The sequence below is a fragment of the Platalea leucorodia genome (genome assembly GCF_965183815.1).
Source record: "Platalea leucorodia genome assembly, chromosome: 1".
Taxonomy (NCBI): Eukaryota; Metazoa; Chordata; class Aves; order Pelecaniformes; family Threskiornithidae; genus Platalea; species Platalea leucorodia.
This window is the reverse complement of record NC_138823.1, coordinates 36,667,441-36,732,219: the sequence shown is the minus strand read 5'-3', so window position 1 is coordinate 36,732,219 and position 64,779 is coordinate 36,667,441. Positions and strand designations below refer to the sequence as shown.

The window sequence follows — 64,779 nt, the reverse complement described above, 5'->3', positions numbered from 1 at the left end:
GGGAGGAGGCAATCAAGAGTCTGATTGTTCTGGGGAACACAGGTATGGAGGTGTTAGATGAAATGTTCATTTGCAGTCTGAACGGAGATCAAAAGGTTCAGCCGCTTAGCAACTCCGCCGCTGCCAAAAACCGTAGGGGCACTGTAGAACTTGGAAGTCCCAAACTGCACCAAATTACAGGCCTAGATAAAAACGCTGCTCATAGCTGCAGGCATGGAAAAGGGACTGTGTGCCAGAGCGGGGGAAAAAACCCTGAAAAAGTTTTCGGTCCTCTGGGGACACTTCTGGAGCAGTATAAATGGCTATACTGTACCTCAGAGCCCGAGTGTTGAAGTCAGCAGCTCCCTCGTAGGCATGTGATTTCCAGAACAAAGTTCTTCTTTTTGTTGTAGGCACTTGCAAGCTCATCTAAACGTTGGCACTCCACAGTCTCTAGGGCTGGGTTTTGAGAAGGCCTCTCAAACCTCAGGCCTTCTTCAGTTCTTCTTTTTCGTTCATTTTAAGAAAAAAAAAAAAAACAAATATAAATATCAACATATCTTTTGGCTTCAGATGAATTTTAGCAATGCATCTAAGGCCACATTCCCAATGCACACATCCAGTGGTTGAACTGTAATTCAGGCTTGGTTCCCCATGGTACCACAGAAGCCTTTGGACCATCAGCTCCAGTTCTTCTGCTGTAAGATGAGAAGGTATTGCTTCTCCAGTTCTCCTTGTCTGATAGACGGATCATCTTTTATCACATTTAGATGCAAGTCCTGGGGCCATTAGCCATTCTAGAGCAGAACACGCTATTTTAACTCATGGTGTCATTCAGATACCCAGGTCAAAGGACTCTGGTTGAAAGTATGGAAAATCCAAAGTGCTACAGCACAGCATCTTGTTTTCATCGCAGTGTGTCTTGAGTAGGAAAATCTGCTTGTGAAGCTACTGGTGATTTTTGACAACCTTCCCCATGAAGCCGAATCACCTGGCCAAACACCTAACCCAACGCATTACCAGTTTTCTTTAAAGAAGCAACTGCAAGGCACAGCAGATAAAATATATTTGTAGGTCACAGATCCTGAAGTCAGTGTCCTAGTATCTATGTGAGCTAAATATGATCCACTATTCAAAGAGAAAGAGGTAGAAAGTTTAAAATTACTAGTTCAAGGTTTACAAAAAGACTGAGAGAGATTCAGAAACAGAACTTAACTCGTCATGGTTTTCAAGGTAATGCCTTAACCATCCTATGCAGCAGCTCAGTTTGATATCAGATCTAAGTCCGCCCTCGGGAGCATTGGCAGGCTGATGCTGGGCTGATCAAACCATACTGCTCTGAGCTCCAAAAGATAGCTCCTCACTGGAAGAGAACAACTTCACATTTTATGACAATACCATGGACAAAGATAAGTAATAAAATGGGAAAAGGACAAACCAAACTGGCATAACAACAAATAAGGTAGCTCTATCTTGAAGATTTTTCTTTCTAAAAATTATGTCTTGTGATTAGTTATGACCCTTTAAAACTAGCTGATCTATGGCAAAAGAAATCCAAGCTACTCCCAGCAACGAGGGCAGGCCAGCAGCACTCCTGCCAAAAGGGGTTAATTTGTTACACTGCCTTTTTTCAAGACCTCATGATCCCAGACCTTTGAAACGTCCGGCGTTTGCTACTGAAATAGTGCAGAACTAAGGTATAATGGCCAGTTTAGGCCATACGCTTGCATATAAATGCTACTGTTGAAAAGCATTTTCCTGAATCATTTGAAAAACGTTTTAATAGCATCAGCAAGAACAACAACAGAGAACCACCACGGCACGGGCACTACGCTACAAACAAAACCAACAGGCCGCTAGGGAGTGAGCGTGGCCAAGGAAGACCAGGCTGCGTTCAAGATAAAGCTTTTTGTTTCCGTGTTTATTTTCCTTGTGAGGAACTATTGTATCGCTGATCAATGTTCCAAAACGAGTGTCTCAGGATCTCACTATTTTAGGAATATAGTTATGCAACTCAACCAACACGTAAAAGGATGCAGCAAACCCAGCTAAGATGATGTGAAATGCATATCAGAAAAATGTGGTTTAAGATAAAAAAATCAGATGTATAAGTGAATGAACTGTTAAGAGCTACTTCCCAATAAACTTAAAATAACATATAAGCCCAAAGATGAAGCATTTAGGTGAACTAGAGAAGGTACATAAAAGACAGCACAGAGAATCAGATGTACAGAACAGTTTCTGCACAAGAAAATACTGAGTAGACTGGGAACCCTCAGGCTTGAAACAGAGGGGTCTATAAAATCATGTGTAGTATGAGAGAGATGAAGCGGGAATGATTATTCACTACTTGAGACTCACACAAGGAAATCATCAGGTTTAAAACACAAGCCAAAGGAAATACTTTTTCCAAACAAGGCATAGTTAAATTGTGTAACTTACTGAGTGTTGTGGATGCCAAGTATTTAAATGGGTTCAAGAGGGATTATAGAAATGCATGCACAATACTTCCAGTGGTGCCTATAAAAAAATGAAAAAAACAACAAAAGTTTTGATGCAACCAGATGCTTCAGAAGTCCCTAAGCTGATGACTGCCAGAAACTGGGTGGATGAAAAGGATGACACTTCTCTCAGTCTCGTGTCCCTTCCCTAAAGAGCCATGAAGGCAACACACTGGAGCACGTGGTCTCCCGGCTTTGTGCAGGACGGCAGCACTTTGCAAAGGAGCCTCACAGCTGTGGAGACGAGAAGTCCCCTGTAAGAGGAACCTCCAGGGTTAACCATAGTTTCTCTCAGCCTTCGCTGCAGCTCATTCTCACGACTTTGCTGACTTGTGGGCAGAGAAGGGGAAGAGAAGAGAGCGAGACAGCAGGAGCAGAGAGGGTCAAGAGAGCTATGGCACCTTTCGTGCCGCGCCTAGAAAGGACACCGCTTCCTTCACCTTCTAAAAATTTTCCTCTAGAAAGCTGCTGAGAGTTTTCTTGACAGCACAGACACTTTACAACGTCTGAAAGTTTTTTTAATGGCATACTATGAACAAAATTTAAATACCAGTGCCAAGAATGAGAATGATTTACATCATTCTCTCCAGGGTGGGGCATAGTCTATCCTCTGTTCAGTTAGAGGCTTGTAATATCCCCTATGCTGCTCAGCTGCATTTATCGCTATAAATGAAAACGTTTCCATTTCAAATCTCCTGAGTTCTTGAAGCAGAGCAGGCTTGGTGGTGGGGAAATGGGGGTATGTATTCAAGCCCTGAGGGAATCGACTGCTTCCAGCACAACCACAGCTCCCGGCTCCTGCTGCAGTCCTGCAGGTCTCAGTGCAGCCGTTCGTCTCAAAAGCGATCGCTAGAGCAAGAGGAGAGCGCTCGCCATCGTACCTTCGCAGTGCAAGCACTGCAAGGCTTGCGACCCATTTTCAAACGCATTTCCATGGACGTGGAGCCACGCAAATTGACTTTTCGCACAACGTCTGCCTCGGAGGTCAGCGTAGCAACGCTGAGCTGGTGATCAGGCCAGTCAGACACTTGACCCGTCACTGGCAATTTAATGAGTTACAAATCAAAGCACATTCACAGCTCATAACATGACTCAGCTAGTTTGCCATCTCTTACCAGGACTACCCAAATCCAGATGCTCAGGAAAATTTTGCCCAGACTCCACCAAAGTCCCAAGACATTCCTGAAGGAGAGCCATATTTCTTATTATTCTTCCAGGGCTAGATTACCCTGCACTGCAATGCTTTCCAGCAGCAAGAGCAATCCTACCGGGGCCCAGAACAGCTAAAGCTGGTGCACTGTTTGCTTTTTTTTTTTTTTTCCCCTAGGCAGACTAGGGTAAAATCACCCCAAATACAACAACAAAAATTAGTGTATCGCACACACACTGTTCCCCAGCGTTACCCCAAAACCTTCCTCTATATAAAGGGGTCATAGGCTAAAGGAACAAGACATTTCCTTATTGTTGAAAACAAAAATCGATAAGCTGCAAATTTTAATTTATATTTTCTGAGACGTTGCTTTAACTGCTGCAGGAAAAGTTTTCATATGACTCCTGCAGCATCTACAGGGAGACGTCCACAAGCAACATTGCCACAAAATAAGGGTCTCCTACTGGCAGATAAAAGCTGACATTTCTTTTTAGTGCAGGAAACAATTTTATAAGCTCCTCTAACAATATCTTTGCTTTGAAAGCATCAAAAATTGGTGGGAATAGAGAGAGCAGGTTTTCTGTGCTTCCTCCCGCCCCAAGGATTAAGCAAAGAAATCAGCATCTGCCGCAGCACCGCGTACTTGCCTACAGAACTGAACGCAGCCAGCAGACGGAATCTGAGGCTTACTTTGCCTTCTCAACGCTGTTTTTAATCTAAGATGTTGCGCTTTCGGGTTAAGATAAAGCTCTAGTACTGGAGGTCCTCATCCTGCTCTCTCAACCAGAAGCGAGGAGGTAGCTTCTGGCTGAATAAGGACATCTTCCAAGGCCTACAGAGTATAACGTGGGCTTTATTACTAGGTCACCACCAAGATCCAAACCTACAAGGAGCTGTGTCTAATTTAATTCAATGCTCAGTTTTCCGAGTTACAGCAGAGTTACTACTTAAAAGGAACCAAGTAATTGTTGCTGAAAGCGCAGCAAAACCATGGGCCTCCGGATATATTTTTGCTGGTTACCAGCCACCCAAATGCAAACACAGCTGACAAAGCCTGTGGTGGCCTCTAGTGGCTGTTTTGCCCCCATCCCAAACTCATCCCGCGCTTTGGCTCACAAGACGGCGGCTGCCCCACTTCCCATCAGTATCTGCCAGATCATTCTGAAAGCGGCAGCAGGGCGAGACGGTTTTGAGAGGTGCAGCAGGGGAAAGCTAAGGCAGGACTTGTTACCGCCGTCCTAGATGCCATTTACCTGCCAGCACCTGCCTGTCCTCACCAGCCACGGCTGCGTTAGTCACCTGATGGGTATGCCCATTGGTAAGGTAGCTCTGGTTCTTACAATTATGTGTTTTTCATTGATTTTTCTAACACAATTTCTTTTTAAGTTACCATTTAAGCTATGTTGTCTAACAACAAAGCCAAGCACCAGGTGCATCTTCATGGAAGACTAACCTTCCCTTAACATTTTCTTTCAATTAATTAGAGGATTTACAAGTTGCAAATGAAGGTTTTAAGAATGATTAAGTAGTTCAATAGTTGATCTATCTTGAGGTGAACCGAATACAGAGATCCTGGGGTCTGTAGTCAACCCCTCCACCACGCGGCAGATCACCCCCACGGGAAGGTAACATTCATGGCCAGGTTCCCAAGAACAGTCCAACTTTCCCGAACTCGGGTAACAGTGCCCAGTTCCCTACCAGCTTGCCTACATCCCCAACGGATCGGCGTAGAGGTTCCATTTCAGATTGGATGAAACGTTACCCTTCCGTATCAGTGAAGCTGAAGCCTGCAAAGGCTTTAAAAGTCGCTTCACTGCAGAGAGGGGAGATGCTTGAATCTGAAGAGGAAGCTCCCAGGCCGTGCCAGACACCACCCAGTGCACCTTTCGCTATGCTCTAGGTTCGTGGTTACCCTCTCAAGCTTGAAAGCTCTACTCAAAGGACACTAAACACGGCGCAAGCGTTACAGCAAACAAGCCCCACCTTCCCGAGAGGGAATACCAATGCCGTTTCTCAAGCTGACAGAAGGCGAGAAACTCAACCTGGAATTTGTGGTAATTTTGTGCAAGCTCCGGCTCCAGCCGGAGTCACAAGCCACTTCTCTTCAGCCTAGGATTTCCTGGCTCTGTGTTCATTGTTCACGTGAATATCCCCAAAGAGAACATCGGATTTGTCCTTGACCAGTATCTCTCTGCTACCGATGCTGCTGGACTGTAAGCAAGGCCAGATGCAATTTACATGCCTCCATTTTTGTAACAGACTATTCAAGCACAGTTTTAATTCGATACTCTTTATTATGATATCCAGGAAAACAATAACAAGGTGATTGCTTATTACAGCTTCCACAGACTGGGGCTCCAGGCCTTATTGTCCTGGTTACACACACGCGCACGCACACACACACGCACAGAAGACAACCCTTGCCACAAAGAACTTACAATCTAAATAAACAAAACCAAGATAATGATTAATCAAGAAACAAAGAGGAGGAATCACCTGCGTGAGAACACAAGATAGTTTTGGCTTAGCTTCTAGTCTGGCGTTCAAGAGTTGAAATTCCTACCCCGTTACAGTATGGGGGCTGAATTTTTATCAGTTAATTACAATGCAAGGTACATTCTTCAACATTTATAACCGATAGAAGGAGACACAAAGCTCAAGTTCTAGACCATAATTTGTCAAGTTGTATACAGCAAAACTGCAGTCTAGAGATTCAGAGATCTTAAGTGCCCAGTTTCCTAAATGAGGAAGGCAATAACAGTGAACTGTAATATGGAAAACAAAACCATCCAGGAATACCAATTTCCGCTAAACCAGTCAAGACTTAGTGATATATTTTTTCACCTCAGTATATCAAATCGCCTAACACTCTTGTGTGTGGAATGAAGTAGTAACAATCGTGTTGTGCTGCATGACAATGCCTGACCTTTAATGTTAACCACAGGACAAAGAATGAATAATGAAAAGCTATCAAATTATAAAGCTACACTTTAGCTGCTCCGATTCTGCAAAAAGTTTCAAACACAAAAAGAACAAAAAGGAGCTGTCATTTCTGGCAGTCACATCACAGATTTGCCAGCCTTGAGCTGGATAAAAATAAAGTATTTGCTGAGACCTAAAATAAAAGTGACAGGACACATAGAAAGAGATTAAGAGCAAGTGTATTGGATTCAAAACTAGGTAGTATATATTTTTTTTAAACCTGAAATAAGAGTTGTTGCCTTTTGTCTTGTCAACATCAAAAGAACTTCTCTAAAAGGCAGAAAGCAGCCTACTGCAGCTGCAGCCCAGCACTCCTCACCCATCCTTCGCAGAAGGGGAACCGACAGCTGTAAACGCTAACAGCAGTTCTCTTTCACCCGCAAAGGCACTTGCTATCTGGACGCGAGCTATATGCAAACACTGCATTGCAATAGAAGGTGTATCGTAACGTATTCATCCTAAAGAGTTTCAGTTCCCATTAAGTGGGTTCTGATGACACCTGACAGATTGATGTGTTTATTTCTTGCATGTCGGACCCGGAAACACTCCGGCACTGCTTCTATTTTAATTCTGAAGAGCACGCCAAATTCCTTAATGTGTACAGGACTAGGCTTATCCGATCCTAAACTGAGCAGTTTGGGGAGCAATGAGAAGAGGGGACACCCACCAGCCAGCCACCGCAACAACCTGCAGTATTAAAACAACCCCACAAACATGGGCTAATCCAGTGCTCTCAAGATCATCCACAACTAACAGTGTGAGAAATTACAATACGATGAACAGATGATAACGGATGTCGGTCCCTTGAAGAGTCTTACTCTTTTTGAAGGATCTCCCACGTTCTCCCCAAGCCTTAATTCTGTAGGATATTCTTATACCCTGCGCAAGAAGTAACCCAAGTATTTGTGTAACACGATGAACCACAGCCCTCTGGAATGCAGTATCTCTGTATGCGGGCTCTCATCGGCCTGTAAACGTTACAAATATCACGACTGTCTCTACTTAAGTTTTCAAATCCCTTCAATACTGACATTTTCCATAGAGAACAATTAGGACAGCAATGACCAGCACTACATAGGAAGCCCTATTGAAGCTGCCAGTCTCCATCTTCTACAACACAGGCCCAAAGGGCTGAGTCACAAATGGAACCAAACCCAAGTATGACCTAGGAATCAGCTGGTGAACTTCTTGAAAACAGGAAAACAAAATAAGAGAAGGCAAACAACCCTCCCCTTCCCTCCATGCAGCTAGACAGGCACACAGTGCGATTCTCGCAAAGCTCTCTGGAAGACCTACTTCAATGGGTTGATGTGGAGGGAAGAAAAATACCACACCAAAAGCGCTGTAGTTTCCTGGCTGTTAAGGAAAGTAATCTTGTTTTTTTGATCCAAGAGAAACTACATTTTCAGAATTCCTATTTCTACACCACCAGTATCATCTTGCACTGCTTGGAAACCCCAAAACTACGTCAGATAAAAGGTATCTCAGTACAGTAAAGCATACTCAGTATTTCTCCTTCCCCCACAATATCTGACAAAATCCATTAACACTTAAACAGTTTGGCATGTAGGAGCTACCAGAGAGACCGGCTCCCTTCTGGTATTGATGACTGGAAGCCCTTCAACAAGATCTCCCAAATCATACTGTAATTAGTGTAATTTTCAACCAAAGGTGCAGTTGAAAGAGGTAGTTGCCTCAGAGCTTGATTCACCTTTTTCCTGCACCTTTCCTTTTTGCCTATACATAAATACTTGAGTACCTCCAGGATTACTATCAGGCAACTAATCCAGTGGAAAAGCAACTAGGCAAACAAGCTAGTTTTCAGCCCCACCAGCTCCCTGACTTAGCTCGCCATGCAACCAGAAAAGCTTGCGCCAGGCAAGGCAAGGGACAGAACCCCACTTCTGGCAGCAACCTACGTTACTTTCAGCTTAGCAGGACCATGAAAACGCTCCCTTCCCTTGGAAGCCCCCAACAAAACCACCTCAGGTGCAGTTAGTCAGAAATCTGCAAAGAGCAAAAGGCCTGCAAATGTCTATTAACCCTTTTTATGGAAGTCTGATTACTTGTACCAAAGTACCAAACTGCTTATTACAGTTCTGGGTAATATAACTCCATAAACACAAATAAAATTTTCAAAGTATTTAGGAAAAATATCAAATGCTTACCAATAACTACTGTTTTTCTAAATGCATTATCCCAACATACTTAATTTACTTTCGGCATATTCTAATGTCAGTAGAAATAGCCTATGCATTTTCTCTGCACAGCAAATCCCTTGATCATTCCTAAGTTTGGGCATGGGATGACCCGAAAAGCAGTATTTCCAAAGAGCCACATTCATGAGTAATTCACACAAGAGAAATCAATCTTTGCAACTAGTTGAGAGGAGAAAGTGTCCAGATAAAAACAAAAACTCTGAAAATTAATTTCAGCTGCTCTGCATTCCTTGTTTGTACTTTGAAGCTACATATAATTACTTAGTAAAAATAGAATACTGGGTTTGATAGTAGATTCTGGCACATAAACCAAACATGCATTTGGGAGGGGGGGGGGCGGGGAAGGCTTGAAATCATCTGTTTAAGTCTTGAAATGTTCTGATGAGATGGGGCAGGGAGGAGGGGGTTTAAGAAAAAAAATCAAACCCAATAAACCCTATCCACAGTCTGTGTGAATTACTCAATTCAAATCCATCTACACAGACAAAGCCTTCTCTTTGTGGGACCTGGTAATTGACCAGGATAAATTACTACAGCCTAAGCAAAAATTATTTTATTAGGCATAGAAATATAATGAGCTCTTCAGTCATTTCCATTTCTAATTTTCCTGATTCCATAATTAAGAAAACATGATTAGACAACTAATCTTCTTCCAGCTTGCTGAATCCCAGATTACAAACAAAGAGCCAAAATGCAATAACATTTGAAAATCAGTTTTAAGCAATTCAAAAAGAGGTATCCGGGCAAACAGTAATCTTATGCCAAAACAAGTAATATCAAACTGGAAATAGAAGTCTCAAAATCTTCTAAATTCATGGTGGTTTCCACTCCAAGGTAGAAAATTAGAACTTACTGCTTTTGCCTCATCCAAAATGATAAACATGTATTTTTAGTTATAACACAAGAGACAAAAGATACTGGCTTTCAACACTCTATCCAAATTCTACAACAACTGAAATTATTCTCTATTACTTGGCAGAAAGCAACAACTCCTATAAGGCAAGGATGAAGATTAAGCCATTGTGGAGACAAAAGTGATTTTTTAAAAGTCCAAAGGCCAAGAACATTCGTAAGGCTAAAAGGAGACAAAAAGCAATGTCAGTATTAACAGGCAAAAATATACTCTTTTGAAGTTTTTGGAAGTGAACCTTAAGTTTACATTTCAAGACTACTGTGCCAAAGAATGAGGTTTACAAGAAACAGTTTGCCTTAGGGAAACAACTATTACAACCCTCAGACTCCAATAAGTCTTAAAGATCTCAAGAAGTACCTTAAATGCTCCCTTTGTGATTTGTTCCTCCACCTTTCATGATTTTGACAGCCCCAGTACAATCAGATATCACAAGCAAACTGATTACAGTCAACTGTACCAGACTAGAAACTTTAAAAATTCGCCCTGTTTGGCTTAAGGTACAACTCAAGAGCAAGGCACACAGAATCTATGAAGGTCTTTTTAGAAACATCAGACATGAAACATCATTTTGTGCAGCAAGTATTGAATGTACGCAATTCCCTCAGCATTTCTCAGTTCCAATTTTCCAGTTTCATGGTCAGATCAGCTAGATTCAGAGTTTCCCCACTTGACATGTATAGCTACTTCCACTGAAGCAGACTGAGCGTATTACAGGGCATGCTGCCCCAGAGCGCTCAAGCTAAGCAAGCCCAAGTCTGTCAAGTCCACTTCAGGAGCTGTGAAGCAAGTACTTGGGAACTGCGACTGAAATGAGACTAAACATAATAAATTATACTGCAAAAACTCTAAATAGCACTAAACAATTGAAGAATGGATAGTTACTTGCAGTGAAGATTTTGTACTAGAAACATTTATTCTGTAAAGCAACTGAACTGTAGAAGATACAGAATGCAGATTTATTATTTTGTTGGGTATAAACTCAACTATAATAACGGGTTTTAATTAAAACTATTTTATTTACCAGCTTGATTGCTCATAATTACTCCTCTCAATCAATAAGCAGTCCAATACTTGGGTTAACTTGAAAGACTAATTTAGCAACTTCTTCTTAAGACTGAATTAAATCTCTAACTCATTCGCAAGTGAAATGGGTTGAATTATACCCATTACAAAAGGGTACAGAGGAAACATTAACTGCATATTAAACTGGAAAAGTAACTGGACAAAGCTTCACATTTAATACAATTATGAACGACAAATAATGGAAAAACTCTTAAACTAAGATTTTTCCAGTTGTAGCAAAGGGCACAATAAATCAATTTTAAGAAGTTGTAGCTTTTAAATATTTTTTTCATAAAAATATATATAGGAGAAATCAAACTATTTCCTAACAGAGGTGAAACAAAGCAAAGCAGTTAGAATAAAGGAATGTTTCTCGTAACTTGATCCATTTATCTAATAAATTCCCTCTTCATGGAGCATTAAATGCCTCCTAAAACAAACACAATACCACATTGTTAAGAACCTCCACCCTCTAAAATCAGACAGACAAGTTTTCAAAGAAGGTCCAACGCACACTAATTCTCCAAGATACCTACACTTTAAAAGCAAAGACAGGAGTTAACAGTGCTACTCAAATCAACTCTTCCTATGACCATACACGCTCCCTTCTAATTTTCAAGTGCTAAAGCTGTATCTCAAAAAGGGTTTTTGCTCCTTGTAAGAGATTTCTAACCAACAAACAATAAGACTCTGCAACATTTCCAATTAGTTCAGTTTTGTTTTAATGATATGGGGCAATTCTTCGAGCAGACATTGTGTAGCTAATAACTACAAAATAAAGAGGTTTATTGGTGTGGTCTTGGAATCCCAATTTGAACTGTAAATTTGAATCAAGGTAATTAACTGAAAAGCCAGAGTATCTGAAAATGCAAACTAACTTTTTACTTCAATTTTGCAATACTTCTCGGAGAACTTGGAAAAAGTGAAGTTGGGAGAACAGCATACATCACCAAGATTACAAAAACTGGAAGGAAATAATACATTGCAACAGTGATCCTCATTAAGTGAAGTTATTTCATCACAATAAATGTTTAAAAAAGTGTCAATGTTATTTAAAAAGTGTTGCATCCCCCCCCCAAGTATTTGAAGACAGATAAACCTTTTTCCTTAGTCAAAATGGCTTTTAAAAAAAGTTTCTCAAAACAACAGCAATAATCAAAAACCATGAATTGTATTTTCTTTAATCCATAACATCCCTAGTGCTGAAGGGCTATCCATGTAAAAAGCAGATTCTTTGGGGACATTAGTCAATTAACTTAATAAAACCCAGTTTTACGAGGATTTATCCTTCCTGCTACGAGGCGAGTCTGCTCCATTTGAGGTCACTGTTCCATTTATTCCGTTTTCTAGAAAAAAGAAGAAAACATTTTTCAAATGCAATGAGACGCTTTATATTTTATTACACTTTATAGGTACCATACAAACAGTCTTTTAACTTCTTTTCTGATGTATCTTCTTTGTTAAACCTCATCATTATCATTCATAATGAAATAGTATCATGAAGCTTTTACAAAGTTCAAAATTTAAAGTTTTCTATGATAAAGTCTGGTTTCTTGACATGGCCAGACACTGAAATGTGTGCATTACATACATCTAGGCTGAAAATCAAGACCAGCTACATAATATTTTAGAAGATTTTCTCTTTGAAAGTAAAATACTCAACCTGTAGATGAGACTGTCCTGTGAAATTTTGGAGACGCACAGTATACACACAATTTCCTGATATAGGTCTTAATTGTTCATCCCACCTATTTAATATTTTAATTCTTGCTAAAATTACACTCCTTCACTTAACGTTGACCAACTTTTCATATATATAGGACATCTTCATATACACCTACACAATTTTTTAAGTATATGCTTTAACATATAGAATTCATTTATGTTCTGATGAAGACGTTTACATAGATAAGGTGGACAGAAGTAAAACACTAGTTAGATTTGAGATGAGTATGTGTACATGGAAAGAGTTCAAGCACAAGACCAGGCACCTATCTAAGAATACAAAGCCAGAACGTGTTACCAGCTGCAACTCTCCACTTCTATCCCACTTCTCTACAAGTACCACAGTGACTATTTGACAGCAAAAGTTTGCCCTAGAACAATGACCCACAATCTATGGATTTATAATGCACACAACTTAGAGTAAAATGGAGCAACATGATACCATTGTGAAGTAAAAGTGTCCCCTTTATTCAGTGTCACCGCAACCCAAGGAAGCAGAGGTGTTGCCTGACAGTAACCATATTTCTAAAACAGATCTGAAGAGCAGAGTGCATAGCCAGCTATAGTGCTTGCTGCTTAACATCGCTGCTGTGACTTACAGTACCATTCTGACTTCAAGCAACTGTTGCAGGTTTTTTTTGTACAAATAACTGGTTAAATGAATGTTTTCCATCTGCAGATGTGTTGCAGATCACCACAGAGTGTGGCCGATCCACAAAAAAAACCCCGTTGATCTCCCTCTCTCCCGCACTACACCCAAATGTTCCCATTTATGCAAACAAGCCACTAGGAAAAAAAACAATAAAATCAGAAACATACATGAGAATGAGACCAGACACAGGCCCAATTAGTCACACAGGAACAGTCAAAGTCTACTGAACATACTTGGTTGTAAACAACACACCATTTTAAGCCTACACAAGGTGGTCTTTGGATACTTTTCAAAAAGTTTGTGTTATTCTTAAATCAAAAAGCTTACAAACAATGAGCTAGATCCAAGCCAGCTAATTGAAATCATATTTTCTTAAACAGTTAAGTCAAAACAAGTGAAAGTAAAGCAAAGAACAAGAATCAGCATGTGCCTGGGTACTCCACCTACATCACCAGTAGGATTTTTCTACTGTCATTTCTTGCTTTTGGCATAGTCTAAAAGTAACACATTTTATTGTGCCCTGGCTCCCCAAAATCCATCCAACCACAAAAAAAGAAAAGCCTGTTTTGAACAGTTTAATTGCATATATTACTCTTTCAAAAACACTGTCTTGCTGCATCCTGTGCAAGTGTTCTGAACAGATAACATTACAGGAATCTTCAAAACAGAAGAATCTGAAACACCACTAACCTTTTGGATTTTAAAGTTCTTTTCTTTCCATTTAAAATAAGCTGTAAGATTCGCCAGTCTTTAAGGCAGGCATAGCTCAATTATTTTGTGAATTAAACCACAAGTCCAATTAACTGTCCTTTTCACTATTCGTTTACCACTTGCAAGTCTCCATTAAAGTTTGGTGAAAACCAGCAAATTCACCAAATTACATGAATGAAATAGTTTAAGAGATTTTAAAAGCCACTACATTTTTGACTCACTGATTAAAATGCCATTTAAGTTTACACTTTAAAAATGTTTGTCGTAGAAGATTTAAATTAATTCCACGAAAAACACAGTAAGGCACAAGGAACATGAAGCTCTGATTAAGTAGGACACCTACATAGGAAACTACCTTCACTCAATTAAAAAAATCTCCAACTGGATTTTCTGATGAAAACAAAAACCCCCAACAACACAGAAAAACCAAGCTGTGATAATTACAAATCATCAAAAGGTAATACAGAAATACTCTAAAGGACATGATTTTAATAACAAAGAAACCTGGAGGGGGGAAGAAAGAAAAAAAAAAAAAAAAAAAAAAATCACTGAATTGATCTCTGACCACAAATCTTAGCTCTCAGTGGAAAAGCTCTTCACACGTTACATTCAATAGATCAAAAAGTGGAACAGGTTGGCAATAAATGATGGGTAGCAAAGGATCATGCTGAAATAAGCTTTTGAAATTACTCAAGCAGTTTCCAAAAAGTACACAGAAGTTATTCAAGCTAGCAATTAAATACACAGAAGTTTAACTGTTGGTAGAACAGAAATACTGAAGTGTGGGGATTCTTCTTTTTTTTTTTAAATGAAGCACAAAATTTTTCTTGAAGGAAAAAGCATTCAGTTCATCTTTCATGCCCTTTCCATAAAAAGAGTGTGACATAATAAAGAAGTCAAACCTGGAGTCATTAGTTCATTTCCAAATGCTTCTACACAGGTTTAGAGTAATAAGTAGTTACTACCTCCCCTTAAAAGTAGTATCAAAATTCTATTTTTAGTAAAAACAGCCCCATATAAGCTTATTTACTGAATCATCAAACCATCTCCTTGCCCTAAAACCTCAGAGTTTAGTGGCAATGAAAATCAAGCTTGAAATTAGCTGCAAGAAAAATTTAGAAGTAATTGATTATGAGAACAGATCTAAAAATGTCTCTTCCCTTTTTATATGTGAACAAAACATAAGCATGACACATTTTGCTCAAGTAATAAAATTAGACATACTAAAAATTTCATGTTGCATTAACTAAAGAAATGGTAATTCCTTCATTCAGTCAATTAGAAGAGAAAAATCAAACATTTAATATATAGCAATTTTTTTTAATTAAAAAACCCCCAAACAGCCCACAACAATATTCACCAATACTGTTTCTATAACTGAGTCATCTCACTTGCAAGTGAAACATAAAATGTTTCTTTAGCAATTATATTAAAAAAAGGCTCCCCATTACCTAAAGTTATTTTTGAGAAGTCAAGGCAACAGGAAAACAGAAAACACAAACCTCTTTCTTTTCTGGAGGTCTTTCCTTTAGCTGTTACGAACTTCTTTTTCACTGACTGAGGCTGAGAAGAAGAATGCTCTCTCCACCTCCGAAGCTGGAAATTAATGAACTTCCACATCATAAATGCTTGAGCCATGCAGATGGAGGCCAGCACACTGATTCTAGAAACAAAACACAGGTAAAGGTTTATCACTAAGTTTATCTCATTATTCAAACAGAAAAGGAAAGTGGAACACCACCTCAGTTTTTTGTATGTCATAAACTGCCTTTTTACTCAAGTTCCACAAACACATTAGAGTGATTTCTTCTAGGTAACATGAATTTGCAAAGGTTCAGAGCTTTTTTTTTTTTCCTCCTGAGTTTCCTCCTCTCCTCCTAGTAACAACCATTTCTGAAGCCAGGCAAGAGTTAGCTCACACAGGGTGACTGGGCTTAGCACAGCTGAACAAAACTAGATACACAGTGAGAGTGAAGTCTTTGCCCCTCCATCAAAAATAGGAAGCACTACATTTCTTTTCTGCTTTCTCCTTTCTCAGTATTACTCTCAAGGTACCAGGTAGTAACAGCTGTAAATGGTTTAAGAGAGTCTTGGAGTTCCGAGTATCAATTGTGCAGGGTAATGCTGACATTGCCAATGTTTTAATAACTTCCTTTTCCAGATTTAGTACAGAAAAAGGCCACGTGGCTGGCTGAACATTCTGCATCACATAGCAGCAACAGCAGCCATAATAAAGGCAGAGAAAGAGGTAGGAATCTTCAACCAGAACCAAAGATGCTCTGGGCATAATGCCTTGACCTCTATATAGATACACTCACTGCAATTATATCTAGAATTCAATTCACTAACTCTAAAACATTTGAAAGTAATCTCTGTAATTGGATATTCCTCTTAATTCTGTTTTTTTCTGACAAAAAATGACTTACAGATTTCTCAGCTGTAGACTGTAAATTCTTCAATTCATTTCACTGTGCCTTACAAGTTTGTCACAGAAGCTATTTCTGTTGATCCTATTGGTTGCGTGAAAACACCTAACCATTCAGAATTACTATCATTAACACCATATCGTTTATATTGTGTATTTAACATGGGTTTACAGCTCATGCTTAAGAACCGTTCCAAGTTTACTGTACCTAACAGCCAGGATATTAAAGTTTCCAGTACTGAAATTCAGCTGCTGATCTTCTGCTCTTGCCAGTCCAAAGCCAAAAGTGAGGACTGAGAGAATCAAGGTGAGAAGCCTTCCCAAAACAAAAAGAACCGCCCACAGTGAAAATCTACAAAGAAAAACACCACAAACACTAAATCAATTTTCTGTTCACAACACAAGTACTAACAATGCAAATGTTTACTCTTCAACTTGCGAATTCGTTTGAAATTTAAGAACTTACCTAAATTAATTATTTTGCACCTATCCTAGTCTTGTATTTTTAGTACTTACAGAAGACAAAAAGCAAGAAAAGCCCTGCCTCACAATCTTTTTCTACAAACCAAAAGTATGCTCTGAAAACTAATTTCAACTCAACAGAAAGTGCTTTCCGTTACTATTAGAAGATAAGCACGTTATTAGTTCCTATAGAACTGGCTGTATTAGCAACCTATGCTGCTCCTTTCTCTACCTTTTTTTTTTTTTAACATTAGTACATAGTGTAAAATTTTATTTCATTTTATACCGCTACTAGCATTTACTTAAATAGGCGAATAAGGTAAAAAAATAGTTGTATTAGAGATATAAATACTAAAACTAGTCTGGAGAACTGTGGCCTCTAAGAAAACAGTGTTTGAACTTCCTTGTAATTTTGGTTTCTGGTTAGTTAAACGTACAAGGCTTTGAGACAGAAATTACATTAATTTAAAAGATAAAGACTACTTACCCTTTCTGGTATCTTTCATCACTGAAGTAGAAAAGACGGGATATGTGGAAAAGAAATTCAACAAAGTAATGCAATACCAGAAGAACAAGTCCAAGATGGGTCAGACTATCAAAACAAATAAATAAAAAAATTCAGACATTTTGTTAAGATGTTTAAGACAGTGAATGAAGCCAGCAAAAGTTTACAACTGACTTACTTCAGGAGATAGGCTCCAGCAATATGAAAGAGATAAAGTCCAATGTAAACAATCTGGCGAAAGATATCTTCCTATTAGGAAGAAAAAAGTAATTATGTGTTATACACAACATTATACATTATTGTACAATGTTACATATTATTACAAACTCCTCCCTAGTCTTGGAAATTCCTCTTGGTTTATCAGCTACCTTAACGTGGCCTGTACTGGCACTTAATGACTCAGCCTAGATCATCTAATTCCACAAAAAACTTATTGCTTACTTACCAATAACGTTCGGTATCTTAGACATACACTATTCTAAGAAAACACATCAAAAAAATGCTTTTTAAAAGGGCCCGTTTTTATTTGATATGACTACTGTGGATTTGTACTAGCTGTTACAATACTTAATTGGTATGCATTACTGTATCGTCAGGTAACTTCCTACAGTTCCGTGTGTTTGCTGCCCATCAGATTCTGTCAGATTGCTACAGAAATAAAATAACAGTCTGTGAACCAAAATGAAAAGGTTTCCAAGTGTTGACACCTATTTTTAAAAATTCAAGATCATCCAAGGTTCTGGCACAGTATTGCTGGCAAATACAGAGAACAATGTTATTAACCGGTCATGCTGAGCCACACGGTCACACTTCAAGTTAGGTTTTAGCCAGCTCCATTCAACTGAACACTTCATGGACATGAATAATAAAGAGGAAGAGACACGAATTCAAGTATAAACACACAGCACACGGAAAGCAGAAGGTGCCATCTGTGAACAGAAGAATCACTAAAGCATGCAATAAAAATCTGTCTTGAAGTGGTATGCAGAGTACATTCAGTTGTGCTTAAGAAACTCCTACTTTTTGGAAAGATTCCCTAAACTTCAAGCAAGGGGCTCCAGCTTTGTCTTGTATACATGTAATTAAAAAAAAAAAAAAAAAAGGCCTAAAAATTTAATCTTGTAAGATCTATGCTATGTTATGCAATACTCCACCTCAAAGCCAACAAAAGCACAGAATCAAACACTTGTGACAACAGCAAACACCACACACATACACAAAGAGCAAGAAAACAGATAGAGAAAGACCTACTCTAAACAATCTGAAAGAAAACAAAACCCGAGTTCTTTCAGACAAATTAGTGAATAGTCAGTACAAATGCTCAGTTTCCCAGCGTACTACCAGGACGAGCCTTTTGCACTCGATCTTCAGAACTGAGGTAACATTTAAATAGCCCATGCTGCCTGCTTAGATGAACTGTCAGAGCCTGAAGGCCTACGGGAATAACGCAGGTGGAGGGACACACTACTATACAGAAAGCTGAGTTAAGAACTTCTTTTCCTGTCTACGTCAGCAGTACAGACAACTAGACCCGAGTAAAAGAAGCCAGTTCCTTCAAGAGAAGGAATAAGGCAGAGAAGCCAAGATGGCAGAGGTTAAACTGTGGTGAAAGAAATATCAACTATGAACTTGCTAAAAAAAAAAACAAAAACAAAAACCAAAAAAAACCCCAAACAAAAGAAAACAAAAACACTATCACTCTTAAAACTTAATGCGAAAGACAGAGGCCAAAATTCCAAGCAATGACCCAGTAAAGCACTACTGTTCAATACACAGCACTTCTGCCACTTGTGACAGCTTTCTTGAAGTTACGTTAGAAAAACTCCACGCTTGGATATGAAGTCAAATTCAAGACATATCACTAGCACAATATGGGAACATCAGCTGCAGTGTATCTGCAAAACATCAGTGTTTATACTGCGCCTGATCAGCGTGAAAACAAAGCATTTCATTACTATTTTCCCAAGCCCCTTCTCGGCTCTTGAACAAAGAGCTATGGTTACGTAACATGTATGTTTCATTTTCTGGAATAAAGCAGAAGTCTGGCAGCAGAGACACAGTCTAGTCACGGAGCAACAACAGAATCACAGAATGGTTTGGGCTGGAAGGGACCTTTAAAGATCATCCAGTCCAACCCCTCCTGCCATGGGCAGGGACATCTTTCACTAGATCAGGCTGCTTAAAGCCCTGTCCAACCTGACCTTGAACACTTCCCATGAAGGGGCATCCACAGCTTCTCTGGGCAACCTGTTCCAGTGCCTCACCACCCTCATCGCAAAGAATTTTTTCCTATCGAAATATACCCTCTTTCAGATTAAAATCGTTGCTCCTTCTCCTGTCACTACAGGCCCTGATAAAAAGTCTTTCCCCATCTTTCTTATAAGCCCCCTTCAAATACTGAGAGGCCACAATAAGGTCTCCCCAGAGCCTTCTTTTCTCCAGGCTGAACAACCCCAACTCTCTCAGCCTTTCCTCATAGGAGAGGTGTTCCAGCCCTCTGATCATTTTTGTGGCCCTCCTCTGGACCCGCTCCAACAGGTCCATGTCTTTGCTGTGCTGAGGACTCCAGAGCTGGACACAGTACTGCAGGTGGGGTCTCCCCAGAGCAGAGCAGAGGGGCAGAATCACCTCCCTTGGCCTGCTGGCCACGCTTCTTTTGATGCAGCCCAGGATACAGTTGGCTTTCTGGACTGCAAGAGCACATTGCTGGCTCATGTCCGATTTTTCATCCCCCAGTACCCCCAAGCCCTTCTCCGCAGGGCTGCTCTCAATCCCTTCATTCCCCAGCCTGTATTGAAGTTGGGGATTCCTGTGACCCAGGTGCAGGACCTGGCACTTGGCCTTGTAGAACTTCATGAGGTTCACATGGGCCCACTCCTCAAGCCTGTCAAGATCCCTCTGGATGGCATCCCTTCCCTCAAGCAAATCAACCGCACCACCACTCAGCTTGGTGTCATCTGCCAACTTGCTGAGGGTGCACTCAATCCTACTGTCTATGTCACTGATGAAGATATTAAATAGCATTGGTCCCAATACAGACCCTTGAAGAACACCACTTGTTACTGGTTTCCACTTGGATGTTGAGCCACTGACTAACTCTTTGGAAGCAGCCATCCAGCCAGTCCTTATCCAGCTAACAGTCCATCCATCAAATCCATCTCTCTCCAATTCAGAGGCAAGAATGCTGAGGGGGACCATATCAAAAGCCTTAACAGAAGTTCAGGCAGATGACATCAGTAGCTCTTCCCTCATCCACTGATGCAGTCACTCCACCGTACAAGGCCACTAAATTAGTCAAACATGATTTGCCCTTGGTAAAGCCATGTTGAAGAATTTAAAAGTTTAAAAAGAAAACTGCATATGCAAAATGAGTCTGAGCAAAAACATGCAGAGAGACTACTTAAATTGGTCCAGGAAGGCAAAAAGTGCTACAAAAAAATCTAGAGTAAACTCAGTGTTTTGAGAACACCAACAGAGAAAACTTTTAGGGAGAAAAGGATGGTGTTAAAAATTGAGCATTGAAAAATCTCAACATACAACTAACCATAACTTCTGCTGAGGACATTAGTATTTAAATCAAAGCCCAGAGTTTAACATTCCTTGGATTTACCAAATTACTCACTGCTTATATTCTACACCTGTATCATGATTCATGAAGCAATTCTAGATTTCAATGAGACTATTCAGACTACTAATTACAAGAAACAATCAGAAAAAAGGAGTTTGAAAAGAAAATCTCACATTCATTTGCTCAAGGGAAAATTCTTTCAGTAGATGAGAAACACTAGTAATTTTTATTTACACAACAAATAGGCAGCGATTTTACTGCAGTTAGAAATATAGGATTTAACTAAAACAAAAAAAAACTACCTTCTTGCACGGACATTTGAGTGCCCAAAATTCCATCAGGAAAAATGGGTAACACAAATAAGAACAGGGTAGGAAACCTAGGGTAACACATTACTGTGGAAGTCCAAAAGAAATTAACTATTCCACTGTTCAAGTCGCTTTATTTGGAGTTCTTTTGATTAATATTTTGAACTTACTTTTTTAGTTTTCTGGAAGTACAATTCTGGAAAAGCATGAAACCAGTATGCCAACTGCAAGATGTAGAAAAACTTCATTTGAAACCTGTACAATACAGCAAGAATTGAAGAATATTACTTTTCATTAATGAACTTAAAACATTTCAGAAACTTTCTAGTCAACACATTTAATCACTGTCTCTAAAGAAAGAAAAATACAGATCCTTCAAGCCAGCCAACTCAAAAGATCTTTTTAAAAACAAAATCATTAAGATAAATAAAGCTTGCAAAACTTAATTCTTTAAATAATAGCCTGCAGAAAGAGAACTCTGTATGCTACAAATTGACAGAGAATCAAGTACCTCCATAAATGCGAGCAAAAATACATTAGTGACTAATGCAGTTTTACAGACTACTTATTCTACACAGATTGCATGTGATACACCCTAAGTTTAAATCACTCCCTCCTCTCCCCAACAATCCTCTAACAAAGAGGCCTTACGGAATGAGAGTGTGCGGATAGTCCCTCCACAGAGAGGTTGGATCTGATATATAGTTCTCCTAAAAAAAAAACACCAAACAAAAAAGCCCAATAAACCTTCAAAGATGCTATTTCCTAGTCAGAAATAATGAATGAACATACATACGTGTATTTATTTATATACATTTATTTATATTTATGTATATGTGCTTGTGTACATACAAACACGCACACATCTACACACACAAGTAAAAGCTGCAGACCAATGTATTTCCTTTTACAAAAAAAGAAACCAAAAAACCAAACAAAAAACAAACCACCAAAAACCAAAGAGACAGCTGTATTGGCTGAGAAAAATAAAAAGCAACCAAACAAACCAAGCGTTCATTCAAGATAGATAGCGTCCTTATGAGAAGGAGGTTATTTCAGCATCACTACAGCCATAAGTCTTCCCTTGTAAACTGCTGACAAGCTTTGAGCTTAACTAAGGAAAGTTTTTTCAGGAGCCATTATGTTAAGGGGGCGGGGAGAAATCATACTCTTCCCCTCTTTTGAAACTAAGCTCATACACGTAGCAGCCCCTAGCAAAGCGCATGTCATCTGAAAGCACACACTCGCCTGAGCCTACAGCAATCTGTCCATACACCCAATTCCCTAGGCTGCTAAAATGCTATGTATGACGCTTTAACATTTGTTTTACACTAATCAGCCAACACAGAAAAACTACAGAGAATAAGTACCATAGTAGAGTTAAAACGCTTTACCTTATTCAGTTGACAGCAAATCAAATTAACTCAGACTGAGCAACAGTAACACCATTGGACTTGATACTTTACCATGACTACAACTTACACCGAATCCCTAAACTTGTCCCGGCTTGAATATTAAAACCAGTTAAAAACAGAAAAATAAGCCGAAAACTTATTTATCATCATCATAACTGAAGTTTTTGAAATGTCATAATACAAACAGAAGAGAACTCATACTTACAGAGACAAGAATACTTGTTCCCCAAACACAGGAGAAAAGGTAGAATGCGCTAAGTTGCCCAGACTCATTGAACTTGCTATGCTTTGTTTTTGAAAAGTGCATTTTCCTGTTAATTTTCTGAAATGAAAGTCCGCTGTTATTTATATGCTGTAGTACTTAACATTTACCTGTTAACTGCATTAGAACATCTAAAAGTTTCAGTGTATGTTTTAACAGTTAAAAGCTTTAATGCAAAAGTTTACTTTTAAGCTAATAGTCTTAAAGTCTAATTAAAACCTGACAATTATCTTGATGAAAGGAATTAATATTTTGTACTTACATCCAGTACGTACTCCTGAATTATAGCATGTATGATTATTGCTACAAGCATGTAAAAGAAAATTGTAGCCAAGTCTTTGATGCCATAGTGATAGAGCGAGATTGTTTCTGCAGATTGTTCTTCTAAAAGACAAACAGAATTAACTGTTAGGCACCAATACAGTTTAGTGGCTAATAAGTTTGTTTCTCAAAATGAAACCTTTCAGACAGAAGTAGTTTGCAGTCAGCTGAACAAATAGAAGCCAAATTAAACTGCCACCATCACTAGATTGTTTACAGCCATCTTCTCCATCACATCACAAACTAAATTTGATTCTGGAAAGATGTACTATAAAAATGAAAACTTAAGTGCACTTAGGAAGCTTACCCAAATGCATTGCAAGGGGACTATAAAATTATGTTGAACTATCACCCCGCTTTGACTAGTAAAGATTGTCACTTGCAAAACCAGAGTAAGAATTAATGTGAGCTTATCTACCAGTCAGATGGTGTTTCAGCACTGATGATGAATCCAGTAGAACAGAAACATTGTCCCTAACCTAATTAATTGAAATGGACTTTTACTAAAAATAAAGTGAACTCCTTGAAAATTGCTAGCAAGTATGGCATACTAATACTGTCCGAATACACTGACCGATAAGTAACCTCCTGCAAGATACATACCTGTGGCAGGAATGGTAACATTATACTGAAGTGTAACAAAAATGACAGCTGCTTTTGCTGTGAACTGAAAGAGAAAAAAGAAAAGTGCTATAAATTCTCCCTGCAATAACCTGTATTAAGCTGAAAACATTTGCCCGTAGTTTTAGCACCCTTCCCCAGCACGTTTGTCCCCTCCCATAAAAACTGATCAACTCCCATTATCACACCATTTCACCTGACTTTCCAAAGGCAGAACACATGGCGTGATCTCTACAGGTTTGTTTACAGCATACGCAGTCTCCTGAATGAAATATCCTTAAAAATGCACCAATACTTTTTTCTACATTAAAACGACAACACATGCTGCAATTCTTTCTCCAGTCCATACTGTATTATTACATTAACAGAATGTACAATATCTTGTAATCCCTAGACCACGATGCACGCAGAATAAAAAGGCTGAGAATAAAATTTATTTAAAACTATTTTTTAATTTGACAAAATCTGGAAGTTAATATCATGTTCATAAATCTGTGGGTGATCTGGAAAATGAGGACAGGAAAGGAGAAAAGGCATAAAGAATGGAGAACCACTTCAGGCGAGCTGCATACCAACTCAATACAATTAGCATTCTTTTGACCCTGGGGATCCTTCGGCAAGAAGTGTAAAGCAAAAGAAATGAAATTTAGCAGTAGTGGTACTACCCCTTTATGATGGACAGTAAGAAAAAGCAGAATGAATAAAAGGCAGGGGGGAAGTTTGTTCTAAAGGCTTATTTTTTGGTCGGCGCGGTGGTGGTGGTGATACTATAAAAACCCCAATAAATAAGCAGGAGCACAAGTTCTTATCTGTCAATAAGCATAAATTAATTTTCAACTTTAACACATCTTTGTTGAATCCCAACATGAATCAACACGTCTTAACAGAGAGGGGGAAAATAACCATGCTTCACAATATTTATGATCTGATCGTTTGCTGTAAAAACCTACCATCCTTGTTGCATTTATAGGACTGACAAAAAACCAAAAAAACCTCCTTTATGAATCTTGGAAAGATACTTGGAGTATCTGAAGATAATGGTTAGGTTACTACCAGCATTTATTATCATTCACAAGAAATAAGATTTATTTATTTTTAAAACTAGTGCTTTGTAAACAAGCCCTAGATTTTCTAGGAATGCCTGAATACACAGTGGACTGTTCGCTCCATGTAACTTCAAGGAGTCCAGCTAGTTTGCCTGAATTAGTGAAGTCGCCTTGGGCTCCCTATTCATCAAGGGAGCCTTCAGAGGACAATTCAAAGCACTGCCCTTTGAAGGCTCTGTCAGCTACTCAAAGTCCTAACTCGGTTGCACAAGTCAGGCAGTATAAACACTTTACCATACCAACATTAACCACAGCAGGCAATTTCCAAGACCTATATGAAAGCATTTAAAAAATTAAAACAAATAATCTTCTCAGCCATACCACATCTGTACCAATGAAGGCATATGGCCCTTCTACGCCGGGGTAGAAAACACCCTGGAGTAAAAAATAAATAAATAAATAAATAATAAAAAAAAACCACCAAAAACCCGACTTTGGCATATCCAATCCCCCCAAAACTTCCAACCCTACCAGTAATAGTGCAAATACAATAAGCCAGAAGTAGGCATAAAAGGTTCATCTCCTTAACCTCAGTCCCCAGAAAACCACCATATAAGGATTGTCTTGGTGATTTTTGAGAGTAAACCCAAACATAACAGCTTTCTTGGTCTGCCCTGTTTTTTCTTTCCACATATATATATATATTTTTTTTTCCCCTAACTCTACCAGCCACTGGTGCTGAGCGGTATCAACAGCTGGATAAAATTATTCTGAAAACCATCCATACAATAAAAAAGCCCCCCACTCTAAGCAAACACCGAAAAGCCAGAAACGTTTAGCCAACAAAAATGGAAGTGTGTTACTTTGACGGGAGACAACCGAGAACACTTTGGAAGCCACAGAGGTACACCACCCTTCCAGCTCTCTCACAAGGTACCCGAGAAGAGCCAAGGCGGCACGCTTCAGGTCAGTGGCCAAGCCCACGGTTTTGTTGTCCCCACGCACCCCTCCACCAGAGTTCACTAACTTTTCACGTCATTTAGGAAGAGCTTCAATTACTGCGTCCAACACGGGGGAGCAGCCACCGCGCCCGAGCGGCGGGGCCGGCCCTCAGCCAGGGCCGAGGCCGAGCGCCCTTCCACCGCCGTCAAACCCGGCGGCAGCCGGCCCCATCTCCGACGGGGGAGGAGGAGGCGGAGGCGGGGGGGCGCCGAGACGCCCGGATCGGCGCCCCTGCGGGCTCACGGCCCCTCCAGCCGCCCAGAGCCCCGGCAGCCCCGTCAGGCGGCGGGCGCCCCGTCAGGCAGCGGGGTCGGCCCCGGGAAGCCCCCGCGCGGCGGCCCTGCGTACGCGTCCCCGCTGGCGCCCCGTCCCCGCCGCGCGGCCTGCCGGGAGCCGCAGTGCCGGCGGGGCCCGGCCGGGCCGCGCACACAAAGAGCGGGCGGGCGGGCGACCGCCTGTGGCGGCTGGGCCTCGGCCCCCCCGCACACTCCTCCCCCGGCCGCCGCGCTCCGACTGCCACGTAACCCCGCCGCCAGCGGGAACTCCCCCCGCCGCCGCGGGGGGAGAGGCGCCTCCTCTCTCCACGTCCCCTCACGGCGGCGCCGCGCCGCGGGGCGGGGGGCGGCGGGGCACGGCCTCCCCTCACAGGCGGCGAGCGGAGACGGGAACCGGCGGCGGCCACGGGCTGCGCCTCTCCAGGCCGAGACGGGGAAGAGGGCGTTCCCCGAGGGGCCGGGCCCGGGGAAGCGAGGATGAGCGGCGCGGAGGGCGCCCGCGCCGGCGCCTCCGGCCGTGCGGCGGGGCGGGGGGTCGGCTCCTCTCCCCGCGCAGGGCGGGGGCGGGAGGGCCGGCAGGGCGCGGGCGGGCAGCGGCGCCGGCCGAGGGGCAGCCGCAGCGACCCGCCGCCCGCGCCCCGGCCGCATCGGGACCCCCGCGCCCTCCCCGCCCTGCGCCGAGAGCCCCCCCGGCGGAGGCGGGGGAGAAGCGGGACGAAGCCCACCGGTGCCGCCTCACCTCGAACATGAGCCCCAGCAGGAAGATCATGGCCATGCAGGACACGATGTCCGCATGGTTCTGCACGATGAACTCGTGGCTCAGCACCGGCGGGTTCTTGTTGCTCTTCTTGCGGATCGCCATGGCGGGCAGGGAGCTGGGCGCCGCCGCCGCCGCCTCCCCGCTGCCAGCACAGCTCCTCTCGCCGCGGCCAGGAAGAGGCGGAGGGGGAGGAGGCGGCCGCGCAGCCGAGGAATGGCAGCCGCCGCGCCGCTTCACCCCGCCCCGGCCGCAGGGAGCAGCCCCCGCCGCCGGCCGCCGCCAGCAGCGCCCCTGCCGGCCGGCGGGGCGCCTCCCGGGGGCGGCGAGGGGCAGCGCCCCGCCGTTCAAACCGGCCAACGGCGGCGCGCCGGCGCCTCCCCGCCCGCCGGAGGCCGCCCCGGCGGGGGGTGCGGGCCGGGGCCCGTCGGCAGAGCCGAGCCGAGCCGTACCGCGCCCCCTCGGGCGGCGGTGCTGCGTGCCCGGCAGCGCCGGCCGGCTTCTCGCTGGCGCTGGCCCGGAGCCCGCGCTGGGCACCGGCTCAGCTCCCCTCTCCCACCGAGGCAGCGGCGACAGAAAATGGCCTTGGGTCCCGCCGGGGTGGCGGAGGAGGTGGCCGCGCTCCGGGGCAAGCGGGGCCCGCGGCCGGTCGGAGCGGGCTGCCCCCGCTGCGGTGTGTGCCCCCAGGCCGGGCCAGGCTCCGCTCCCCCGGCACCCCCCGCCATCCAGGTTCACCTTTGATTTTTTTCTCCTCCCCCTCGGGCTGCGGCGAAGCTGAGCTGCCGCCAGCCCTCCGCCGGCTGGGAGGCGGCACCCGAAGGGCGCGTGGGGGCACCCCCTCCCCGGGTTCCCTGGGGCTGCGGCGGGGGCGCAGCCGCGGGGCACGGCCCGCTCCTGCCGCTTACGTTATACCGTCCGGCCAGAAATAACATACCTTATCCCGGTAACGGCGGCACGGGCTCTGGTGACATGGCAGCAGAAGGGCAGAGGAGCTGACCTTTAAAGGCCCCTTCCATCCCAAAGCACGATTCTACGATTCTAGCCGGGAAGTCTGGAAGGGAGAGAGATTAAAAGGGAGGCTAGATGCGCATTAAAAACCCAACCCAATCACAGGCGGCTGTTAACCAGGTTAAACCAGATGAGTGAAGAGGTCTGAGAAATCAACACTGATGCAAAAACATCCAGGCCGAATTGAGCCGTCCTTCAAACCCCCCAAAATTCATGCAACTTTTATGTATTAAAGCTTCTGGCTGACAGACGCTCCCAATGGATATATGGAGAAGACAGATCAAGAAAAGCAGTAATTTATGGCTGAAGTTTAGCTTTTGCTGCCAGCAGCTAATGAATACAGGAGAGGTTAAGATGCAACAATTCGGTACGGCTTTGCCTTGCCGGAATGGAGAGTGTGCACCAAATACATTGTATGAGCTGGTTTTGGTAGGTTGGTTTCTTCCTACTATAGGGAGCAGTGAGCGAGTCACGGAGCTGACTGATCGGTGTATGCCCAGGTTTTTCAACTGTGAAACACCTTCATCAGCCGTGAAGATGCTCAGCGGTTTTGTATGAATTTATTAAATCGGGAGACAGGGATACTTGGTATCCAGAGATGATCTGGGGTACTTACAAATACAGAAAAGGCTACAGAAATTTTTCCCTTCACAGTTGGAGGGTTTTTTTTTAAAATATAAAAGTTTAAACAGAACAAGCATTCATATTTCAGTCCCAAGATGTTTTATATCTCTTCATCTCCTGGCCACACCAGTATTTTGTTAAGTCTAAATTAAGAACAACATTATTTCAGCAATATAACCATGTGAAAGTATATCCCCGATTGCATACCGTGTAGTCATGGATGTAACATACTGCACCCGTTAAGTACATTGTGGTGGGATAAAAACCAGAATCCTTTTTGCAGTGTAGTCTTGCATCTATTTCCCACCTCAGCCTTAAAAGAAATCAGGTCATCTCGTCTCCGCAGAACATAACAAACAGGACTTAACTGGGACAAGACACCCTTTTCTCCAGTTATAAGCAGCAAGTGCCTCAGGTGTCTGGCTAGAAGTCCTCTCGTACAGGCACAGAGCTCCGTGGTTTCAGCTTGGTTGAGCGTTCGTTCTGACGATACAGTGTAAACTGCTGGACTGAAATGGAAAAGAAGGCAACCTGTTGCCTCACCTGAACAGTTTCCACACCTTCCTTGGATTGGAGTTCCTTCTTCCGCCCCGTGGTGTTTCCTATAGCTCTGTAGGCAAAGCGGGGTGATCTAAAACACCCGAGACTGTCCGCCCTCAGTCTGCTTCTTGCCAATGGGCTGCTGGTCTACGTTTGCCAGGTTTCTTTCCAGATGTCCATATTTTGACATACTAGGCCTCAAAATGATCCCGTCATTTAGGAAGGAAGCTCCCGACAGTCTGAAATGGGGGAAGCTTCTGGCGTCTTCCCACAGAAGCCACCCCTGTGGCCCCCCCGCTACCAAAACCTTGCCGCGCAAACCCCATACACCGTTTCAGGTGGCCAGGCTGTGGAGGATTCGGTGGCAAGACGCAAACAGAACAATGCCCTTCCTATTTGGGAACCTTGCCTGAATTCACTCGTCATCAAACATCCTTAAAGATATAACCGAGAATGATGTTTTAAACGAAATGTAAATAAGCACGTTAGCAAGAAACAGAATAGAAGACCACAAAAAGGTTATAAATACCATCAAACTTCTTTCCTACGTCTTAAACCTAATAAATAATGTTGCCTCTCAGGACAGAATCTTAAAATTAGCTGGCAGGAAGGCTGGAAACGCAATTTGTGCTTCTTCCAGCTTCTGTCCCCAGCAAATGACATTCGCCCTTGTAGCCTGATGAGACAGAAATTGCCCCTTCCCCTGTTTTTATTCTTAACTTTTAATGCAGTCTGCACGGATGAATGTATTCAATACAAGGGATGTGAACAGGCTAATCCCCATTTTTATACACACATGGCATATAGCTTACATTACCATTCTATTTTTAAATAAACAAACGCTCCTTCTGATTTATGATCTCATAATCAACAAGGAGTCTTAAGATTTTAACAACATGTCATAGCTGATATAAGTATCCTGTATTGTATACATGTCTTAGTAACAGTGCCATCTCTGCTTTTAATATTCCAGAGACACCACACACGATCATCAACGACAAGTCTGGTTAAACTGCAGTTTCCCTCATTTTTTAAGAACGTCAGGCATTTGCTGCAGCACAGCACGGAACATGGAAGTCTCTGATTTGTATCCTTTCACTTTCTTTCCTGCCTGCAAATTCCAACGATACTTCAACTGCGTTATAAAGCCATTTCTGTGTATTTAAAAACAAAGTATAGTAAAACAAAAGAAAATGGTTCAGTGACATTTTGCCTGCCAGCAGATTTCTTCTTTACCTCAGAAAGTTAATGAGACATCAGCTCTTCATACCAGCTTCCTGCTGGCTTAGGTTCTCAGACCTCGTGACAGAAAATTGTGCCATGTCACTGATCTTTCTGTTTTCCTGAAGCCAAATGACATCATTCAGAGCATGTGAATTAAGGTTTTCAAAAAGAAAACAGTGGTAATTACCTTTTTATTCCTACCAATGGAAAAGGTAATAATTAATAAAGGTATAAATTAATAAAATAGCTACAGGAAAGCAATGATTATAAATAGCAAGAAATCCATGTAAAAGCTTCTGAGTAATTAGGAAGAGAGAAACAATCTAAAAGGAATTGAAAAAATAAAGTTTGTGGGAGGAAGGGGAAAAAAAGTGGCTGAAATGGAAAAATGCAAGTAAACAGAAAATATAAAAGGAAGCAAAACTAGGAGACTTGCAGTTGCGCAGGTTTTCTTTACCCCCTTCTTAAATCTGTTATCCCAGAGGCGCTTCCACCATCGCTGAAGGGCTCGGCCTTGGCCAGTGGCGGGTCCGTGTTGGAGCCGGCTGGCACTGGCTCTATCGGACATGGGGGAAGCTTCTGGCAGCTTCTCACAGAAGCCACCCCTGTAGCTCCCCCACTACCAAAACCTTGCCACGCAAACCCAATACAGCCTTAAATCCCCAAACATACGCATGTTTCACAAATGAAGGTACAGGACTGAACGGTGAAAGGTTTTCAAGGATTTTCAAGGACATATATTTGTCTTTGGTACTTTCAAACATCTCATATCTGATTTTTTTTTTTTTAAGGTTGAGCCAGCATTAAGAGAAGGGCATAAGTCATAAAAGCTTCACACACTTTGAATACACAAAGTAATGCAAATATTTATACACTATTCTGAAAGTTTAAGCTACACAGAGAACTGAACTTGCAGTTTAAATTAATCTTCATTGTACTTTAATACAGTATACAGTATCTTACAACCAAATACAACCTTTAGTTAAAATATTTTTAGTTTAAATGGATTTAACAGCAAAACTTGAAGCTTGTTAGTTATAAAGTGATAGACAAACTTAACTTCCTATAGTGTATAACACATATCTCAATTTATACAGCCTTTTAATCACATTCTTGCAGAATTATATAAGATATGGAATTTAAGTCTGCTCCAACTCTGCATTTTTTGATATTGATTAGTTGAAATTAATGAATCCTTTGAATGAATTCCATAGAAATGGTGTTTCCACCAGAAAACCGAGAAGTCTGGAATTACTTTCAGCGTTTGTTAAAACCTGTTCCAGTGAGCGGCCAGCAAAGATGTGCACAGGCAGTTAAATTAGAAAAGGAATATAAACCCCAGTATTTACATCTGTTAACAAAAATAACTTGGTTTTTAGAATGTACAGGTAACTTACTAGAAAATCTCTTTTTGAAAAGCACAAGCAAATGAAAACAGGTTTAGAATAACATCTATTCTTTTTACTAGATATTTTTATATACCTGATTTATTACGTTTATAATATTGCTTTATAATATTGTAATATTAAGTTTATGAGACCTTGCTATTTGTCTTCTGCCACCGATTATAAAGCTGGGTATTTTATAACAGAGGTAACATTCATTTCTTCACACTCATTCCCTTTTATTAACTCAGCACCTATCAGGTTATTTTTAAAATTCCCATAAAATAGAATATGAAAAACATTAGTTAACTGACTGTAACATTGCTTTAAAATTGTTACCACCTTTTTAAAAAAAAGAAAGAAGAATTAGTTTTTATTTTACATATTGTCTGAGCTCATCATTATATTTTTTCATTCAGCAACTGTGCAGACTAAAAATATTCTTGAGCAATCTTGCGTAACTTACAAATTGTTTCTCCATCTGAAGTTGGGAGACGCCTCAGGTACTGTTAAGAAAATAAGACCGAATTAGTCACAAACTAACACTTAGATGCTATATATAAACATTAGACTATCTCAAATTTAACCTGTACATGCATATGTATGTCTGTACATGTAATTTTTTATTAAAACTATTGGAATAGTTTCCTTCAGGCCAGTGCTGAGTTTTACTGGAAGGTGATAAACATTAACTGTTTCACAATGTAACCTAGCAATATAAAGAATGATTAATAAAAAAGGGTTTAATGATCCTACAGTTATTTAAAGTTCAGAATATTAAAATTTCTAGACATTAAGACATTTGAGGTAGCAGAGCATTTGTTGCATTTTCTTAAATTTATGAACTTCAGAGAAAAAAAATCTATGCTGCTAAATTAAGAACAGTCAAATTATTTTTATCTCTTCATCAGCTGTGTTTTCAAAATGTGAAACAATGACCAAGATATTTAGATCCAAACACAGGAGAATGCTTACGTGCATATGTTGTGCCATGCTCCTGTATACAAGACATTATTTTTCTGTTTAAAGTGAGAAAAGCAAATCTGTAAAGGCAGTATCACTCCTAACTGAAATTATAGAAGTTACGTACCAACATAAACTGCAAGCCGTAGAATGAAGTGGTGAATTAATGACTGCAACAGAGAGCACATGGCCATAATTTGCATGGGGTAGCTCTCTTGTAACATTGTAATACGCCTGCCACATTCATTACCCATACTGAGGACATGTGTCTTTGGAAAAATATGTGTGAAAATGAAGCAGACAGTGTTACGACTGCAACTCAAGTCTTTCATAATGAGAACAAAACTTGAATACTGCAACTCAGGCTATGTGGAAAGGACATCATATCAAAACCAAATGAACAAGTAACGTGAGTACGCAAGCATTTGTATGCTACAGGCTCAGAACCAACAGAATCCATTTTCCTTAACAGATGTCCTTAATTTGAACTGAAAAACTGAAAAAGGTCACATGATGCTAAGTGTTTATCATGGATCTGGGTCTAAGCTTGTATTTAAAAATTTAACAACTGTTTCCACACTGCAGAGGTCAGCACAGAAAAACCCCAAGTGTTCTGATGAGATTGCTTTCCTCCTTCTCCCTGAGCACAAATTGAAGATAAAAACCAAAACAACCCAAAAAACTTTAAAGGGCACTTCTCGTGCTTCATGGAAAGCTGGAGCACACAGAGGAATCAAGGACCTCCAACGGGAGTAGAACAGTCACAACAATTATTCTGATTAGTATCTCCTCTAGTTATTTAAACTTTCCAATAATTTCAAGCAGTTGCTACTTTGTGAACAGATATCTGACTGAAGCTCCTCATCTGCTGTCTCTTCAAAATTCAAAGGTGATTTCTGAGGAAAGCTGAGCTATTTTTGTCCAGTAAGCATGAAAAGTGTGCTTTGGGGGGGGGAAAAAAAGCACAAAAAAACCCCAACAAAAAAAATGGCTTAAAAGATGAAAGTCACTAGCTCACTCAGACAAATTAATTCCTGGACATTTAAGATGCATACACACAAGTCTTCTGTAGGGAAGACTGTAAGTCTACCTTTAAAGAGAAAGTTAATTTATCCACTACTTCATCTAAACAGAAAATGCTGTTGCTTGAGCTACTTGAGCAGTGAAGGGGAAGGGATAAATGGTCAACAGCATCTGACACCCCAGAGGAATCTTTTGGAGCCAAACTGGAGAAATGTGGAGGTCAATAATGTATGTTAATAACCAAGAATTGAGATCACATTTAAAAGTTGATGCAGTATCATGCTGGTAAGCTTCCATGGCATTCTGCATGTAATATGCTTAAAGACATAAGTTTCTGAACTTCAGTAATGAATGTATTCATGTGATTCTAGTCTATTTGAACTACAAAAATTAAGTCTCAATTGTTCAAACAATTAGTACCTAGTAGCTGATTTATCATTAAAATAAACAGAGGGGCTAACTTGGAAAAAATAAACTAATTTCATGTTGTTATTCAGGTTGGTAAATGCTGGAAATCTGAAATGGTTTTAAATATTCATGTAATTATTTACTTATAAGTAGACAGTCCTGGGTGCAGTTACGTAATGTACAGAAATAAATATTTTCGTTAGCTTCTAGCTGGATAACCTTTCTGAATGCGCATGCCATTACAGAAATAGAATACTTCACCTTGTTCACTAAAACTAAAGGCAGAATGAAAAAACTGTAAACTAAATATAGTTGCTCTACTTAAGTACTGTACTGATCGGAAATTGTAAAAATTTACACTGTGTGATTGTAACCATCTCTAGAACACATATATATAATGATACGTATTTAGGAAAGGCAGAAACGTAAAATGTAATCCCATAAAATAGTATGTACATGCATATTTAGGTATGAATTTCAGAAAACACACAAAGGTGTAAACACTAGCATTGCAAATGCATTCCATGATATGTTTTAAAACAAAATTTAAAGGTATACGCATTGCAGTAATCTGTACTCTGAGCATGTCACAAATACTTTATAAAATCTTTTCTAAAAGTTTGGAAATACTGTATAACCATAGGCTTTTTGTATATAATCCTACTTCAAATTGTCTGAAGGACAGCTACTACAACTAATTGCAGGGTTTTTTTTCCGAGGAAACAATGCACTAAAATATAATGAGAAACAGTACATAGAAAAGCAAAATTAAAACGACCCTCCTTCCACCCCTCCATCCACAACTTACACACTTTTCCTTCTTTTTCCAGCTTCTTCAAGTGGACTATGAGGTTACACTCTGCTGCTGGAAGTAAATTTTCAGGGATGTCCTAATGGGAACACAAACATGCATTTTGTATTTGTTTAAATATCTCCCAATTATTTTTTCAATATATGGAACTCCTGGTTTACTAACATAGATTTTCCTCTTCTGAATTGCCATGTTGAACATTCAGTTAGTCATATAATGACAACAAACTGAAATGAGTAAATCAATTTTACACCAGCTAAACTAGTAGCCTAGTAACACATTTTTGTTTACTTTGCTCATTTTTTGCATTATCCATTTGTATTATGTAAGCTTTGGCCAGCACTAAGAAGGCTGTGCTCTTCTGAGCTTGGTCTGCACTGGGTTGTCAGTGTAGCTGAGCATTTTTAAAGACAAATTTAAAGATGCATTTCTCCACAGATACCTATCACTTCTATTCCATGACAATATTTGCACAGGTTTAAATATCCTTTAATAATTAGTATCTGTAAATGAGTAAACAATTTAAAAATGAAACAGCTTTAGGAGGACAAAACGTCTCTTAAAATTTCCCAATGCTCATTAGGTAAAAACCAGTAACATTTCTCAAAATCCCGCTCTCTAGCACTATCTTTCTAAAAGCAAAGCCTTCTTTTTGAAAATTAAAAAGTTCTTCTTCAAATAATATGAGTCTGGCAGGAAAATTCACTAGAAAACTAGCTCAATAAATTGTGAATCTTCAAAAAGCTTTGGAAGATTATATATTTTTTTTTTTTTAATACGAAAGCTTGAGTAGTACTGAAAAAATTCTTATCATATAGTGACAGATTTACAGAAACATATGAATGGCTGTATACTTAAAAAAATGTAGTTGTTCAGGCAGGAAAACTGCAGGAGCTAAACAGCCACAGGTAACGGTACATCAGCATTGCAAATGTTCAATGTCACGTAGTCATTATTTTGGAAGCTGGGGATCAGCAGAACCATAAAAAATGAGTTGTGAAGCTGTTACAGACTTGTTCACAAACTACAGCCATTGGCAACTTTGACATCCTCCTCCGAAGCAAATGCTGTATCTCTTTTATCTCTGTTTGCTAGGAGGGGGTTACCCCCACACCACATGTACAAATTACTGAGGTTACATGAAGAATGATGAAGTAGTGAAAAAGTACTCTTATGCCTGCCTAATGACACACGCAAGCTACCCAGCTTCTGAGTGCAATATCCATCTCTCTGAAACTGCAGTTCACCTGCACCCTCCTGCAGACGGATAAATCAGGAACTAGAATTTTTAACCAATCTTTCAGGGGACTCCAAACACACTTTGACAACTCAAAAATCAACAGTCGTACCATACTTTTCACTTAGAACCAAGCACTACAACTTTATTTTTGCTTGGTCCTATGAAACAGTGCTTAGGACCATCTAGATAGTGAAATAAGAAGTTCATAAGAATCATCTGGGCCCTACTCCAATGAACTGCTCAAACAATACAATTTAAATGCACAGACATATATGAATTCTGAACAAGCAGAAATATTTTCTTTTTTTTTTTTTTTCTCTTTTAAAAAGCCACCGTGGTCTTCACTCAAATACTTAAACTGTTATATACAATTTTATGAACATAACCTCAATTTTCTTTAGTTTGATCTAAAAACTTTTTATCAACAATTACCTTGTATACTATCTTTACAAGCTCCGAGGACGTATATGATTTTCCAGCATTCTTCTGGAAAACATTTAGAATTTGCTGTTCACGTGCAAGTCGGTGAGAAATGTAGCCTTGGATTCTAGCATTTGCATCACGTACTACTGGGCCATGACCTAAATCAAAACACATGTACCAGAGCGCTATTACTTAAATTTGGAATTAAGCATGCTATTGAATAATTGAATCATTCTTATGTAAACCCTGGTAGACTTAAAAGTCATAAGAAGGGAGCAGCACCTGTACATACCACCTTGTCAGAGTACCCTTGATGTTAAATTGTAAGACACTCTTTGCATGTGTTTTGGTTTGTTGTTTTTTTTTTTTTTTTCATATAAATAGGCCAAAATTAAGTTTGAATGTATGCATCACAGTCTGCAATTGAAAAGCATTAAGATGGAAAGGAAGAATTAGGATCTGAAAAGTCTGAGTGGGGAAAGCAAATACTTCAGATGGAATAAGGAAAGCAAGGAAAGACTACTTTAGGCTATTAAAAAAAAAAAAAAAGGAGTTCACTGCTGAACAGATTTGAAAGATGAGATTCAGATTATTGTATCACCTCTGTCTGCCTGTCTCACTCTCCCCAAAGGACATTGATACTGATGATTTAAACTGATACTGGTCTTTGAACAGTAGTGGCTGAGGCAAAGGACTCATGTACTACTGTTGTGTTGTGGGGCTATCCAGCAAACACAAAGGTGAGAGAAGTAACATCTTTAGTTGTGACAGATAAATTTTCCAGATTTTCAAAACTCACTTACACACTGCACTTTATTCCCCTAAGAACATATTTTCATAAGTATGATAAAAAAAAATTAATAGAAGACAAATTAGTAAGCCAATCTGAACGTGTCAGAGCAGGAATAAGCAACGCCCAAGGAAGGTTATATATCATTTTATGTCTGGCTGGTTAATAAAAAAACCACACGTTTTTTCCTGGACTTATGGTGGCAGATCAGAAATATTCAATTTCCTGAAAGGTCTTTAAATCAAATTAGAAAAAGGCTTAACCAGTAAAGCACTAACCTTTGTGGAAAAATCAAATACTGCCTCATGATACACTAAAATGACAGATGAAATGAAAATATTTTTCAGATATGAGAGTTACATGCACAGAAATTAAACTTAATGGTTTACCTATAGAGAAATTTACTTGCATGAATATTCGTCACATGCTTTTTATAGCCAGGTTTCCTGTTTCTTTGTCTGTATACCTCACCTGAAGTAGCAGCAGCAACTTCCAGCTCTGCCGGTCTAAACGCCAAGTAATTTGTAAAATTAGTAGAACAAAAACTACTGTAAAAAAATAGCTTTCTTTTAGAAGTTATTGGGTATCATCCAAAACAGTTTCTTTTGAGGTTCTCTGACTATTTTTAAATAATCATCATATTCTTTACTTGTACTTTTGGGTTAACTGACTAAATGGGTTTTTAGTTTTAAGGCTTTTTAAATTAGAGGTTATTTAGCCTGAGGACAGGCAGCTTATAGAAAAAGAGCAACTAATTTTTCATGTTTTGAATATCTGTGAAATAAAAAAGTGTCAAAGGAATCTATCCTTCAGCAAGTCAAAGTATTTATGCATATCTCAACTTCCACACTCACTTCAGCAGATTTGAAATTACTAAATATACACTGAAGCTTTCCTGTGGAAAGATAATATGTAAATAAAAGATATGTAACATGTAAATATAAAACTATACTGTCATATGCACATATATTTAATGACTTCAAAGACCTTTAATCTGAAGCTATTGTTCCTTACAAAATAAATTACAAATATAACAGTATCTCTAGCAAATATGTTACCATTTATAGAAATGAAAGTTTAAATTTAGAAAAAACACATTAAGATATACAGAGCAGAGACTGTAATGGTAACTGTCCATTCTCTTGCATTCTCTAATGACAGAAGTCACATTAAAGTATTCAAAATTAAGGCCTGCAGATGGAATCACAAGGCAGTCTTAAGACCAGTCCCTGCTCTTCCAAGTGACTTAATTGGCTTAGACTACAAGACCAATGTCAGTATCTGGAATGGAACCCACATTTTGCAAAGTTAAAGGCATTTCATATCCATTACATCATCTGATCCCTAGCCACCGTGTATGCATATACATACATTAAAATGGTGTCAGAAAGCTTGGAACTAAATCCAGACGTGGATCTTTCCCATCCATAATTTTTCAGGGACAGCAGCACAGTTAACTTCACCCATAAGTAAATTAATATCTGCATAAATGTTTCTGAGCATTTGAAATAGATGTCTCAAATTATGACTGTCTTTCCAATAATTCAGACTTTATATCAGACAACTTCATATTATTTCAGATCTCTGTGTAGCCCAGATGATCAGAAACAGCAAGTTTTTATTCTTACAACACCCTGTAAAGATACATTCTCTTACTTTATAAATGAAAAATTAAAGCAGAAAGGATAAAATGGAAGAAAATAATTGGCTCATGAAATCTTGCACAAATTCCTAACTCCAGTACCATGTTTTCCTATGTTATCAAGGAACATCGTTTATTATTACAGGATGGGGAGCCCTCTGCTGACTAAACCGCCCTTTTCTGGTCCCAAGGATTCTCATCAACTATTGGCTTTAAATAGACTGTCATGAGTATTCTGCCTGAAGTCATTTCCACATTAAAGTAAAAAAGAAACATGGAAGGGGAAGGATTGGCAAAATTCAGCTACTCACACCTAGCCAGCAGTCAGCTCGTTACAAAAATTCATGCTCCCCTACATCTAATTCCGAGGCTGCAATGTGAGTGCTAAAGCATGGATATGGAACAGAAAAACAGTTCAAGAATTACGAAGACCTAAAATTGCAGTAAAGTCAAAGTACTGAGTTTATATAGAATGTATTGGTAAAGCAAATTACCTTCTGCTATAGTTACCATGTTACCGTAGTACATACCAATAGTACAAACAATTGTTCTGATTGGGCAATAGTTACCTTTTACACATTGGCACCTACATTTTGTGATGCATGGATAAAAAAAGACAGTTAGTTCCAAACCATCTCAATACTTAGCTACTCATCACTTAAAAATGCATAATATCCGACAGGCTTCCTAACTGCAAGTATAGCATGAGCATACTTAAAACAGCGTAGCAAACAGTTACAGATAAATGGGACAAATATTCGACCTTGGTGAATGTGTAATCTAGCTAAATAATGATTAAGGAGAGAGTGAAATACAACAGATAAAACTGATAAACCAAATAGAATTTGGCATATATGGGGTTTTGGAAGGCAGAAATTCAATTAGAGGAACAGACTGTGTTTTGTAGATATTTAAGAAAGGAAGCAGAACATTCGATTGATCAATAGATTAAGATTCTGGAGGCTAAAATATTTTTAGCTTTACCAGTAGTTAAGTCAATAACTATGAGCGAGTTACTATTTCTGTCTATGTCGGCCTCCACATCCATGGAATATCTCTAATGATATTTTTCTTAAATAGCATTTTTATGCTTAGATCTTAAAGCAGTTAAAGCACACCTACTTCAAAAGAAGTCTATTTTAAGAATGAACACAAAAGAGATTTGGTTATGTAGGCTAAACATAGATGGTCAATGGAGGAATACAGAACCGAGAATGTAGACCCAGTCGCTCAGAATGACAAGTTGAACACGATGAAACAGAAAAAGTCAGAAAAAATCCTGAGATTTAGCTCTGAAAAAAGCAAATGAAGAACCTTAGTTACATAATGAATTCTGAAAATCCAGTCTTGTCAAACAGACACGTGGTTTATATGAAAAGTAAATGCATTCCCAAGGTTTGGGGGAGACAGAGGGAAAAAATTAAAGCAAAGTCATAGACTGAATGAATTGGCAACTTATTTTTAGAACATGACGTTTGGCCTCTTGGCTCTTGCTCAAATTTAAGCTAAGTCATTAACTAAGACAACCATTTGACAGTTCTGCAGCTTTCCAAGATGAATTTGTAATTAATCTGTGCTGCAAAGGACAGACATCTCTCTCAAAAACCGTTACTAGGTTACTCACATTGGCAGTGTATGTGGGGATGCAAAGGACCAAAAGAACAGCTATTATTTTTTCTTCCAGGGTAACATTAAGACGCGTGGATAGAGTAATATAAGAAAACCAAATTTGCTATATGATTCCAACAGTGAAAGATTCTGGCCTCTGTAGGCTTTGAGCACAGAAGCACAAGATTCACCCTCAAATGGAGAAATCTCAGGAAGGAAAGGTATCTATCACTGAAAAATTTTCAAGTCTTGCAAACCACCATGCCATAAAGTCATCTTAGCTTAGCACTGGACATATATTAAGTAATGAACTTGAACTGTTGCGTTTGTAATGGTGTTTGACTGTAATAAGGGTTCTCAAATTCTTAGAGGAGATATTTTAAAATTATATAGTGAAACAGAGCAGTTAAAAATAGAACCACTTACCTGGATATACTAAATCTAGTTTCATTTGTAACAACCTTTGCAAAGTTTTCATGTAATCATACAGGTCTTCAATTACTGTTGTTCCTTCCCCTAAAATACAGTCACCAGAAAATACAGCATTTTCTTCTTCTAAATGTAAAGACATATGATCATCAGTGTGTCCAGGCGTATATAAAACTCTGTTTAAAGAACAACAACAAAAAGCGTAAGTTTTTCATACAGCATATATGCTTCATTTTCAAGAGCTAGAAACAAATAATGATAAAATCATACACTTACAAAGTAGCCCACAACAAGAACCAGAAAAAAAATAGACCAAAAAAAGGCTGAAATGTCAATGTAAACAGGATATCACTTTGTCTAATCCCATTCCATTTTCTTACATCATGTAGAGAACACAGATCATCATCTCTAACACGCTTTTACTTACATGACACATCATAATAAAAGTGCATTAAGGGAGCTGGCTAGTCATGCAGAATTTGTGTTATAGAGGTCTTTACTCTGAAGCTTTAAAAGAGAAAAATCGATGTCATTTCCAGATTGAAATGTGTGAAGTTCTTGACATACACCTTGCACTTAGCAAAAGAGGGTAAGGATGATGTTGCCAATTCGTTTAGAAATTAACTATAAACTTCTGGACCCAACCCAGATAATGTACTGTCTCCTGAAATTTATTTTTCCCTGAAAGCTCCATGACACAGTGTAGTGGAGCTGTAAGATACAACAAGGAATCATGGTCTTCTAGCTGTTCTATGTGCAGGTCATTAAACATCTGAGTGGTAAGGATTTAGGACCTCACAACTTGAATGAGTACTGTATTAGAATGCAGCAAAGGGTGAACTGACAGTTGATATATATATATATATATATATATATAGTAACCGGAGCTACTAAGGAGCTCCACTGCAGTGTCCTTTCACTACAACTTTGGAAAGGCAGAAGGCCTCATGCTGAGGCTGATTCAAACTGGAAGTACACAACTCAGACCAGCATCGCTGCTGAAATTCATCAGAATCTGGTGAATTACTGGCAGATGCATCAAAGCAGTGCTCAGGAACTGACAGAGCTGGCACCAGGCATGGTGTGCAGGCCAACGCTAAACCGCACCCAGCCATGTCAGTGCAGGGATGGGGGGCCAGAAGCACAGCACCATCTGATGCAATGACTTCAAGCTCTTACTGAATACTGAGTTCAGCAGAAAACGGGTGAGCCATTGCCCTGCGGAGGCAACATAAAAATCAAGCTGATAGGTTGCATCTTGCCTTTCTAGGAAGTGGCATCCTCCAGTTCCTGATGAAACTTTACCAGGAAGCTTAACCACTAACATGGAAAAACAAAGGAAAAAGAACCCAACGCTGCCTGGCACACCTTGAAAACTTGAAGGTTGCTAACTAAAATTTAACATGCGGACACTGCTGTTTTGGAACCAGTGGTGGATCTAAGAGTATCCTTGAGGTGCTGACTGAATTAACCAGGTGAGAATACCTGCTTTTAACCAAGCATAAAGTTTGGCTGCATTACCCCAAACTTCAAAATGTGCCACCCCTGTCTTACTTGGATTCAAATTTAACAACTTGTTTTCCATCTCTAAATTGATTTTGTCCAAACATGGGCCACTTAAAGTAGTGATATTCAATATTCAATATAATACTCTCCATGGTTTTTTTTTTTTTACACTAACAAAATAAAATGCTTTTGGTCAAATATATCCTTTATTTTTACGTTTTTTATTCCAGTCAGCCAACTGGCATAATCTACACGTGGGATATAATTCACATCTAAACTGAGGAAAACAAGCAAAATTTGTCCTTAGAAGAGGAATGCCTTGTTAATGAAAGAACTCTGGAAACAGAATGGTTAGATCTTTTCATTGTGTGTGTGTGTTTGTGTGAGGCAGAGTGGCTTTCTGTTTCAGACTCACGCTAACAAGACGGGCAATATGCTCTCTGGGAAGAAGCCCTCCCAAATTGGCATCCTACAAGAACCTGACAGGTTAAAGGTTTAAAATTTAACATTTAAGTATTAAATGTTTTAGTGTCTCCCTAGGAAATATTTTTAAAGTGAAAAGCAGAGCACGCTAAATAATCCATCCAGACTACCATAAACTTCCCCAAAAGTATCAATTTTAATAATAAACTACTTATCTAAGAGCGATGAGAAAGTATGTAAAATCCCATTTGATTTTCCCAGAGGAAATATTTTTGAAGGGAAATGTTCTTAATTTCTCTGCTGAGGCCAAAACCCAAAGGCTAATTCCTAATAATCCTCATTCATAAAAACAATTTCTTCATATAAACATACTCTGATGGATCATGATAGGAAGTCTACACACGTAAATGTTGAAAAGACTGGCTGTATGCATTGCCAATCATTAGAAGTTAGGATACATACATGTGTCAGAATTCTGAAGAAAAAAGTGATCCAGCAAACTTGCAGAAATTGGTGTTTACCTGAGTGTGGCTCCCTCTGTCTGTACCACATCTCCCTCTTTAAGATAAAAATATTTATGTCCTCCTTCTATTATTTCTTCACAGTGAGGGACACGCGGAAGCTTACAGATGCGATATTCAGAGTCTATTTAAAGAAGGCAAAGAAAATGATGTTTTGAATTTCTCACTAACAAAGCTAATTCCACAGAAAAGCTACTCTTTGAACAAGTACTATTAATTATTACGCAGTATGAATACAAAACTAGAAACAAGAAATTCTGCACATTAACTTTATGTTTATAAAGCAACATTATTCTAGAGCCACAAACACTGAAGAGTGAAAGCCACTGAATCTGAATACTGTACTCTGTCCCAACAGCAATTTTGAAGACGAAAAAGCACAAGGGAAATTAACAAAGAAATGTCAGTAATTATTCTATTTTACAAATGTTCCTTCTTGATGCATCAAGAGCCAAACCCCCCAGTTTCTACAACAACACTAAGATTTCTACGCTCACGTTATGCATTATGATTCACAGAAGCACCATTCAACATTTGCCTAACACTGGATGGAGGCTTTTTGACCTGCAACTTCCCTCAGCATCTACCGTTCTGAACTGTGCATGACCTGGGAATGCCTTGGCTGGAACAGCTATGAATAGCAACCCAGAAAGGTATTTATACCCCTTGCTAGTCTTTACAACCATGCTCATCGGTTGACAAGACCAAAATCTTCACAAAGACACCAATGGTGCTTTCAGTAGTGCCCAGGCTCCTTTGCAGATAAGCACCTGGCAACTTCATAAGATCCAGTACAGCCTGTGACAAAGCTTGTGACAAAGTTCAATGATGGTAAGAGCCGCATGATCCATACTGCTTATTCCCTTCCCAGATACTAAAGCAGAAATGTCTCTTAATCAACATGAAATACACATTTTTAGATCAGAATTTACCTGCAGACTGCCCTACCGTCTTCCCCCTCATGATCTGAGGCCTATGAATTTGCCAGCAATCACTAATGGTCTGCTGTAAGGAATCTCAAAGTTATGTATGTTTCTTGTTCAGAGATTAATTTATTTATTGTTTTTACACAAGCGAAAATAATGGCCAATTTGTCATCACTGTCAATCTAGAAAGGAATGAGTATCAAGTTCTTCTCACATCTCTTACTATCATGTAAACTGCTGATGGTAATCTAGGTTCTCATTATTCACACGTAAGAAAAATTCACTATGAAGGTATGCACAGGTATTGAAGAAAAACTGTAGTGCTACAACTACAGCATTCAGATTATTCATTGCTCTCATTCTACACACTGCAACAGTATCATGAAATTACATGTAGTTTATATGGAGATTCCAGAAGAATAATCCAGCCGATCTGCACAGAAGCACTCAGTAAAAGCTTTTTCTTGCCACCGATCTAACATTTTCAATGGTATCTGAAATCTCTGTCCTACCATTAGGGATGTTTTTGCAGATATCGGGTATTCCACCAGTATGATCATGATGCCAGTGTGTCACTAAAATTTCTTGAATTGAGATGTTGAACTCTGACAGTGCCTGCTTTAAACAGCCAATATATTCAGGAGTAGCTGGCTCCCCAGTGTCAATAAGGACTCTTCTACACATGCATTAAAAAAAAAAGAAAAAAGAGAGGGGGGAAAAAAGCAGTGAGAGAATTTAGAGCGCTCATGTGACAGCTAAATAACGTTAAAAAAAGAACCCAGCATTGCACGGAAATGTGGTAATAACAGACGTCTCCATATTCCAGACGCCACCTCCTCCCTCCCTGATATTCTATCCCCGTGGCATAACAACTTACAAAGGGGGGAAAAAATAATAAATTTAGTCCACACATTCGCAACTCCCGGGCAAGGTCGCAGCAGCTGCCGTTTAGCACCGCCGGGGAGCGGCGAGGCCCGGCACCCACCCGCTTCCCTCACGGAACTCCCCGCCTCACCCGTACGCTCCCCCGGCCCAGGTTCCACACCCCACCTGCCCAAGCCGCCTCCGGGCACCCGGTCCCGAAAATTTAGTACTGTAATTTTTATTTTTTTCTCCTCATTTTTACCGTAATTAAGGGATTTCGGATCAGCCCGCTGGCCGCCGCTCGAGCGGGGGGCAGCGCACAGGCCCCAAGCGGGGCGGGAGAAGGGGACGGGGACGGGGCGGCGGCGGCCGCCGCCGCCCCGTCCCCGTCCCCTTCTCCCGCCCCCGGGCAGGGTCGTTACCTGGGCCCGGTGCCCACCAGGTAGGTGTTGGTGCCCTGCAGAGTCATGGGCCCCGGGTTGCAGCCCAACACCCGCACCACCCGCGACGAAAGCCGCTCGATGCGCGGCAGCAGCGACACCATCTCTGCAGCAGCACCCCACAATTTCACCCCACTTCCACCCGGCTCCGGCTCCCCCTCACACCACCACCACCGAGGGCGGGAAGGCGGAAGGCGCTATCCCCCTCCGCTCCGCCTCCCGGGGCCGGCGGCGGGGCCTTCCGCCCGGCTGTGAGGCGGGGCGGCTGTGAGGCGCGGCGGCTGCCGCCCTCAGTCAGCCGGCTCCTCCCGGCCCAAGGCCACCGCGGGTTTTCGCTTAAAACTCGGCCTCCGGGAACAAACACTGCGGTAATTCAGGGGAATAAAGGCGATGTTCTCCTTTGAGGGGTCGGTGCTTCGCTGCTGCCCAGTGAGAGGCTGGGAGGAACTTGTGGTAGCGACAGCTGCATCTTCCATATATTCTGAGAACACGCTCACTTACAACGTATATAGGAGCTGTATATGCTCCTGTATGGCATATAGGAGCTATCTGGCATTCAACATTTTTAAGAAAATTGGGGAGCTACTGCAGAGAGTCAAGCAAATGGCCAGTAAGATGATGAAGGGACTGGAGTTTCTCTCCTATGGGAAAAGGCTGAGCGGGCTGGTACTGTCCAGCCTGGAGCAGAGAAGGCTCAAGGGATCTCATCAACGTATATAAATACCTGAAGGAAGGATGCATAGAGGATAGAGCCAGGCTGTCACAGGGCTGTTGCCTCTGGTTCTGTCATGGGACCCAGTGACAGGACCAGAGGCAATGGGCACACACTGAAACACAGGAGGTTCCCTCCGAACGTGAGGAAACACTTCTGCACTGTCAGGGTGGCCGAGCACTGGCACAGGTCGTGCAGCGAGGTTATGGAGTCTCCATCCTTGGAGATACTCAAAAGCTGCCTGGACACAGTCCTGGGCGGCCGGCTCTAGGTGGCCCTGCCTGAGCAGGGGCGTTGGACCAGATGCCCTCCAGAGGTCCCTGCCAGCCTCAGCTGCTCTGTGATTCCGTGAAATTTTACCACTGTCATCCAAGTAGTAATACTGTGTTCGCAAACAGCATTCATTCTAGATCCTGCAAGGTGCTGAAATTCACCTGTTTGGCTTTCAGTGTCCTCTCTGAAACCCCTGATTAATTGCCTTTCAACCGGCATTGTTAGAGAAATTAGAGCAGACTTGTTCTCTCCTTAAAGTACCTGTAAATGAAGAATAAAGATAATTTAACCTGAAATTAAAACAGGTAGTATTACTGTGGGCAACTTTACCAATATTAGAATTTCAAATATTACCTGATTGTTCTACACCTATGTAAGACCCTATATATTACCTGTAACAAATAAATGTAAACTTATAAGGTGATCATAGCAATACAAAGCACAAAAGTATTTAGTGGTAGCATATTTTTTGCTTAAATGGTTTTTCATTATATGAAAATAGAGTTAGAATCATAGAATCATAGAATTGTTAAGGTTGGAAAAGACCCTTAAGATCATCAAGTCCAACCGTTAGCCTATCACTGCCAAGTCCACCACTAAACCATGTCCCTAAGCACCACATCTACCCTTCTTTTAAATACCTCCAGGGATGGGGACTCAACCACTTCCCTGGGCAGCCTGTTCCAATGCCTGACTACCCTTTTGGTGAAGAAGTTTTTCCTAATATCTAACTTAAACCTCCCCTGGCGCAGCTTGAGGCCGTTTCCTCTCATCCTATTGCTTGTTACTTGGGAGAAGAGACCGACCACCACCTCGCTCCAACCTCCTTTCAGGTAGTTGTAGAGAGCAATAAGGTCTCCCCTCAGCCTCCTCTTCTCCAGGCTAAACAACCCCAGCTCCCTCAGCAGCTCCTCAGAAGACTTGTGCTCTAGACCCTTCACCAGCTTCGTTGCCCTTCTCTGGACACGCTCCAGCACCTCGATGTCCTTCTTGTAGTGAGGGGCCCAAAACTGAACACAGTACTCGAGGTGCGGCCTCACCAGTGCCGAGTACAGGGGCACTATCACCTCCCTGGTCCTGCTGGCCACACTATTCCTGATACAAGCCAGGATGCCATTGGCCCTCTTGGCCACCTGGGCACACTATTGGCTCATGTTGAGAGTTGCAACCCTTATATGTGATCTGGGGCCATTTCTAGGGTTTGCATGGGCAAACAGAACAGGTTACCACTGTCTTCTGAAGGGGCAGAAGTCCTGAAACATGATTTTGAAAGGCAAACTTCCAAAAGACTTGTTAGATACAAACAACTCGGTGTACAGCATGGAACTGAAAAACAAATCTTTGTGGCTTCAACAGAACTTTGTAACTTCATGAAACTTCAAAGTTTAAATTTTTTGGCTTGCTTAAACGCTAATGTGGGCAAGTAATACATGCAATACATGCCAGGAGACGAGCTATTAAAGGCTTCAACATAGGTCTGCATCTTGCCATGGATGACAAACTGGTGTTCCCCACTCTGACACTACGTCTCTCTTCTCCTTCCCCCATGGCTGGTTCTCAGTCTGCCACAGATCCACCTGGCGCGCTTGGCTTCCTGGGCAGCGCGAGGCAGAGGATGGCACGAGGCAGGGAGGCAGCTCTGAGGTAGGCCCTGCTACCTGCCTCGCCACGCCGCGCTTGCTAGCGTCGACTCACAACTCCAGATTTTCAGCCGGCCTCCAAGGTCAGAGGACAAATGGTGCCTTTCAGCTGCCCGGTCAGACAGCAGCGCTGCATCTTCGCTGTCCAGGGACCAACAGCGTGCTTGCCTCTAGGCTTTTTCACCAGTGCTAATTTAGCTACAGTTAGTACACTTAAAGTGCTAGCTAACCCTTCAGCTACACAAACAGTATGCATTACCTTGCAGTCACCCATTCAGCCAAACAGTTTGCTGTGTGATGCACGAGAGGCTTGCCGGCAGTACATTGTGCAGGCCTATATTATGCAGCAATTAAAAATATTGACTCCTGGGCATGGACTTCGATGGCAGCTGTTAATTGCCAGGCATCGCAAAAGCCACAGACGGAAACTGTGCCACAGTACAGGTACAGGCCATCCCTATATTTAGGCCTTCAAGCCAATTTCTTTGATTTATCCGATAAATCAAAACTTCAATTATTTGAGATATAAGACCATTACATTTGTTTTTTATTTTCAAGCTCATCAAAGCATGAACTACAGGCAACAGAAAGGGTGTTTCAGGTCAAAGGAAAGAAGCCTTTTTATTGTGCAGGTATGCTGCTGAGGTAAGAAAGACAGCCCTATATGCAATATTCCAGTCTGTTCCCATATCATTTTCCTGTATACTGTTTTATAAGAAACTGTGACTAGACCTGAACTTACCTAATCATGAGGTACCCTATTATTGCTGCTTTTGTAGCTCACGCGTGTACCTATTTGGTGGCACGTTCAACCCATTTTCAGTCCTTAGGTAAAGTTTGGTTGCTGTGTCGTTAGAAGGCGGTACAACCTAAGCAAAGACAAGGTGTGTAGTTCAGTGGTTCCCTGTTTCTAAGAAAATCCTGAAAGTTTAGAGAAGATTTCTGAAATTATTTACCTGAAGGTTTACATGTCATTGGTAACTCAGAAATAGTAAGGTGCCAGTTATTTTTAACATCACAAGACTTTTTTTTTCCTAAATTAAGACTTGTTTGTGGAACTGTAGACTTGTTCCCTGGGGAATACCTACTACTGCTGTTACTGTCCTGTAGTAAAAAAATACATTTTCTAGTATTAGGCAGGAGCTGTGAATCTGTTTCGTCTGTAGGTGGCAGCAGCGGGTGCCTTTGGAGAACGAAGTACACATTCTTTTACTATCATTTTAATTTCCTGCACAAGTCCATCGGTTTAAAAAGTCTGTTGCTTCTCTTATAATACAGGGGTTAATAGGCACGTAGTGAAAGTCTTGCTATTATACTCTCTAATGTGGTACGAGCAAATATGAAAGTAGAGCCTCAAGTTGTTTTGGTTCACTGACTGTTTTATGTTGTTATGAAAAAATTTTGAGGGGAAAAATATTCTGAAGCAGGGAATGTTAGACTACCAGTAAAAAAAAAAAAAAAAAAAAAGCTGAGTTTCAATAAACCTAAAGTGAGATTGCTGGTGATACACAATGTGATATTTGATGGAGGATTAATTTTCTACAACTATGAGATACATAAATTGCAGTTTGGTAGTTCTGAAAATCCCACAAGGTCACTGTTTGCATTTTTAGCACTCAAGAAACCTTTGAGTACTGGCACTTGGCTTTCTTCCCCATTTTAAGCATAAATGTTGAAGATAAATGCCTCTCCACTGTGGCTGTGGCCTAATAGACCTAAGCACGAGCATGTAATTCTGTGGTAAATAGACAGAATCAATTGAATAGTACATAGAAAATTTCTCGAGATATTTATCTTCATAGACATTGGTATGTGAAAGTCTTATTGAGAGGATTTTTGTTTGGTAGGTTTTCGTGTTGTTTTAATACAATTCTAGCTGCTATTTATAAAATATATTTAAGTAAGATATGCATCTATTTCTTGGTACTTGCAGAATTTTTCTTTCGGTTTCATTATGTTTGTATGTTTGTTACCTGGTACAGAGATAAGTAAAGAGACCTTAAACCCGAAAGAAGTGAAGCAGATTTCACAGAGGGAATGTAGGCTGCAAGATTCCTACATTAAGAGGCAGCACTGTGTAGAAAATGTAGAAAGCCAGATCAGCGGGTTTGTAGGAGATGATTAAGGGGTATGATGAAGGGACTGGGGCATCTCTCCCATGAGGAAAGGCTGAGAGAGCTGGGACTGTTCAGCCTGGGGGATCTCGTCAAGGCTTATAAATACCTGAAGGGGGGGTGCAAAGAGGACGGAGCCAGGCTCTTTTCAGTGGTGCCCAGTGACAGGACCAGGGGCAATGGGCACACACTGAAACACAGGACGTTCCCTCCGAACACCAGGAAACACTTTTTCAGTGTCAGGGTGGCCGAGCACTGGCACAGGTTGCGCAGCGAGGTTGTGGAGTCTCTGTCCTTGGAGATACTCAAAAGCTGCCTGGACACAGTCCTGGGCAGCCGGCTCTAGGTGGCTCTGCTTGAGCAAGGGGGTTGGACCAGATGACCTCCAGCGGTTCTGTGACTGTGAGATTCTCCTAAAAATCTGTATGTTAATGCTGCTCAGAGCATAAATACTCCATGTGAGTTCAACATTTGGGTTCACTAGACAGGTGACCAGGGGTTCTGGTGTAGCAGGGTACCAAGTAGCAGCGGTGGTAGAAAACTGCTGACAGCTTGTACAAGTATATTGGAATAATTCATGAAGAAGCAGGGGAATCTATTTCACTGAGGTGAAGTCATCAGCCAATACACTCTTTCAAGCCATGAATTTTCTCCTGTAACTTCCATTAATACCAGTAGCAAAACCATTCATTGACTGCAAAGCTTAAGTATCAACACTTAAGTATCATTAACAGCTTAAGTATCGACACTTACACAGTGAATCTTCAGAAATCCCAAGGTTTTTCAGGCCAACCTTTCATCCTGTTTATTTCTGTCCTAGTCCTTAGTTTCCAATGTCTGGAATAAGTTGACTGTTCCAAAGATAAAATATCCAATGTCCTGCTAACACTAATCAAAGCAGAGAAAAAAGGTCTTTCCTACCCCATTTGGAAGCAAATAACAAGATGTGTACTGAATATCATACAAGTTTTGTCACAATTTAGAGATGTGCTTTCTTTGATGGCAAGTCTAACTAGAAAACAAATAAATCAGCCAGCCAGTAATTTAGATCGTGAGCTGCTTGATTTACTCTCCAAGAATCAGATACACAAACCTCATCTCTCTCTCCATGCTATAGTTTTTGTCATTTTTTAATAATAACAAAGGTCGCAATGAGATGGTGACTTGGCTGATTTAAGATGCGTTCCTTTAAAGCTGTAGTTTAGTCGCTATTTGGGCAAACAGCTTGCAAAGTCTATTACAAATTTAAAAAAGCAGAGATGGAGCTATAGGAATTTAAAACTACATACCAAACTCAGTATATAATGTATTTATTGCTCTGCTGCTAAATTATGCATATTTTTATAATTCAGGGAGAACATATCTTAGATGACCAAAATTTTTCCTACATAAAGGAACGATATTAATCATTGACTAAGATCAATAGAGATTTTTTTAGGATTTAAAAGAAATCTATGTTGTACTGGAGGGCAGTCACTTTTCAAACATGGCCGAGATCCATGGAGAGGGGCAGTCGTGGTAAAACCTGCTAAATGTAGATAGTCTAGTCCACAGTCAGTTTGCCACAGTCTTGTTTTGTCTGCAGCTACTCTTGCAGTATCCATCGAGGTCCCAGTGAACTGAAGGTTGTGAAGAACCAGTGGTCCAGTCCATTCCAGTGGATTTTATGCAAGTGGAACAATCAAGTCAGGGGAATACAAGAAAGGATGGGCAGGATGAATCACATTTGTTTTTCTTGGCAAAGATTACATAGGTTTATGCTAGTATCAGATGTTCAATTGGCTGCAAAAGCACACAATGGCTTAGTCCAACATTGAAAGAAATATTGTCCACAAAAGCTATATTCTGACAGAGTGCTTGTATTCATTTGATCATTTATAGGACAGAACAGGTGACACTGTAATTGCTGAGCTGCTGCTTCTCTGAAGTCACTGGGATTTTATTGTAGAGCAATATACAACTACGTTTTTTAATTAGTGCATTCATGATGCTCACAGCCATTATGAAGAGCTTGTTGGGCATGCACGCAGTAGGCCTGCTATCTTTGAATCATCACTGAGATGATTCTGCACAGGCAGAAAGGCCTCTGCTGCATTTATTCAGAAGGCTGTTACGGATAATGCATTGCCCTGCTGATGTCCCAAGGTATTTTCTCAATGTGTTGTCTTTCAGGAATGAACCATCTGTAATTGAACAAGGAATTCTGTAGTACTGCTTTGGATTCAGACACTTTTTTTTAGCTTTGGAAAACTGACTTGATCCGTTGATTCTCTTCTTCAAGTGATGACATGAAAATAATGGTATTTCAAGCACTGCAAGATAGGATTAGGATGTTTCTAACCTATAAGGGGGAAGCAGGAAGGAGCACAAGAAAAGGCAAGCATTGATACTATGATGTTTGCTATGAAGACACTGGTAGGATTGTATCATCTCCTGCCCTAAGAGCTAGAAAAGCTATAGACTGCTCTGGCTGAGGGTATGCATCATCCTGTGCAGCACAGTCATAGAGGCTGAATCACACCACCTGCTCCTTGTACCCTGCAGCTCTTTTAAACATGCATAAAATTGTATGCTGAGTGCCGATAGCTCAGCTGGATCAGACTCTTGCAAACACCTGTAGTTTTACCAGAGGAAAACAATTCTAATCACTTGTCCCTGCACACATGCAGTCTCTTCATGTATCATTGCACAGAACAGCTTTTTGTACATAAAGTGCGTTGTACTGAAGTTTTCAACTATAGCCAAGAAGATATTGTTCTTTTTTCATAAATCTTTGAGATATATAGATGTGTATACAAATAAATACACGAATATATATATAAACAAACATATACATATAAACACACACATATACACATATATGTTTCCATGAATATCTATTGGCTTTTGCTCAACAGGTCTAACAAACTAAAGTCTAAGTTTGAACATGCATACACAGATATATAAATATACAGAGGGAAAGTGGTACTTTTTTTTTTTTTTACTTTTATGGAGTAAAGTGTGAAATTAATTTATTGAAGGAAATTTTATAATATATTAAACTTAGTATTAAATATAGACAGGGTCTTCTAGACCAAATTTTTAGAATAGAATTTTTATAACTTATTCATAAGAATGACAGGTAGCAAATCATTAACTGTGTCACATGGTTTCCATATGATTTTAGTTTCAGTTTCTGTTGTATCAGTAAGCCGTTCAACTTTTCTTGTATTGCAAGTCTTGTAAAAGTATGGATGGGAAACCTGTGAATATGCAAATCTACAATTTTTTAAAGTGAAAAGTCTCTATCCATGGCCAGTATTAAGGTAAGTTTGCATTTTATAATAGCATTTTAAATGTATTTTGAGAACTGAAGGCCTTGCTAATCACATTTTATTTTTTCTGCTTTATGACAAAATGATTCTGTAAAAGTATGTTAGTTTTTAGAGCAGGCTTGTATTTATGTTGGCTGACAGACACTACTCTTCTTGCTCCTGTCATGTTAGATCTCATATGCTTAATAAGACCGGGGACAATACAATTCTGAGTGATACAAGACACTCTCTCCTGTAGCGCTTAATTGTACCCCACCTGGTACATGAGACCATAGTGCTCTTTGGAGTGCTATCATGCATAAAAAATAGGGGATATTAAGGGCTGAGATCTTCAACAGAGATTTCATGTGCACCTGTGAGAAGGCATTTGGGCTTGGGCTTGGAATTAAGACATTGGACATTCGGCAATACAGATTTGTGAGTCTCTGACAGATTTTTTTTTAGGTTACCATGAGCAAAATGTAAACCCTGTGCCTTACTAGCCATTCCAAGGCTCTTTCAAGTCTAGATTCCTTATTCAAGGTAATTATGAGACTGTGAGCAAGCTGACATGCTTGATAATGTGCGGCTCCTCATTTATCTCAGCTTACCTGATGGCTTCATATACCCCTAAGATGTCCAGACAGGTCTGCAGACCGCCAGCATGGCAGCAGTTTGGACAGTATGCGTGTCAGAAGTAGAAATCACCTTGCTCACAGCTACTCTTCATGCTGTTGTTTCAGAGGAGTCTGGACACAGCCTGTAAAACTTCCTTTCTTATCAGGGATAATATGATAATGAGATAATTCCTCTTTGTGAAGTGCTCAGATACAAATGGATAGGGAGGTTGTAAAGAGGGAGGAATCCAGTTACCTTATTTATTCATTTCAGGTACAAAATTAGAGGCTAGTCCTTGCCACTCAAATGTCTAGTACAGTATTACTCATTAAATGTGAACCTTGGTATACTGCTTACTTCAGCCATAAATAGCCTATCCAAAGAACTTTCTGTTTGGATAAAGTTATTCACTTACCTTTTACTGTTGTGTTTCCTGCAACAGTCAAATAGTGAACCTGTTCGGGTTTTTGGGGTTTTTTTTAATCTATTCTGAAAACCGTGCATAATGTTCTTGTCACAAAAAAGGATGCAGCTTGACAAAGGGGGTACATCAAGTTACAGAATGACTTGGTGTTCTTATATAGAGTAAATACAATTTCCTTTGGATTTTTTTTTTAATGTATCCTAGTAACAAACTCTTAAGTTCGTTCATACACAAAGTTCAGTTTATGCTGGACTTTGTATGAAAGTCTACTTCCCCAAATCTGTCCGTGAATTGGATATAAATTGCATTAGTGATTTGAAAGAGATTAGTGGTATTTTATTGGGAAGGACAGGAAAGAACGGCGAAAGGATTCCAGCTATCCCAGCTGTAAGATCGCCCAATCTTTCTGACCTCTTCTGGGGCAGGACATGAAACATAAGTAGGAGACAGAACAAGAGGCTAGAAATAGCTAAGGCCCAGATCCAAAAAATAATGTTTAGATACCGAGCACCTTTTTAGGCTGTTATGTTCCCACTTGTCTTCATTAGGAGATTAAGAGCTTAAGTTCTCTTTTTTGGATTTGCACCTGGGTCACAGCGTAGACTAGCCCAGTCAACACAAGCGAAGAATAGTCATTACCTTTCAAAAGCTTTGTTCGTGGGATATTACCCCATTGTCTCATTTCATTCCTCTGTGGCAGCGTGCCTAAATTCACAAAAATCCAAAGGAGACCTGCCTCCGCATGCCCTTCCCCTGCCCCGAGTTCCCTGGCAGGGCTGTTCCCCGTGTATTGTCTGCTGCTGTTTGGCAGTGGCACCAGCCCCAGCCTGGTGCTTTGGCATGTCCTGCATCCCATCCTTTAGGATTGCTGCAAGCAGCTTTTTCCTAAGATATGCAAATGAAATAAGGGACTTTTTGTCATTTTAATGCTTATGGCTTTGCAGAGGTGGAAATGAATGAGACAAAGGATGTACTGCCTTATAGCTTTTCTGTTTCACCTGGCAAATACCACAGATCTACAGAGAAAAGATGTGTAAGGACTACTCAAACAGGTCACAACACTGTGATGTTAGGCAATGTAACCGTAGTTCAGACTGCGAATTAATTCCATTTGTAATAGACAGCGTGGCTAGGTCATCTGTGTATAGCTACGACTCACACAGCTTGGGAGACATTTCCCGCAGAGGTGTAGACTGGTTCAGGTCTGGCTCCTTACAAGTCTCTTTAACAGAAGAGCTGCAATCCTATTCAGCACTTTCTTGCTGCATATGGAAAAACAAGCAGAAATGATAAAACCACTAGACGTATGCACACAAATGCAGTAACACAGTTGGAAATGACATAATGTGTATGTACTCTGATACAATGGTGTGTACTCAAAACAGGATTTTTCTCAGTGTTTTGTGCTTTGCACAGTAAGGGAAAGTTAAAAAGTTAAGAAAATTCTGGAAGGAATGAATCTTTTTTTCCATAAACTGGCTTTAAAAACTAGTAGAGGTAAGCTTGTTTCTTAGTATTTTGCAGCTATTAGGAATTATCTCAATGGTTGCTTAGTAAGTGGAGAGTCACCGTGGTTGGGAGAGTGGGTGACCTCGGCAGGTTCAGAAGTGCAGCTTCTCTTGGGCTGATTGTTCACAGATATCTCAGTGCAGTCTGCACTTTGTACTTGCTTGTTTAAATGGTCGTGTGAACTGCTGTATGATACTTTAAAAGAAAATATTGTTACTGCTGATCTTTTTTTCTTCTTTTTAGGAACCAGTAATGAAGAATGACTCCATCAATTAAAAAGACAATTTACATTTATCTTTTCCAGAATAGATATGTATCAATGTAGTTAATTTAATATTTAAATCAAGAATCCAGAAAAATGCAAGTCCCTTTGCCATAATAAAAATGCATAACCCAACTTCCCTTTCTATAAAGCACTATAAGCAGGTGGTATCATCAGGAAAAAGACTCCATTGTAGGAAAGCATTTAGATTAATTCTGACTTTCCTTTACATGAAGTGAGGAGAGAATGACAACAGGGACAGTCTAATGCATGATGAAATTTACTAAGCAGAATTTTATTTTTTTAGTTGGTGGAATGATAATTTATGTAGTTGATATTGGAGTGGACTTCTGGGTAGCTAGTAAATATTTCTGTCAAGGACAATATTTTTGGGGTATATTGATACTGTGTTTTAGAGGTCTTTCATCATTAATAACTCAGGTGTTCAGTTATGAGTGGTTTAAAAATGACTGGGAAGGTACTGATACTGGGAAGCTGAAATGGATTTTTCTACTTCATTTCTTTCAGTGTGGAATTTTTATAAGGTAAGCACATTTTAAAATTTATTTTAAAACAAGAAATCGTATTGCTTTAAGACAGTTTATTAAGAAATGCTTAACATGGCTTCAGGGACAAAACCACTTCTGGTCTTAACAATTACTGCTCCATGTAAGCAAATGGATTTTTGTCTACTTCTGCCAGGGGTAAATTATGTCAGGTTTTGATGGAAATGTAGATCTTCTTTCATTTGACCTGTAAGTAATAATTTTTATCATTCACAGCCTAACTCTATTTGATTCTTCAGACCTTTGATAAGGTATATTTAATAAAAGTGCTTGCTTTACAGAGTAATACTGTTGTAACGGATAAATGTAAGTTTTTAAAGTGATGTTAAGAAGAGAATTCATTTGATTACACTAAGCAGGTGAGACAGCTGAAGTAAGAGGTAGTTTTTGAACCTGAGAGTCTAACCGTATGTAGAAAAACCAACAAATTTGGGAAAGACATGAATAGTTGAATAGCTAGTAAGAATACTTGCAGCAGTACTTCCTGCAGGGACTGAGCTAATGGTCACAGGAACCTTTGCTGAAAGGCACATGTGCAGGAATAGTTTAAGATACCATACGCTTAACATTCTGTGGTGGCTTTGCTATAAAATTATCATTATCATTATAGAGATAATTTGTGCCAAGATTTTACTTCCATTTTAAAATTGAGGTGAAAGGTGTTGGTGAAAAGTCCTGCATTTTAATTATTTTGGGTAAGCAACATGCGAGAAACATTAGTGAATATAGACTTATCGGAGACACTTAATAAAATACTTTTTTAAAATGCCTCCTTTAACTTCCTATACCAATCTATGGACAGCGATGAAAGGTATACTTATGTCAATGTAAAAATCCCCCACACAAGCATGTTTTATTCACTTGATGTTATCATGGATTAAGGAAAATTATGGAGCTTTTACATGTCACAATTAACTTTTGCCTTTCAATATTCTTCTTCCTTTTGTCCATCAGCTTTACTTTCCTGCTCCTCCTCCTCTTACAATCCTGAAGTTTTAGAATTCACAGAGGAGTATTTACTGAACAGGTTTAACTTTTCTGGTGTCAGGTGTTAGAAAAACTTAGAAATACTACATTTTGAAGAAAAATAAAATCCTTCCTCAATTTTTCTGGATGATTTCTTATTCACTAACCAGATCCATGGACATGGGTTGGCTCATGTGAGATACACCAAGACTTGGCCACAGGGTCTCTACCAGGTTCTGCCTTGTAGAGGGGATGTCTCGGGGCCCACTGTGGCACTCTCCTTTTTGTCTGTCCCCAAGGCTTTTCATCTTCAGGAACGGCTGGGGGTGCCATTCTTGTGCTCGTGACTTACAAACCTGCCCCTTTGAGTTTGTTTCTTCCCCAGGAAATTAAAGCCATGATGTCTCTTTCTGATAACTGATGATAAATGTTAAAGCCAGTAACCACAGTGTAGAATGGCAGAAGCTGTTCTTTCAATGTCTGGCTGAAAAACCTCCCTTCTTCCCCTTTCTCTTCTATGACCTCTAATCTGTTCAGGACTGTAATTCGGGTTTCACCTTTGGCTTGGTTTTACACTCCCAGGTTGCCCCTAAAATTTCCTACTGATTAGTGCCTATCTCTAAGATCTTGCCTTTCAACACAGACTTTCAGAATTCAGATCCAAGCTCCAATCATCTACAACTCTAGATACTGTAATCTTGACTCAGTGCTTGTATCTATTCAAAATGCTGCTTTTACGGGCAAATCTTGGATTTGCCTGAACTAATACTCTTTCCAATGGATACCTCTTACCATGAATTTCTATAATTTTTGAAGCTTCCTTCCCAGAATTAGCCTCATCTTCTCTGAGTGGCTTATTATCTAATAAACATAATTTTGCCCTTTGCACTGACAGTGTTGTCAACTTAGTCACCTGTTCTCTATTGCACAAATGATATTTTCTCCTGTGCTGCCACTTATGCTTGGAAAAAGTTTCCAAGCTGATATGTATAAATTACAAAGTTCTTTCAGCCACTCCTCCAAATTCAACAGTGCGATAATGCATACTTAAAGTATAAACCGATAACAGCAAGCTGACATCTGTGCTTGTACCTTTGTGATCAACTATTGTATACTTCCTATTATATGTGTTTTCTTAGGTGTATCCATGTACAACTCCCTCCTGTCCTCCTTCTTAGTCATCTCATTTATCCAGTTAATTTAGACAGTGAGTCTCTCAGGCTTATCTCTATAGTCAGTGGATGAAAATAGATTTTGTCAGGAGTCGGGTCACACTTGTTAAGGTGAGCTTCTCCAGAAGGTCATTTGCGGGAGGAACCTATATTCTCTATTCACTAGAGAGAAAAATAGTGGCCTAGCCAGTAAACATGACTTGGCCAGTGAACTTAGAATGCCTGAAATTATAAGAGGTGAATACACCTTACCAAATTACCTTCCTTCATTTCTTCCTTTCTTTCTTCCCTTCTTCTCTCTCTCCTATGTCTTTTATACCTCTTGCTCCATCTTTGAAACAGGGAACTTCATTACGTTATGTTTGTACAGTGCACAGCACAATGGGAATCAGTCCGGTTATGTTATCACACTGCCAATGCTAAGTAATATATATGGAAATAATATGTGTATATACACTTATGTACATACATATATTAAAAATAGAGAAAAAATGAAATTAAAATTATTTTATATCTAATACGACTTTATTTTAATGGAAAGAATGTAGACTTAGAATTATATTTTGTATGAAATGTTATTCTCTGCAAGGAGCAAAATTAAGTTGGTAAAGTATATATTAGCTATGTTGACTAAAATTATTTTCAGCTTGACCCAGTTAAATGGGTCACACAGATGTTGGTAGAATTGAGAACAGACTGCGGCATAACAGTCAACATTAAGACAATAACACAGTCAGTGAATGTGGAAAAAGGGGACATTTCCCTGGGGCACCATATGAATTCTGGAGTCTACTGATGTGTAGCAGTTTGCAGCACCAGTCAAGGACACCCGAGGAAGACTAAGTTTTAGCAATTAATAACCTTCACTGTCAGAACAGAACACCATACAGGCAGCAGCCGTTGTGATACTGGCAGCTGCTGTTGTGTCTCTTGATGCTTAAAGGTAGGCTCAAGATGCCCTGCATCTTTGAACAGGAGCAGATGAAAAAGATGTCTCTGCAAAGATGAATTCTAAATCCATGAGACATCAGAGGAAATGTGAGTGCTTTGCTGAACCTGGGATTATTTCATTACACGTTCTTAAAAGGCAATGAGAAAAATTCAGTCAAGATAGGCGATGTTCAGTTTATACTGGTACAGATTTAGCACCTGTTAAGTCACACCCAAACCAAGAACAGGTCAAAAAAGTAGGACTGAAGTTGGTAACATCCCTCTAGCCATTTATTTGTATAACAAGAAGTTGCACAGGATAAAATAAATAGAAAGGTATTTAAGATACCATTCAGTGAGGTACAAAGAGTCAATTAAAACAGAGAGTCAATTAAAAATGGAAAGTCCGTAATGCCACTTTAAGTGAGTTAGAGGTTACATAATAATGTGTTCTTGATCACATTTTCTTAATAGAAATTTGCTGTCCTAAGTATTGACTTAGTTGCATCAGTTTCATGGACTTAATCCAAGCCTCTCGACAGTTAGAAGTTTAACATGCAGCAGAGAATAATTCTCCTTTGATTAAGGATTATACGATGCTGCAAACTGTGACTGCATGACCAGAATTTAGAATGGACGATCATTGCTGCCAGGTCTCTCACACCCTGCCTGAATTTCTAAATGACACCAAATCTTTATCAGTGTAGTTTGATGAGATGGGACGTGAAGCGTAGTACTGGGATTGTGGTGGAAAGTCCTCAGTGGAAATCTGAGGGGAAGCAGGTGACATGGAAGCACTGGCACGGCAGTTTGCCTGTGACAGGTGAAGGCTGTGAAGCAACAAAAACAAGTAGCTGTCACCTCTGAATTCCCAGTCATGCTTGGAGAGCCAAAGCCTTCCTAATTTTACAGAAGACCAGAAGCAAACTTCATCCCTTATGAAACGATGATGAAAATGTAGGAGCGACAGTGGAGCTGTGTTTCAATGAGTGTTTATAACAAGTAGGAGTCCTACCATCTGTGTTCTCCACAAAGCAACACTACAAAAGCAGAAACCTTTTTTTTCCTATCAAAGTGAATATGATATTTAGAAACACTGATAATTCTTTACTGTTCACCTATGACAATTCCAGTTGTAAAGAAATTATGATTTTTTACTCTATTGGCTTCCAAGTAGCTTATATACCCTGGATTAATGAAAAAAAAGATCCTCTTTAATGAGTTTAGAGGGAGAAAAAGTAAATGGCAAGCCTGAAGTTGTCTGTATAAATGACACTACCCATAGCCTTTTCACCTTCAGTTTAATACGTACGTCTACTTAAAAGACATAGCCAATCTAATACTTTTAATTAATGTATTTTTATTCCAGTCGAAGTAGCTTTTTAAGAGCCTTTTTTCAGTTTATGAAGATTGAAACATGGAGCTGCCATGGCAATAGATATATTAATACAGGAATATAATTACGATAGGTTCATAGCAGGCACAGTGTTTAGGTGAGCCATGGGCTTGATGATAAAGGAGAAAATGTGAGTCTGATCTATCCCTTAGTACAGACTGAACTTTGCCCTTGGCTGTGAATGCAGTTGTCCAATGTTAGGCCTAAAAGTTGGCTATGGGCCCTTCCTAAATTGTCTGAACATTGCATGCCAAATGGGCAGATGGGCATGGGAGTGTAAGCTCAAAATACTCTTAAGGGATAAAAGATTTGTCACAGTGAACTACAGTAAGCGACATAGGTGCGTGGAGCTCAGGGAATACCACCTTGCTTAATGCATAGTCAAAGAGCAATAGAAGTATTTGGACTTTTCTAGAAAAAACAATGCATTTTATACAGTATTCAAAGTCAGAAGTGGACTAAGTGAAATCACTACAACTAGACAAAAATACTATAGCATACCATCTTATAACAATGTAAACCTAGTGTACCACACTCAGAAGGAGTATGCTTCTGAAAACTGACAAGTGATTTCAGGTGTGCATCCGGCTGCAATATTCCTTTTACAACATGTCTGGTTCTTGCCTTGCGTATCATCTGCCTTCTCAGCTGTGAGCTCTGCAGCTCAGAATTTGTGCAGCTGGTTTCCACTTCTTGCTGCTTGGACAAACACAGGCTCTGGTGAATGAGTCCATGGACAACTAAGAGATCGGTCTACCCAATTGTTTTTTCATGAAAACATTGCAAACTCTCCAGATGTTTGCATCTTGGATGCAAGAACCAGATGTTTTGGAATCCTAATTGTTTTGTAAACTGAAAAAGGCATAGATGTTATGCCAAACAGTTCAGTTCTTTGCTTACGAGTGATTATTCAGAGAACAGTAAGATAAATACACAAAAACATAAAAGTAGAAAACAGTTTCCTTTGTGAGTAAATAATGGATCTAGAGCCAGCTCACAGAACTGATGTATGGCCTGAATGGCAGGGATGCAGTCTATAAATCTCTGCAAGGAAGAGAGCAAAGAACCTTCCTCTAAGGCTCCTCACTAGTAACATAACTGCTCCACATCTACTACTGATGCTTCTAGATTGCAATCCTGGGGAATTCTCACTTGTATGGTTGACAGGCTTAACATACCAGGGAATAAGTCATGATTCCTCTAGCGTGCATTTAACCCAGGACCTGCAAATCCCAGCTGTCTCACCTGGAGCTCTGGAAGAACCCCTGACACTGTGTCCCCTGTGTTCAAAGGATGCAGTCTTTAAATACGGTGAAGGTGCTAAACTCTTAACACCTGGAGGAGCCAGGAATTCTTCCTAGCACCCTTGGTAAGCAGAAGGGGACTGTGCTCCAATGTCACACTGGGATGAAATCTGGGTGTCTAATGATCTGCTGCCCCCTGTTTTCTATGTGAAGGAAATGCAACTGCACGGGTTTCATGGGATCCGTAGTGTGTCAGATCCTGTGGACGATCAGGGAATCGGGAACCTGCAGCACTTCAACACGAATCTTGAAATCATGTCAGATGCAGCCTTAGGGAGTGGAAGTAGGAGGGAAGCTAAGGCATAGGACCTTGCCTTTCTCAGCCTGCACGTTAGCAGGCTTGGACAACTGTGTAAGATATCCAAGTGATGGTCTGTGGTGTTCTACTTGATTTCTCAAGAAAATAGATCTGAACTAATGACGTAATCTTCACAATCCAACTGACTAAATTCTTCTGTGGAGAGGAATACCTTTAGCAACGTCATCATGTCTGTCATAAATATCTCATTCAATACAGAATATCTCCTTGTTACTGTTACCTATGTAAAACTATGGCTGTACCACACAAAAGTGAACAAAAATAAAACAAATTAGCCACTTGGTCAATTGGACGAAATCACCAATTTTTCTGCAGAAAATCCAAGCTAAACAAAGTAAAACAAAGTCATAGCCAGGCCAAGAAAACTTCAAGCAGAGCGAGCCTGACAGGCCTCAGTCCTGAGGCCTTGCAAAGCTTATGCCGCGTTACTAGCAACGACAGTGCCTGTTACGGTGCTGCAGAGTTACAAGGCTTAGTCTACAATCTGCACAGCCAGTGCTACCGACCACTTGAAGTCAAGTAAAGAGCAGAAGAGAGCAAGCATTGCTTTGCTTCAAGATAGGATTTACATGCATACTTACGAGGATACTTCTCCGTGCTTTAATTTGTTGGCTAGTGCCAAAAGATTCTTTCTTTGCTGCTGAACAGTTCGACTGGAAAGAGGTCTTTAGCTGTGAAAACCCATTCTTCTGGAATTGCCCCATTTAATCTCTTATAGAAAGGAGGATTACCTACCTCCCTTGGCTTCCAAAGCACTAGAGCAATGAGTCAGATCATTCACCAGGGCTGCGTGTGAGTCTGCTAGGGACAGTGGAAATACTATAATTTCCAGCAGCTGGAATTCTGGTCCTACATCAGGTTGTAGCCACCATCCTGTTTTCCTAAACACAGCTGTAAAGATTACTCTGTACAATAGCTGGTTCCTCCCTTAATTATCAAAATGGTTTTTGATTAAAACTTAAGTGTTCTCTCCCCTCTGAAGTGCTATGTCCACCTCCAGGCTTGAGGCAAAAGTCTTAAAAATGAGCTAGATTTTATTTATCTCTAAGCAAAGCATTAGAGATATCCTGAACAGAAAAGGTTCTTTACCACAGAGAACACACACAAGTCGTGACTAACTAGTTCCGTGTATCTTTGTATTTACTGCTCTTTTAGAGGAAATGTTCATTTAGGCTTAATTGAAAAAAAACTGGAACTGTTCTAAAAGTCATTCAGGTGCACTCATTTGTCAAGGCAAATGGCTTCATAGAATCATAGAATAGAATCATAAAATACCAGGTTGGAAGGGACCTCAAGCATCATCTGGTCCAGCCTTTCTAGCACTTCTTCATGTAAAACCGCTCAGATTATTAATAGAATCTGTCAGCCCAGGAATCCATGTGTCTTGAAAATAATATTCTGAAATGAAAGTCTTCCTAAGTATTTATAAAATAACACTGTAGTGATTTTTTTTTTTTTAAAGCCTGTTGTATGTTTGCAATTTATCAATTTGGGGCTTATGGATCCATATTATACTTCTATAGATGTGGATGTTCACAGCTGGATATTCACTAATACCCTTAAAAGGATACAAAGAAAGTGAATGAGTATCTCAAAGAGAGACTGAGAAGAGATGCTAAGGG

The 64,779-nt window shown here is 40.4% G+C and overlaps 3 protein-coding genes across 6 annotated transcripts in view; 1 reads left to right on the top strand and 2 right to left on the bottom strand.

The window, feature by feature from the left end:
* Window positions 1-4,126: 4,126 nt before the first annotated feature.
* On the bottom strand, window positions 4,127-27,126 carry TRAM1 (translocation associated membrane protein 1). Of its 3 annotated transcripts, XM_082328336.1 has the most exons (12): window positions 25,855-26,129; window positions 25,209-25,262; window positions 23,764-23,827; window positions 23,102-23,223; window positions 22,783-22,899; window positions 21,814-21,872; window positions 21,333-21,417; window positions 17,465-17,535; window positions 17,269-17,373; window positions 16,528-16,671; window positions 15,397-15,557; window positions 4,127-12,152 (listed from the first exon to the last, which is right to left on the bottom strand). In XM_082328336.1, the coding sequence occupies exons 4-12, from the start codon at window positions 23,150-23,152 to the stop codon at window positions 12,079-12,081; spliced, it is 867 nt and encodes a 288-aa protein (XP_082184462.1). In that variant the 5' UTR covers window positions 23,153-23,223; window positions 23,764-23,827; window positions 25,209-25,262; window positions 25,855-26,129; the 3' UTR covers window positions 4,127-12,078. The 3 variants fall into 3 exon arrangements, with proteins under 3 accessions (XP_082184462.1, XP_082184461.1, XP_082184460.1); XM_082328335.1 differs by lacking the exon at window positions 25,209-25,262; XM_082328334.1 differs by lacking the exons at window positions 25,209-25,262; window positions 25,855-26,129 and adding an exon at window positions 26,844-27,126 and having other exon boundaries at window positions 4,131-12,152.
* Window positions 27,127-27,804: 678 nt separating this feature from the next.
* Window positions 27,805-45,835, bottom strand: LACTB2 (lactamase beta 2). 2 transcript variants are annotated; one of them, XM_082337669.1, is made up of 8 exons: window positions 45,642-45,835; window positions 44,868-45,031; window positions 43,430-43,553; window positions 40,977-41,155; window positions 36,520-36,668; window positions 34,845-34,926; window positions 32,109-32,148; window positions 27,805-27,912 (listed from the first exon to the last, which is right to left on the bottom strand). In XM_082337669.1, the coding sequence occupies exons 1-8, from the start codon at window positions 45,761-45,763 to the stop codon at window positions 27,900-27,902; spliced, it is 873 nt and encodes a 290-aa protein (XP_082193795.1). In that variant the 5' UTR covers window positions 45,764-45,835; the 3' UTR covers window positions 27,805-27,899. The 2 variants fall into 2 exon arrangements, with proteins under 2 accessions (XP_082193795.1, XP_082193796.1); XM_082337670.1 differs by lacking the exon at window positions 27,805-27,912 and having other exon boundaries at window positions 31,039-32,148.
* Window positions 45,836-56,774: 10,939 nt separating this feature from the next.
* The window catches only part of XKR9 (XK related 9), a gene marked incomplete at both ends in the record, with an annotated part of 10,271 nt that continues 2,266 nt past the window's right edge, over window positions 56,775-64,779 (top strand). The window contains one exon of the mRNA XM_082317883.1: window positions 56,775-57,049. Coding sequence (XP_082174009.1) covers window positions 56,775-57,049 — 275 coding nt within the window. The remainder of the gene's footprint in view (window positions 57,050-64,779) is intronic.

Bases quoted from the DNA above. Each gene is read 5' to 3' on its own strand.
- LACTB2 (XM_082337669.1), bottom strand. From the start codon at position 45,763: ATGGTGTCGCTGCTGCCGCGCATCGAGCGGCTTTCGTCGCGGGTGGTG. The intron at 45,032-45,641 runs GTAACGACCCTG...ATGCATGTGTAG, and splicing joins CTGGTGGGCACCGGGCCCAG to AAGAGTCCTTATTGACACTG. The intron at 36,669-40,976 runs GTAAGTGGTTCT...GTTTTGATTTAG, and splicing joins ACTAGATTTAGTATATCCAG to GTCATGGCCCAGTAGTACGT.
- TRAM1 (XM_082328334.1), bottom strand. From the start codon at position 26,966: ATGGCGATCCGCAAGAAGAGCAACAAGAACCCGCCGGTGCTGAGCCAC. The intron at 23,828-26,843 runs GTGAGGCGGCAC...TTTCTCTTTCAG, and splicing joins TGCTGGGGCTCATGTTCGAG to TTCACAGCAAAAGCAGCTGT. The intron at 22,900-23,101 runs GTAAGTACAAAA...CTTTCATTTCAG, and splicing joins TTCAGGAGTACGTACTGGAT to AAAATTAACAGGAAAATGCA.